Raw genomic sequence first — 72089 nt, 5'->3', positions numbered from 1 at the left:
TTCTACATGAAATAAATCATAAATCTTAAATTCTAAACTCACATATTCGGTAGCTTCTTATATCAGCTATCCACTAGCTTCTACACAGTATAAATTTTAAACTTACCCTAAATGCATTGTAATAGTTATCCGGCAACTTCTACACATTGTACAAGTTAGCCGATAGTTGCTACATGTTATAGAAGGTACCATGTTGCTGCTACACGTTGTAGAAATTATTCAATAACTTTTATAATAGCGTTAGATCAAGAGTTAATTTTAGGGTAAAATCATGGAGAACACTTAGTTTGTTTTTTTTTCCCTTTTAATGATTTGTAAAATCCAGAGTGCTCTATTCATGTTTGTCTTTTTTTTAAAAAATTTATTTGCCTATAAGTAAATTTAAAGAAAACATATTTAAAAAGTCATCTTATCATAGTTTTTTTATTCAATAAAATCTTAATAGTTTTTATTAAAAAAAAATAACCAGATGAATAAATCTGGGATGATTGATCCGATCTTACAAAAGTTTTACATTTATCATCAGGATAAATCAGAAAACACTTATAACGGACGGCTCAAAAGTCTGACATCCTTAGTTGTAAGTCTCATTTAGAGGAAAAATCTTTATAAATATGTCGTATCTGGGAACCGAATCATGGGTGCCTAAAAGACGATTGAGTATCTTTACAGCTACTCCCCTAGCCTAGGACTTAATAGTTTTTATTAAAATTATACGAAGCAAATTGCTAAAATATTATTATATTCAAATTGATCCTAAATATAATAGTAATTTTGATCCAAATTATTACAATTGGAGCAGTTATAACTAAAATTATTTATAATAATTTTTTGGGTCAAAGTTACATAACAGAATGCAGCAAAAATATATTTTTGGATATAAAAAAGATGATTTTTTTTAATAGGATGCCCTTTTGATTATTAAAAAATCAGAAAAGAATCTTGTTTAAAATTTAAATACTAAGTATGAATTAATTTTAAATAAAATAAATAAATAAATTTAAAATTCATATACTAAATACTATCCCAGTTTTAATTATAATTCTATCTAAATGAAAAGAATTAAAAAATACAATTTTTTAATAGAACATAGTGGATAATGATGTTAAAATTAAAAAACAAACATCAAACTTATTACTTCCAATAAACAAATTATAAAATAGTTTGATTCTTAAAAAGCTCATGAAATTCCACCTTACTTATTTACTCTGTATTTATCCTTATGAAGTTGGGAGAAGAAGATAAACAAGTGCAAATTTAAAAGGTTTTCCCACTTGTTAGCACGCTATGTTTACTATAGGTGGCAGAGGAGAGAAAACAAGAAGAACGATGGAGGAAAAGAAACATAGAAAATAGGGGAAAAAATTAAAGAGGGAGTTAAAAGGGAAATAAAAGGTTTTAAATCTATTATATATTTTTTAAAATTATTAACCCAATAAAGTATATCTAATAAAATTATACCTCATATTTTTAATTAAAAAATGATAATTAATAATTACAAGTGTTTTAACTTTAAATGTGTCCATTTGACAATTTGTAAAATTCATGAGCTTTTCATTTATAACATATGTATAAAATGATGTCCCACCCACTCCACTTATTGTCTTAGATAAGATCAAATCATCTATAATCAATCAGAAAAGTAAATTTAAAAACTAATTTAATAATATAAAAATTAGTGTTGTTTGTTACATCAATAAGTCGGGAGCAATCTGCACAAAATACATCAACTTTTTATATATTTATATATATTCTAAATCCTGTGTTTTTGCTAAAAATAAATCGATATATTTGGAAAATCTGAATTTTTTTAGTATTAGGTCAACGACAACTTCAAAATTTGTAAAATTTATATTTTTACTAAAATTAGACAGGTAGCACCCGATTCCATCAATATTTTGGTGGTGATATTGTGGCTCGCATCAAAGGATATTGTTTTTTTTTTTTGGTAAAAAATAAAATTATAATCTTTTTAATCCATCATCATGATATCTAAACATGAGATTGTCCATAATGGTTGTCTTGCTGACTTAAGAACGTTGGACTGATAAATCATTCAATATAAATATTTTTTAATTTATCTAGATGGCTAATAAAAAATATTTATACAAGGAATCAGGTCACCATCATGATTAATTAGTGTAAATTGAATATTTAGTGTTAAATGAAAAGAAGATGAAAGGTCGATGCACCCAACTCATGTACATGACTCTCCAACTCAATCCAAGGTGTTCTATTAAAGAGATGATGATAAATTTTATCTTTTTATATAATCTAAATATCCAAATTTCATTGGACTAATTAAAAACAGATGATCTTCCTCTCTAGTTCACTTATCAGATAAATCTAAAACATAATTTACACACATGTATGTCCTATTTATCTGAGAGGACAAATTTCAAAAGTATGAAAAAATTTTTTGCAAGTAATGTTTTTTTTAGTATTTATCTCATAAAACAAATAGATTATTTTTCTATAGTTACTTATTATAAAATAATGGATAAACAAATGTGATGATCAAATTTTATATATTTTTTATTAGTCTAAATTGGATGGAAAATTCATTCCCTTCCTATGTAATAACTCCACCCTCAATTTTGCAAATCCTGAGTAGTCACATGTCACCTTATACGATTGTCATGCGCGGTCCTATACAATCTGATTATAAATTAATTTCATAATTTATTTTTCCTCGCATAATTTAGAAATAGACTATAAAAAAATATATAAGATAAACATAATCATCATGTTCTAGACCAATGATATCAGTTGTTTCATTTTCGACCTTATGTTGTCACTATGTTTCATTTTCCACCATGCTCACCTTCTTAAGTCCCCCTTTACAGTGTCAATTTCACTCTGTCACTATCTTCCACTGCGATCGATGGATTTATTTTTTCCAAATTAAATATAATAAAATATTATTGAAAGTTTTTTTTAAACATGATATATAAAAGTTAGAAATTGCAGTCGAGGCACAATCACAAGAAGAAAGAGAGGGGAAAAAATAGTTTGATAAAGAAAGAACAAGAATTTGAGAGGGGACCGTTTAATCATAGATGACTAATATTGAATAAAAGGGATTTATTTTTTAGATTTGACTTTCCTTTTTTAAATTTTAGAAAAGATACTCTTCTTTTTTTAAAAAAAGTTTTATCATTTTTTATAAGAAATATATAAATATTTTTAGAATTTTCTTAAACACTATTATTTTTTTTATAAAAAAACAACATATTATCTCAATTAAATAAAATAATTTTATTTATTTTATTATTTTTTATTCTTTAAAGTTTATCCTTTAAATTTTATCCAAAGAAAATTTTGGAGTTTCCCGAAAAATGTTATTAGAGTTTAACATGTAAATCCCAAACTTTAACGATTTCACGATTTCACCCATCTTCTTTCTAAAAGGCAAGTAATATTCCGAGATTTCACCATGGACGGCGCTCGCAGATGGAGGGACAACGTCAGATAATTTGATAAATAATAATAATAATATTAATATAATCCACCCCCTAACAACAACTCAAAACCGGTCCTCCTTCTCTCTCTCTCTCTCTCTGGGAAACGCGGCAACGCATCTGCATTGCTTCCTTTCCATCTTCGTCCTCCTCCGGAACGCCTGTCCCGATCCCTATTCCATCGCTACGCCTCGTCCGGATCGAGGGAGGAGAAGGCTCGCGTCTTCCCCCCCGCCATGGCATCCAACACCATCGACGATTACTGGAACGACGACGGCGGATCCGACGGCGAGCTACGCTGTGCGATCGAGAGTTTCTGCAACATCGCTCCCATCGCCGGGTGCGAGATCTCTTCCTGCTTTCTGTTTACGATTTTCGGAGAAAATGATTTGTGATATTGAATTCTCTTTTGGGATTGTGATGGGCATGGAAGGGAATCTTTTGACAGAGCTAGCATCGAGGAGGCGTATTCTGATATTTACGGTTTGGAGCGGTCCAGCTCGCGGAAAAGGTTGGTGGTCTCTGAATCTCGATCTAGGTTTGGATGCACATCTCGCATACGGATGCTTCTTCCTCTGATTTAATTATAGTTTGGCCTCTAATGGATAATTATTATTTAAAGATCCCTATCGATTGTCTTTGTCCTTGTTTTTCTCGTTTCAGATTCCTCGCGGTTAATTGTTTTCTACGATAGTTTCAGTAAGGATTTTTGTTTAGCCGAGATAAAATTAATGCAGACTTAGTGTTGGTCACATGGCATGTTACAGAGCGTACTTTGATTTGCTTAACTCCAATTTAGAGGGAAAACCATTTTCCCGTCTCATCTTGTCTGTTAGCTCTAAAAATCGATTCCCCTTTCTAGCTTCACAGAAGAATCATGCTTGTTCTTTGTACTCTTGAAGCATGTCTATCTGGCGAATCTTCCCAACAATTACTAAGAGACAGCAAACTGCTTACTTTTCTTGTTTAATTAACAAGGGAGAAAATTGGTTGGGCTTCTGTTTTATTATATAGAGACATCAGGCTCATAGTGTACTAGCACATATCTGATATTTGAGATATAGATATTATTTTTATATTTGCTCAATAGTTGAATTAGAACCCAGTATGAAAATGTTGCGTTCTGTTGTTCTGTTTATCAGTGTTTACAAGCTCCATGTTTACAGTAATTTTGATGTTTCTGATCTACCTGAATTAGATTGTTAAGAAGTCCTTTGGAGTGCGTGGCATATTTAATGTGGATCTCTAAGATTGACTTGTACTTCAATTTTGCAGAACTAGGGATGAATCATGTGCAGAACCTAAGTCAAAAGCCTGTCGCGAAAAAATGCGGCGTGATAAGTTAAACGATAGGTGCTCATTCATGAATAAATCTTGCAAATTCAGTTTCATCCTTGTAAACCATAGGGTTAATTTATCTATTATTTTTATTGCCTGTCCAGGTCACATTTTTCAAATATGTTAATTAAAGACTTTCTTAACTCATAGGTTCGCAGAGCTGTCTTCTTTCCTAGACCCTGTTAGACCTCCCAAGTCAGACAAAGCAACTGTTCTAAGTGATGCCGTTCGTGTATTGACGCAGTTAAAAGCTGAATCAGAGGAACTTAAGGAATCCAATGAAAAGCTACTAGAAACGATTAAGGACTTAAAGGTCTGATCATCCTGATCCTTTTTCTCTTGGTAAAGAAGTATATATGAGTGTTTTAAATAAATTGCGATCAAGTTAGTACATGTAACATGATTGGAATTATTCTGGATTAGCCTATCTAGATTGGTTTAATAATTCCTAAAAAAGTGGTACGGGATTGAAGAATGTAGAACCTGAAAGAAACACAAAAATGCGTGACAAGAAAGAAGATACATTAATTTTAGGTATAACTTAGCTTAAGTAAGACAATGGAATGGTGTTACATGATACTGTTAGTTAAACACAGTGTAGATAAAAGTGAGTAAAAAAATAATTCTTCCTTGTCAAATTCATGTTAGATGGTTGGGATGAGTCTTATCTGTATGATATAACCTATCCCCTTCTCTTCCGTTGTTTCTGTAGCCTGGAAAATTAGTTGAGTTGCTCAAACGGTTCCACGTATATCCAGCCTGAAATGGGGTTTGGTTAATTCTAAAAGCATACTACTTCGATGCAATCTCACATTCTAGAGATAGTTATTCTACACTACATAGTTGAAGGGGGTGCATATCAGTTTGCTTTCTTCTTCATTGGCATGATCTTAATTTTTTTGTTCTTTTGGGCAAATAATTGCAGACTAATTTCACAGTTATTTGAAAGAAAAAAATGGTTTTATTTCCTCCAGTTATGCATCTCGGATAACAAAATATCTTCTTACTAAAGTTAATCATTTATTGAATCAAACATACTGAAAATAATATATTCTTTTCCACTTGTTAAGTGGATGTTTGTTTTCTATTAATTAGTTGGTACTATGAGTGTAATAGGAGCATCCGTTCAAAAAAGGATTCTTAGATTGATCAAATTTCTGACTTGTTCCTATGAAAACCAAGGTCAGAAACTATTGGAAAAATTCACTCATTTACAATCCACTGATAAAAGATTCCTCGAAATTTTTTGTTTTACTGTAATAAGGAGAATGCTCTTTGCACTGTTCATAGCAGAAGTTGTTCCATCCGCATGCAAATGTTCTAATCATATACAGCACCTACTATGTAACAGACAGAAAAAAATGAGCTTCGAGATGAGAAGATAAAACTGAAGGCCGATAAGGAGAATTTAGAACAGCAAATCAAGGCAATGAGCATGCTTCCAGCCGGCTTCATGCCTCATCCACTCGCATATCATCCTGCTGCTGCATTTGCTCCCCATGTCCAGGCCCCATCGAACAAGGGAGCTCACTTCACTGCATACCCTGGCATGGCTATGTGGCAGTGGCTTCCACGGGCCGTCATGGACACCACACAAGACACCAAGCTTTGGCCTCCTCACGCTTGAGGAAGTCTCCCAAAGATGCATCTCATTGCTAAGGCTAATACATTTATTCTTTTCTCAGATGCTGAAATATAGCAAAACTTTGACATCTACAATCGAAGCAGAGGGTAAGCTGACATTTTAATCTACTGCACGAGTTGCAAGTTTAATATTTTGTCGTGTACCTCCAGCATAAGCATAAGCTAAATTTGGAGAGTGTTTGTAACCCTTAATTTTGGTCGAACTATGCCCTAGTGCTTCAGCTTAGCAGCTCCTCCTCTAGAGGTACTAATTAATCTTGAATGATAGTGGATTTGGTAGTGCATGGTCGTTGCTATGATTTCTTAAAAAAATTTAATGATTGCCCTCATAGTCCAGCTGAAATATAGTAAAAATATTTCAATGGTTGCGCATGGTTGAAGCAAGAATCATACTTTGCTAGCGAACCTTTGTTCACGAACAACCTTTTTGGAAAATGTTGTAGATTGTTTACTCCAAGTGGATTTCATGGTGGAATATGAATTCTTTCAATTTCTCCATTGTGCTATTTCATATTGCATTCAGGATGCTCATTGATATCATAGTGAATCAAGATCGTTTATTATAGTAAAAAATGATTATACTTATTCCAATATCTCTCATAATTCGTCCTTAGATTAATTTATAGTCACTGTTAAAAAATCAAGGTTGCTCATAATCTATGCTCATGTTCCCACTGATGTCAGAATTTATAAATTATGGATTTGGTTATATTTGTTGCAATTTCCTTGAATTTACCTCAAAGTGTAACTATCAGAGGTGATTGGTTCCCCAATTAAATCGTGTTGATCATGATATGGTTTTTTTTTTCTCTCAATTAAATTATTTAAAGCAGTTCCTAATATAAAATTGACTTTAGCTTATTGTTAGGTAAAAGATTCACCACCTAATATATCCTCTTCCTCGTACACTCTCCACTCTTTTATTGAAAATTTCAAATGGATAGTTTGTTTTTTATTATTTCTTAGAATAAGCTGACAAAATATATTGTTTGCCATTGATAGATTTAATTAACAATTGCAATTAATTAATCTCCTGGTGGCCAATGAATATCATAATAAATCGAATAAGCATCTTTTCAAGTACAAGGTACAGTCTTTTGTGGAGCAAATGAAACTATAAAGCATAAGTGCAATTAATTAATAACATGTTTAATATGGGATCAGGATTAACGACTATAAAATATTTGAGAACCGATTGAGAATGATATAATATCTGAATGCTTCTAAAAAAAATTGTTTTTGATAAAACAAAAATAATTACTGATACGGATATTACGGGCGAACTCGGATACGACATGACAATTAAAGCCAAGGTGATATGATAATTAAAGTTAGAGAAGTGACAACCAACGTATCATTTTCCACAAAACTTTGCTCTTCACCCAATGCTAAGGCCTTCAATATAAGGACGATCGGCCCATGAACCGGTTGGATTTAGGGGACCTAGTGCTTCATTTATGTATTAAGACATCTATTATAAATTCGATCATTTAATAGTCGACCAAATTTAAAAGATATCTGACCTATAACAGAGTCGACCGGTCATATGCTCGGTCGAAGTAAAGGGACCTAGCTTCCCACTCGGTACAAGTCTTTCAGCATATGACTGGGCATCCCATTGCTAGTCAACCTTAAGGATATTCTCACATACCAGCCCTCCTTCATATAGTCGGTTAATAATAATTTCGGTTAGATTTATACATCTCAACATGTTCTTCTCTTATGTGTATAGAAGATAAAAATGTAAAGGAACTCTCCTTATAAACTCAGTCGGACTTCCAGATATCAGTTTTTGACTTCAAAGGTAAGTTTTTAATCATCTAGGTGATTGGCTTAAAGTACCAATCGAATCATGAGACTCAGTTCCCCATTTCTCAGAGGTAAGTATCTCGATATATGATCGGTCGATCATAGAATCAACCGAACCTAGAAGACTTAGCTTTATATTACTTCTAGAGTAGATCTCTAGCATCATCCAGTGCATAACCGAGCTGTTGGTCCCTTTGGAGGCCGGCAAGAGGGGAGGGGTGAATTGCCCTACAAAATAAAACTCGAACCTTTCTCGGATTTCAACTATATCATAAACACTTGTAATAAAAAGTAGCGACTAAGTAAAGAAATCATACACCAGATATTTACTTGGTTTGCAATCAGAGGATTGCTAATCCAAGGAAAGTAAGCGCACTATGATCTCCTCTAGGCGGAGAAGCCTCTTTATAACGTTGACAACACAAATGAAAAGAACACAACTGAAAGCACAGAAAGAATTGATTACAAGTGAGTTGTTCTGAATGTGCAGACCAGTACTATATTTATAGTACTGGTCCGGGCGCCTGGAAGGAGTTCCGGGCGCCCTGGAGGGGATAAAATTCTATCCCCAACGATTAGATCGCGTCAAGCGATCCTGGTCAAAATCCAGCTTCGAGCGCCCGGAAGGGTTCCGGTCGACCCGGAGGGCTCCGGGCGCCCCGGAGGCCAAAGTCAACAACGTTGACTTTTTTTTGCCTCCGGTTCAGTTCGTCTCGGTCCAGGTCTTGTTCGCTCCAGCTCCGCTAGCTTGGGTGATCTCGGCCATCCGGAATAGGGCTCACCCGAACCCAAGTTCTGGCCTTCTCCTCGAACAACCTTCCTTCCCGGTTTCTCGTCCCTCGAACGTCGCGCACGTTCTTCTCGTCCACCGGTGTACTCTTCCGTGATCACCTCGTCCCTCGGACGCACCGAGCCCGTCAGCTCTCTCCCCGTGCCGTCCTTCTCGCTAGCCGCGTCTTCCGCTCGACTTCCTGTGTTCCTAAGCTCCTGCACACTTAGACACAAGGGTTAAACAAACGCATGACCTAACTTAGCTTGTTTGATCACATCAAAACACCTTGGGGTTCCAACAATCTACCCCTTTTTGATGTGAGCAACCCAAGTTAAGTTAGGGTAACCATATGCAATAAAAAACAATTTATATTCAAATAAGTCCAAATATTTTCAATTGAAAAATTATAGTACCTCCCCCTAGACTTAACATACTTCTCCCCCTTTGATCACATAAAAATTGGGGTTATAAACAAGTCTAAGGTAAATTCAAACAAAAACTTTAAGTGTAAAATATTTAATAATGTCTAAGTAAAGACACTCTTCAGAATTTTTCGTTCGAGAAAAATTTAAGTAAGACATTTTTCAGATAAAAACAGTCATAAGTGTTGAAAAAAAAAATTAAAGTTTGAAACTTATTTCAACATTCCCAAAAAAAAAATTTTTTTAAAAAAATTCTAAGTTAATATTCATAAGAAACAATTCTAAGTCAATTTTTTTTAAAAAATTATAAGGCAATCATAAAAAATTCTTAGTCAATTTTTTTTTAAAAAAAAATTAAATATTTTAAGTCAAGTTAAAAATATATATATATTTTCTAACACAAATTGAATAACTATTTTAAAGCATTAAGTAATTTAAATTAATGTTTTTTCAGTTAGTCAATTAAACTTTTCATTTCGATACTTGGCTTCCAGGTCGTGGCGAGACACTAGGCCTTCTTGGTTATTGGAGCAACAACCACTTCCTTAGACAAAGCCTCATAAAGAAATTAGTTGTTTAATTTCCTTGTTGAAAATGCTAAGTCTAATTTTAAATTTAAATTAAATAGGTTTTTGGAACCCAATAGAGGTTCCTACTTACAGGATTAACCAAGTATTTCCTAGGTATATAGATTTTTGATATATTTCTAATTTGACTTTGATGAAATCTATAATACCAATTTAAACCTCTATAATTTCTAAAAGTATAAATATTTGAACCATTAGATTTTTTCAATCTTTCTATTTCTTCTTTTAGTTTTTCATTTTCAATTTTCAATTTTTCAAAATCCTCTATAAGACATGATTTTGTCAAAATTCTCTTTGTTTCTAAAATTTCATTTTCTAATTTGGCATTTTTATTTTCTAATTTATACATGGATTTAGTCATAGCTTTGATACCAAAGTAAAGTTCATCAGGGAGTAAGAGGCATACCTCACTTACCATATCAGACTTGAAGCCTGAATCTCCCCCTGTTTCGCTACTTCCATCTGAGGTCGCTCCCCCTTCATCGATGCTGGATTCTGATGTACTTTGTCCTTCGTAGCTTGCCATCAGTGCTATCCCGACATATTCTTGAGCTTCTGATTTGGATGAAGAACTGTCGTCCCAAGTTGCTTTTAGGTTGTGTTTCTTGGGTGTCTTCATTTTGACCTTCTTGAGTTCTGGGCAGTCTTCCCTTAGGTGTCCCTCCTTCTGACACTGGTAGCACTGCACCTTTCTTCTACCTTTTTGATTCTTTTGATTCTGTATTTTAAATTTATTAGATCTAAAAAACTTTTTAAAGTTTCTTACCATGTACGCTTCTTGATCGTCTTCGGAGTCTGACTCGGGTTCATCCTTGTTGGTTGCGTTCAGTGCCATAATCTAGGTTGTGTCCTTTGATATCTCTGCACATCTAGTTTCGTGTAATTCAAGGGTAGAAAAATATTCCTCTAATGTACTTACCTCCAGGTCCTTTGAGATGTAGTAGGCGTCGATGATTGACGTCCACTCCGGAGTTCTGGGAAACGCGTTGAGTGCGTAGCGTATGCTGTCCCGATTTGTTACCGTTTCTCTAAGGTTCTCGAGATCAGTAATCAGTTCTTACCTTTGCGTGTAGATTGGCTACCTTCTCACTTTTTTCCAGACGAATGTTCATCAACTTGTTCCGGAGGATGTCTCTTCTAGCGAGCTTCGCTTCAGACGTGCCTTCATGGAGTTCCAGGAACTTCTCCCAGAGTTCTTTAGCAGATGAATAACTTCCGATGCAGTTGACCTCTTGAGGTGGTAACACACTCAGTAGGTAATATTCCTCACGACTATTTGCTACAGATTCACTCTGCTCCTTCTTTGTCCAATTGCTCTCTTCTTTTTCTTTTCCATCTTGATTCGTCGGAGCTAAAAAACCATACTTCATTATAAACCGAATTTCGAAATCAGTTCTTAGGAATACCTCCATACGACGTTTCTAGTCTGCGAAGTTCCCCTCGAATTTTGGTGGGACAATGCTTGGTCCGACCATCTTGTTGCTTCGATCTGCGGTTAGTCCTCCTGAAGCGCCTTGCTCTGATACCACTTGTTGGTCCCTTTGGAGGCCGGCAAGAGGAGAGGGGTGAATTGCCCTATAAAATAAAACTCGAACCTTTCTCGGATTTCAACTATATCATAAACACTTGTAATAAAAAGTAGAGACTAAGTAAAGAAATCATACACCAGAGATTTACTTGGTTTGCAATCAGAGGATTGCTAATCCAAGGAAAGTAAGCGCACTATGATCTCCTCTGGGCGGAGAAGCCTCTTTACAACGTTAACAGCACAAATGAAAAGAACACAACTGAAAGCACAAAAAGAATTGATTACAAGTGAGTTGTTCTGAATGTGCAGACCAATACTATATTTATAGTACTGGTCCGGGCGCCTTTGAGGGGATACAATTCTATCCCCAACGATCAGATCGCGTTTGACGCGATCCTGGTCAAAATCCAGCTCCGGGCGCCCCGGAGCCTAAAGTCAACAACGTTGACTTTTTCGCCTCCGGTTCAGCTCGTCTCGGTCCGGGTCTTGTTCGCTCCGGCTCCGCTAGCTTGGGTGATCTCGGCCATCCGGAATAGGGCTCACCCGAACCCAAGTTCCGGCCTTCTCCTCGAGTAGCCTTCCTTCCCGGTTTCTCGTCCCTCGAACGCCGCGCACGTTCTTCTCATCCACCGGTATACTCTTCTGCGGTCACCTCGTCCCTCGGACGTACCGAGCCCGTCGGCTCTCTCCCCGTGCCGTCCTTCTCGCTAGCCGCGTCTTCCGCTCGACTTCCTGTGTTCCTAAGCTCCTGCACACTTAGACACAAGGGTTAAACAAACGCAGGACCTAACTTAGCTTGTTTGATCACATCAAAACACCTTGGGGTTCCAACACGAGCAACTTAAGAGAAAGGTGGCTATATAGTCAGTCGGTCTAAAATTTTGATCAAGATATACCTAGCAAACCACATGGTCAGAGAATCACAACAACATATCAAAATAATAATTATTTGTCAGAGAATATTCCTCTACTGTAATATAAGCATTCACTAGAACCTTCTTTGAAGGTGACTTTACACCTCCCATCAGTCGATATATTATGACAACATATTTTTTCAACCATCTCATTAATGACGTCAGTTACAAAAGAGGTGCACATATGGGTAACAGAATATTCTTTGGATAGTGACGGTACATCTCCCAGGCTGCACGTCTTCCCTTACTCGACAATCTATGAAATTCAATATTCTTTGACACCTCATAATTACGGAAGTTATGAGAGGTGGTATATAAAAGAAGGTTATCTCCATTTGCCAGATACACGTCTTACAACAGTATTACTTATGAGCACACATGTATTGTTCATCTCTAGCATACTGACTGAAGTGTCGGAAAACTTATGTCAGAGACCTTTTCCCTGATCTTGACTCAAATATTTTTTGTTTGCTTTCTTTGGTGTGCGTAGAGGAATTTTCCTCCAGTTCATTCTATTCTCAGTCAACCACACAACCCTTACCTAACATGCTAGTTCTTCATTTTTAAGGCAAGATCAATTACCATCCTAAGTGCTTACCATATATACACAATTAAATTTGTCTTTGACATAATTTCACTGATCAACATCTGCCCTTGTTTTTCATGTGGTGGCAAAACTCTTTGTGCCATCTGACCGCACGACTGCCCGACCAAGGCAGCCATGCAACCCATCCACACGGTCCTGTGTTTGCCTACCTAGGGAGGTCACATATGGTTAGGTCGAGCCAGGGTAGCCGTCCTAGTCATGCAACAGGATGGCCGTGCGGCCAAATTTCATGGCGCAATGTATCCTTTAATCATTTTCGAAATCTAATTGATGCAAATGATAATTTATTTGCCTCCAAATGAAAAATCACCACATGAATAACTATTAGTAGTCATTTCGGGATGTTCTAGTAACTAACGTATGAAATATTGTTATCATGAGATTTGAAATTCAAATTTTGATAAACTCAAGATAAATACCTCCTTTATATGTTAGTCATTATTTCAAAGATTAATAGTTGTCTATGATTTATCTCCTCCGTATTTAAACTTTTGGCACGATAAATGACTATTAGTCTTAGATTTAATTTACAAATCCCATAAGAATAGCACTATGCACTAGTCAATATCCATCATTCCATCCTATCCATCCAGAAGGCTTTTCGAAATCTAATCGGGTTCGTTAATAAAATGCCTTACAAAGTTCTATCAATAGAACTACTTAATCAATGCTAAATTTCTAAGTAAGCATTTGTGTCCATTAAAAAGATAAGAGAATTATCTACAAATTTCTAAATATATGAGCTCCATCTAGACGTGGAATTAATTGAGTTAAATGAATGATTCCTCTCGCATCAACGTAATCCATTGGAAAATAAACAAAACGAAACGTATCCCCACACGTTCATCGTCGTCGCCTAAATTATATTCCTACCTACCCATCAGATACCTGAATTTCGAAGGAGTAACTAGATAAAACTCTATTGCAGGTAAAGAATGAGTAACCAAAACAAGTGCAGCTACTTTTACAGGTACAACTTCCCCCGAACCCTTGGGGGCCGGTGGCGGTCTTATCAGAGGAACTCAACGAGAAACCGGCAATCTCGATGTATCTCTTCTTCGAGCCATTCGTGGCGGCGCAGATTCTTCTTCTGCAGTTCCCCACTGGAATTCCTCCTGCTATTTTTCTGTCCCATTCCGCGTGATGCGCCTCCTCTCCTGAAGATGCGATCTTGTCGGAGAAAGGCGAGCTTTCCATCGGCGCCGTCCGTTTAGCGGTGACGATGAAGCGGTCCCTGCGCTTGCCCTTCATCTTTCTGATCATTGTCGCCGTGCTCTCCGTCTTCAGTTTCCGGGCGGCGCTCGAGGACAGTCGCCGCCGCGAGCGGCCGCCCGAGGCCCCGCCGGCGGTCAACGCCTCGCTCGTGCTTCTGGCGGCGGAGGAGGACGGGGAGCTGGAAAAGGACGTGAACGATCTTCTCCACGGGATCTTCCCCTCCTCAGCCCGCCGCCGCCGCGACACCGAGGAACGCCTGCGGAGCTACTCGGAATGGCGGCGGGAGAGCCGCATCGAGGTTCGGCGGCGGACCTCGGCGCGGTTCGCCAAACGGCTTCGCGCGCCCAAGGACCACATGGCGCTCCCCGACTTCCGCCGCGCGCTCCGCGATTGGTTCCGGCGCCGCCGGTTCGATCCGGGGGTCATGTCCGACCTCCTCGATCTCGTCAAGAGCCCCATCGACCGCCACCGCGGCCTCTCGGACGGGAGCGGAAATGGGGGTCGGCGTTACGGCTCCTGCGCCGTGGTCGGAAACAGCGGGATTCTCCTCGAAAGCAACCACGGCGAGTTGATCGACGGCCACGAGTTCGTGATCCGCCTCAACAACGCCCGCGTCGTCGGTTACGGCCCGCGCGTCGGCACAAAGACCGACCTCTCCTTCGTCAACAGCAACATCCTCCACCTCTGCGCTCGGAGGTCGGGCTGCTACTGCCACCCTTACGGCGAGAGCGTCCCAATCGCGATGTACATCTGCCAGGCCGTCCACTTCCTCGACTACGCCGTCTGCAACTCCTCCCGCAAGGCGCCGCTCCTCATCACCGACTTGCGATTCGACATGCTCTGTTCTCGCATCGTCAAGTACTACTCCTTGAAGAGGTTCACGGAGACCACAGGGACGCCGGCGCCGGAGTGGGCGAAGGCCCACAACGAGAAGATGTTCCACTACTCATCGGGCATGCAGGCGGTGATGCTCGCACTGGGGATCTGCGATCGGGTCAGCGTTTTCGGGTTCGGGAAGTCGCCGGCGGCGAAGCACCACTACCATACCAACCAGAAGGCGGAGCTGGACCTGCACGATTACGCGGCGGAGTATGCCCTGTACCGTGATCTGGTCGAGCAGCCGCAGGCAATCCCATTCCTCACAGACTCAGGATTTAAGCTTCCTCCTGTGGTATTCTACCAATGAACTACATTGAGATGCTGAAGTTGGGTCTCTCAGTCATCACACTTTCAGGTAAATACTTGCTAAAGAACATGAAGAAGATAGTTTTAGCACAATTATTTGTCCATGTGGTTACAGGAAAACAATTGAAATGCAGTGTAAAATTTTGGAATTTGCTTGACTCACTTAGCTTGATCTTTCATGGCACATGGTCCTTGCTGTCTAACAATGCTCCAACCTGTTATTAGAGTGGGGTTTGGGTTGGATTGTTCTTCAACTAAAATTCTTAGTTTTCCATAATGATCAATTGTTTTTCAATTCTACATAACTACTACAACAGTTGACGAGCAATTTCCAAAATAGTTGGAACCTTTGGTTGACTTACAATAGTTGAAACATTAAAAGAGTACCAAAATAATATTGAAGATCCAAGCATCAACGCGGCTCAAGATTCTCAAGCTGGCTTGCGACAATCACAATGTTGTTAGATTCTTCATAATAGTTACTCAAAGATGTATGTTAGTCCAACGATTGAATATCCAATCACACGCATTCTCGAGCAGCGGAGCTGCTCTTTCTCCTAAGGGAGAACTGGGTGCCGTCATCTTAATACCCTTAAGAGATGTATTCTGCGTATCTCCGCGGAGGGCGATCTCCCTTCTTATATAGAGCTTCGATGGGTAGATTGCACGCTTCTTGAGTGAACACGCTTCCCAAAGCTTTCCTCAAAAGCTAGCATCGAGAAGGTGTCCCTGCCATCTTATCATAACGGGACAAGCATATCTTTGCAGAAGCGCGGAAGTTTCTCTCATATGATTCTCTGTCTTGTCGTTCGATTTTCTGTCTATCTGCGCCGATCGTCGGCGGCACTAACTCCCAAAAGGATTTAGACATGTGTCCCCCTATCTTGTTTGTTGGCTACTAGTCTGACTGGGCTCCCCTCGATTGGTTCGGTCGATCGATTTTTCAATCTCATATGCCTGTGCTGCGGTTGATCGGCTAGAGTATCCTTTGCCTTTGTGCACTATAAGCTCGATCATCTCTCGCCGAACTTTTCCGGTCGACCGGGGATGAAAAGCTTTCTGATCGGCTGGTCACTTAATTGACCCCCACTGACCTTGATGTCTACCGAAATCCTAAACTTTCTCAGAGATGGACCCTCCTGAGTCATCCCTGAATCATCACCGGATCACTATTCATCCAGATATCTTTTATAGTCCGTTCTTATAAAGGGAGTTAAATTACAATATCAATTTATAACGGAATAATATTAAATTTTACTCATGCGATTCAATAAAATGCCGAATAAAGTTTAATGAACAAGCTTAACAGCAAATTTGAACTTTTGTCTTCTACCTAAAATTAAGATACTAGTGAGCATTTGTACTCTCAAGCAAATCGCCAGGCTTTCATTTTGCCAAACCACCAAATTTGATCATCTAACATCGCTGATCATCAGCTCTCGCTGATGAAGCATCCGAATTAACAACACGAGTAAATTAACATGATGCAGAGAATTGAGAAGGTCAACTACTTGCAATCTGAACTGATTTCTGGAGGGCCTGGAGGAGGCTCCTCATAATTCTCGGCTCCCCCGGTGGCGCTTGATCCTTCATTGGTCCATTCCTCGTGGCTCGGAACAACGGGCCGGAGCTGCCGGTGGCCGGGAAAACCAGGCAGTCTATGTAGGCAAACACTTCGGCCTTCCCGTTATCAATCTCTATAAATCCCAATCTCGCGCCGCCTTCTACCTTGTCCACCTACTTCCACGGCAAAATCGATCATCTTGCAAGTTACAGAAAGATCGATTTTCTCATCACTGCAATTAATTTAAAAGATCACGGACCTTGAGAGGAACAGGAAGCGGCAAATTGGCACCTTGGCACAAACTGTTTGCCCACTGTATGTTGTAATACACCATTTCATAGATTCGGTAGTACGTACATTAGTTAATTGCAATGCGTACTTAGCTTGTTTACTTACTTGGAAGAGGAGGGTCTCGAACAGCGGGATGTCGGTATTGGCAGGCAGCTTCATTGTCGCCAGAGAGACGCCGTCGTCATCCTCGACGCCGGCTTGTACTTTGCTATCTTTCCCCAACGAGGCACGAAGCGGCGCGACGGCTGATTCCAGCACCTTGCTCCGGAGCTTCGGGGAGGTGACGCCGGCGAGAGGCAGAGCGGCGCTGGCGGCGGCAGAAATGATGAGTCGTGGTGGTGAGGGGTTCAGTTGATTGGCGAAGCGGATAAGCAGCTTCCCTGCCGCGGCTGCCATGGCTTGGTGGGTGGGGATTGAGTGGTTGGGTCGTGCTGGTTCTCTCAGTACAAGGGCCGCTTGGTGCTGTTTTGGATAGGTTGGTTTCTAGGCAAAGCGTTGAGCCACGTAGCGTGAAATTTAGAAATTTAGAAACAGCTTATCTAACAAAATTTAGAAATTATACTACCGGACAGTTCCTCAGTCCCTAAATTTTTCTGTTCTCGTATCCCCTGTCGATCGGACGGATCAGATTATATCTCAAGGCATCATGACATCTTTAAGATGTGTGCAATATTCTCGTGATGTGTAAAATATTCTTGAGATGTAATCTAATCTGTCCGATCAACAAAGGGACACAGGGACAGAAAAATTTGAGGACAGAAGATCCAAACTCCAATGATACACTCAATTTCTCTAACTTCTTACATTCAAATTATAATTTTGATAAATTAATTGATAAATTTTTTTAATAAATAATTATCTAATAAGATTAAATTGATGGGCCATCGGTTATTAATATTTTTCGATTTACTTTAATTGCTAATGAAAAATTTCTGTAGATCGAACAGATCGATCTAGAATTAATCAATGTATAATTTCAAAAAACATATATTACCACACTTATAAAATAATAAAATAATAGTAGTCCTCAAATGTATTATTGAATATTATTATCTCCTACTATATGCATTAAATAAATAATACATTTGACTTTCAATAATATTTAGATTATAATAGTTACGAAATTATAACGGTTATAATGTACTTATCTTGTTCAACAATATTTAAGTTGTAATAACTCTGAGATCATAATTGGTATAACATAATAATAATTATGATTTTATAATTGCTATAATATAAAATTATCTTATTTAATAATACTCATGTTGTAGCAGCTAAGAACTTTAACTACTATAACTACCATAATAATTATCGTAATCACTATAATTCTGATTTATCGTATTTATAAGATTGATTAATGGAACTAAGTGATAGAAAATAATAATATAGTAACAATATACTGAAAAGTACAAAGGAGATGTTTTTTATTTTTTTTTCCTTATAGTTTTGTAAGTGTAAGTACCCCGAATAAATTTTGATGTGATCAACTAGGTTAATTAAGTTATGTTCTATTATATCTGATCCTTGTGTCTAAGTGTGCAGAACTTAGAAACACAAAAAGTCGAGCAGAAGACTCAGCTAGCGATAAGGATGACATGGGAAGCGAGTCGACGGACTCAATGCATCCGAAAGACAAGGTGCTGCGAAAGAGTATACCGACGAAAGAGAAGGATGCGCGCGGCGCTTATGAGAGACGAGAAGTCGGAGCGGAAGACTGCTCGAGGAGACATGCTAGAGTTATGTTTGGATGAGCTCAACTCTGGATGATTGAAAAATCACCCAAGCGATCGGAGTCAAAGCTTGACAAAGTCAACTATGAGTTGGCCTTGTCCAAGTGCCTAGACCAAGTCTAGGCGCCCGGAGAGGGTCCGGGTGCACTTGGTGCTGAATAGACGCCTCGTCATAATGGATCACTTTCATGTCTAGGTCAACAGTGATTCAGGCACCTAGATCGGTCCGTGCGTCTGAGAGTGCATAAACGACTTATCACTTAGCTGTTGTAAAGTAGATTGAGGCCACCAACTGGGGTGTCAGGACCTCATCCGAGTGCCCAAAATGCGCCATGTCAATAAACAATCACTTCGACCAATGAAGTTATAAAAGGATGCTTGAGGCGCAAGATTCAACACAACACTTGAATTCAAGATGCCAAATTCTATTTAATTCTTTTATAGTCTTTCTCTGTACTTAATTGGTGTAAGAGGCTATTCCTCCAGAAGGAGATTTTCAGTGAAACTTTCAAAGTCTTGAATTAACAATCTTCTGATTGCAAACCAAGTAAATCAGTCTTGTCTCTTACTATTCTTTTTATGTCTATTCTGATTAACTTTTGTTCAACTAATGTGTGTTGTCTTTTCTAAATAGAAAACAAAAGAAAGTGTTGACTTCTTAACAGGGAAATTCACCCCTTTCTTGTTGGTCACCCGGGACCAATAAGTAATATCAGGGCGAGGATGTTTTAAAAGGACTAACCGTCGACTAAAGCAACAAGAAATGATCGGAACTAGCATCTATCCATCAGTGTTCGAGGGAGAGTTTGCTTTTTAGAAGAAATGCATGGAGATCTTTTTCAAAACTGACTTTGGTATGTTATTAACAATTAAATTTGATTTTGAAGTGCCTAAAAGTAAAGATGAAAAAAAACTTGAGAAACATTATTGGACTAACAAGCAAACGGAAGAATTTATGGTAAACGGTAAGGCCAAGTTCTATCTTTTGAGTGTGCTACCTGCTCAACAACTCGGAAGAATCGGTGCTTACAAATGTGTAAAAGAACTTTGAAAAAAGTTCTTGGAACTCCACGAAGAACCAAGAAAAGAAGAATCTGACTCTTTGATGGATATCACCTTGTCATCAGAGGAATTCGAGACCGAAGAGATCATCGACACAGTTCTAGTGCCACTTCGAAAGAGAGTATTGATGAAGGGAGAGTGTCCACCGACGAATACTATAAGGTAAGTCAGGTATGTAAGCTTCCTCCAGATCAACTGTATGAGTGTATTAAAATGCTAAGTAAATCTTTGTGTAAAACTAGATCTAAATATATAAAATATGATCATAATTTTAAAATTTTTCAATGACTAAATTGACATTTTAAATTTTACAAGGGTTAAATTAGAAAAATTTCTAGAAATTATATATCATAAAAACTTATGATAAATCCAGTAGATAAGAACTTATTTTGGTTCCTAAAACATGTTTAACTTAACTAAAATTAATTTTTTTATGCGTGTTTTAGTTTTAATTTGCCTTTATATTGCTTAAAATGGTTTTCTAGTTAAATTTATCAAATAAATTATTTTGTATCCCATCTATTTCAAATTAATTATATTTTAATTTTTTTTATGAATAAGAAATTTGTTACTTATTAGTGGAAAAACTTTCAGAATTTTTTTGACTATTAAATATTTTTTTATAAATATCTTAATGAAAATCATATTTTAAAGAATTTAAAATAATTTATGAGTTATTTTTGTAAAAAATTATTTTTATATAATAAAATATTATGTTCTCTATTAAAATAAGATTGTTCAATATTTTGTGATCGATTTATTTTAAATTTTTTATCAAAAATAATATTCTTAAAATTTAAAATTATCTAAACATTCTCTTTAAAAATTTAAAATTTTTTTAGATAAGCATGAAATTTTATATACTAAAAAAAATTATCACGATTTTTAGATATGATTCTATTTTTAACTATTTAATTTTAAAAAATAATATATTATTTAACTAGAAAACCATTTTAAGCAATATAAAGGCAAACTAGAAATATATATTTCTGATTAAATAATTTGTACCGGTCAAGATTAATATCCTTTTGTGGTAAATTTTTTTTATTTTGATCTCTCTATTTCTGTTGACCATCATAATTTTTAATACTATTCAAAATTTAAAAATAATTTTTAAATTATTTTTGAAGAATGTAGTGTTTAATTATTAGAAATTCCGATATTGAAAAATAATTTTTGAAAATTTTTCTCAAATTTGGATATTGTTTAATCAAACTTAGAAAATTTCTTCATATATTTTTTTTCAAACATTAACTACTATGTTTTTATATGATCAAATGGAAAGAAAAATTTAAGAGTTATGGGATATCTTACCGGTACTTAATTTGAAATATCTTACTTGTAATAATTGTCAAATTATTATATTATTATAATAATTGTCGAATTATTGTATTATTACAATAATTACTTTTTTTATTATTTAACCCTAACTTGACTTGGAGTTGATACACATTAAAAAAAAAAAAAAGATTGTATGTACATCGGGGAAGTTTTGATGTGATTATCCGAGTTAAATTAGGTTATGTTATATTTGATCCTTGTTTGTAAGTGTGCAGGAACTTAGGAATACAAGAAGTCGAGCCGAAGACGCAGCTAGCTAGAAGTAGGGGTGAGCATTCGATTAATTTGGTTAATTTGATATTAATTTTGTATAAATTCTTTTTATTGTTATTTTAAACAAATTTAGTTAATTCGGTTAATTCAGTTTTAGTAAAACTTTGATTTGATTTGGTTATCCAATACTAAATCGATTTTTGGTTAATTCAGTTAATTTATGGACCCAATTAACCGAATGCTCACCCCTAGCTAGAAGGATAGTACGAGAAGCGAGTCGATGGATTCGGTGCATTCGAGGGATGAGGCGTTGCAGAAAAGTACATTGGCGGACGAGAAGGACGAGCGCAATGCTTCCAAGGAACGAGAAGCTAGAGTGGAGGACTGCTCAAGGAGACAAGGTCGCAGTGAGGTTCGGATGAGCTCAACTCTGGATGGCCGAAAAATCACCCAAGTGATCAGAGTCAAAGTTGGACAAAGTCAACTCTAAGTTGACCTTGTCCAAGCGCCGGACCAAGTCCAAGCGCTCAGACTCCGAGCGTCTGGAGAGGGTCAAGGTGCCCGAACTGCCTTGGTGTCGACCAAGCGCCTCGTCACGGCAGATCACTTTCGGGTCCAAGTCAATAGCGATTTGGGCTCTTGGATGGGTCTATGTGACCGGAAGTGGATAAACGACTTATCATTTAGTTGTTGTGAAGCGGATTGAGCCAACTAGTTGGGGGCGCCTGGACCTGATTTGGGCATCCAGAATACGCCACATCAGCAAAAGGTCATTTCGACTGGTGAAGCTATAAAAGGAGGCTTGGGGCTCAAGATTCAACACAACACTTGAATTCGAACTTCCAAATGCTTTTATAGTCTTTCTTTGAACTTAGTTGCTGTAAGAGACTACTCCGCTAAAAAAAGATTCTCAATGGAATTTTTAAAGTCTTGAACTAGCAATCTTTTAATTGCAAATCAAATAAATTGGTCTTGTCTCTTACTATTCTTTTTATATTTATTCTTATTAACTTTTATTCAGTGTTGTCTTTGCTAAAACGAGAAAGTAAAAAGAAAGTATTGACTTTCTTATTAGGACAATTTATCCCCTTTTTTCAGTCACCTGGAACCAACAATTGTAAGTTTTTCATAAGAGATTTTGATGTCCCTAAGACATAGTATAGTTGGTGAGTGCATGACATCTCTGATTATGTATATATATTTATCTTCCTCTATATCTATAAGACCGATATTAGAAGGGTCATTATTTCTCTCTATATTCATGGGGCTGGTACTAGCAGATTTACACACTTTTTTTTCTTTTTTTTTTTGTTTTTTTCATAAGAGATTTTGACATAAGCTGGCCAAACATGCTCTTACGCGCAGGGCCCTGCCTACCAATGGTTCTATGGTCTGGGCCAACGCATGATGTGATCAGCAAGTGATTCTGGCTCACCTAATTGCTTCTTCTTCAGACAATGTTTTCCCGTGAATGTGAAGCAACATAGGAATTGAAGACAGAAAGACAGATAGACTGATAGAGCTAGAGCGAGCAGCAGGGCGAGGGAGATGCTGTGGTGAGCCAGCAGTGAACAATAGGAATTAATATTGTGGATCAATAGTCAATAGTTAGGCTCTGATACCAGTTAGATTCACTCGATGAATCGCACGCGATCCTTCTCAGAGTGCAACAGTTTCCACGTACCATCACTGTTCGGCTACAAATTAAGAAGCTCGCGTAATCTCTACTAATTGCCAAGTGTTATTAGTTTTGTAAATTGTGCAGATAAATCATGGGCTAATCTTAACACAAAGCTCCACAGGAACCCTATTTCAACACAAAAATGGGAACACAACATTCTCGGACGTGGGTAAAGATCCACATGAAAGGATATAAAGTTATTATTAAATGGGTTGCATCAACAACATGAAAGGATATAAAGTTATTATTAAATGGGTTGCATCCACCATGCATTTATTTATTTTAATAATTTAAATGTTCAGATTTCTTAAAATTAATCTTAATAAAAGACTGTCTTTTTTTATTCATCTATCAAGTAAATATATTAATATTCAAATTTTGATTATCTTATCATTCTTTCAGGCTCCGTTTAATAGATGGGATATGATAAATAATATCCAATGGATTAAATATTATCTTACATTTTTCTCATTTATTAGACGGAATAGGAATTATAAAGTAAGTGATAATTGGTACGATAAACCATCATTGACTCCCCAGAATATGATAAATTGAGTTGGGATGATAACTTTTCTTATCCTATCTACTATCCTAATATCCTATTTAGTGTTCTACCATTGCCTTACATGACACTCGAAGCATCTGATTTGATTGTTTATAGTTTCCATATGCCAGGAAACTTATGGATAGCAAAAATTAATCTAGCCAACTCAAAAACTACAAAGAGTTTAATTTAATTACAAATTTAGCACATAATTTTTATGATACTTGTTCTAGCCAAATATCGTGGATTGTCAAGTCACCAGTCAACGAATGAGCTAACACACACGTTTTACGAAGATCATTAATGAGGAGGATGAAGGGGACCTGGCAGACACTCCAAAAGAGGCTTAGACAAGCGCGGAAGATTCTCGACAGACTACACTGATGCTCAAGTTAGGGTTTACTTGAGGTCATATGCTGAATGAAGAATATGGAGAAGAAATGTAGAACCTAATGGAGTCGATGGGAGAGTTCGAAATCTGAAATATTTTGCACTTACCTTCTTTAGGATTTATATAACTGTTCAAAGAATATCGCCATGTCAGAGCCAATTATAAGACTAGATCTGATAGTCATTAGCCGTCTCTCCATCCATTAAGCGCTATGTGTTCAAAGGAGGGCATCTAAGAGACTAGATATGATAACCATGTAACCACTTCTCCATTCACCTAATGCCATTCACCTAATGCCATGTGTTCTGGAATATTTGTCATCATTGTTTGCATCTTCTAAAAAAATGACCTCATCGATGAGGGTTTAATATGAGTCCCGATCCGAAGATCGATGAGGAAATGACGTCGACGAAGTGACCTTGAGAATAGATGAAGTCAGAGATTGGGGTTGAGGTCTAGATGATGTAGGGATATGAGACTGAGGTTTGGATGATGTCGGAGATGTGAGTTGAAACTGAGGCCTGGATGATGCCAGGAGTTGAGATTGAGGCCTGGATGATGTCGAGAGTTGAGATTGAGGCCTGGATGATGTTGGAATATGAGATTGAGGCCTAGATGATGTTAGGATCTAAGACCGAGGCCTTGGTGATGTTGGAATCTAAGACTTAAACTGAGGCCCAAATGATGCCGGGATATGAGACTAAGGTCTCAATGATGCCGACAGTTGAGGCTAAGTCAGGATAGATGTTTCGATCTTAGGTTGAAGCATGGGTGGTGCCGGGATCTAAGACTAAGTTTGAGGCTCAAGTGATGCCAGGATATGAGACTAAGATGGAAGTCCGAGTGATGTCAAGATCTGAGACTGATGCCTGGATGATGTCAGGACACTACAAGAGAAAAGCTGAAAGATAACTCTTTTTACATATTGTCTAGGTAGCTAAAAAAATATTGTTAAAAGCATTATTATTAAAAGTTCACTCAAAGACAATGCTTAAAAAGCATTGTCATTGCCTCCAGGACGTAGCGCAGACGGTGGACGCATAGTATCTCTGGCGTAATGGCCAGGGGTCGATTCTCAAGAACTGACGACCTAGGGTTTACCCCGCCATGCGCCTATGGCCTGTGTACCTGCATGAACTTCCCTTCATATCCGTGGGGCCGACACTAGGAGGGCCGCTAAGGTAGCGGATCTACCTTTTTAAAAAGCATTGTCATTTTTTAAAAAGACAATACTTTTGCGTTGTCATTTTTGCAAAGACAACACTTTTGTAATGATTAAAAAGAATTGTAATTTTTTTTTGCAAAAACAACGCTTTTGCAACATATAAAGTGCGTTATTTTTTTTTATTTATAAAATCATTGTCTATTATATTTATATCACGAACTACTTAATTAAATCCTTATAAATAGCATTAATTAAAATATAATGAACGTACAACTAATCAATCTTCTTACTATTGAACTAGAAATGTGTAATAGAAAATATGTATGCATAATCCACAAACTTTATATACATGTTGTCTATATAAAAGAAAAATCCTATTAAGCTCCATTTATTATGTTGGTTGTTGGGCTGAAGGTGTTAGGGGTCACCGAATTCAGTGGAGAGTTGCTTCTCGATGTGCTTGAGGTTCCTGCAGCACTGCTACAAGAAACGAAATAGAAAAGAACATGGTTACTTAAATTATGGAAAGGGAAATGAAAATCCAACTCAAATTTCCCATGAGATTAGGATTAAAGCACAATTGCATTGTATTAACTCACTATGAGAAACATCCACATAATTCATCTCTTAGTAAGATCATTATCTCGAAAGAATGAGTTATCTAAAATTAAAATATCTATTATACATTTAATACATGTTCCTTCTATTCTTTACCATCCATTAAGTTCATATTTCAATAAAGGACAAATAAGAGGATTCGAATCTTAAATAGTAATGTCACACATTCATCTACACTACGGCATACATCCCTATTTCAACTAATTGAATCCATGAGTTGGCTTAAGAAAGTCCAATCTAGTTTGCAAATCTAAAATTGATAAAAGCATGACACTAAACTTATAGGAGAGCTATTGAAGTTGAAACTTTGCAATGATAATTACCAATGTATGGGTCTCGGTGTCGAAACTTCTCGAATCTTGCTTCTGCTTTTTCAATTAGCCTATCAATGTGGTCTAGATCCTCTTGTGAATTTGAACAATAATATATCTTAGCATTCTTATCGGTAACTGAGAAAGTACAATAATGGCTTTAGTAGTATAACAAAATGACTTTATGAAACCATAAAGAATATCACAATTAACAGTAAAATAAAGTGAAATTATATCTACGATAATAAGACATTTATATCTTAATATTGTACTTCTAATATTTCAGATGTTAGTATATAAATCAGAGTATGAAATTCACAGGTGGCTTTGGAATCTCAAAATTGGGTTTCCAAGGCCTTCAACAAGGCATATATCATAGAAGGTACACCAAGTACAAGTGCTTCTTTATTAATGCATCATGATTCTATGACGTGGTATTTACCATTTGATCTGTAAAGCCTGAAGGAAACACAACAACAACAACAAACAATAACAACCAAGGCTTTTTCCACTAGATAGGATCGATTGTATTAATCCTTTTATGCCATTGAACTCTATCTCCTATTATATCATTATCTATATTTAAATAAATTTTATCCTGTTTTATTATTGCTAACCAAGTCTTTTTTGGTCTTCCTTTTTCTCGTTTGATATGCATGTTTATCATAGTTTCACATCGCCTAACTGGAGTATTTATTGGTCGTCTAAGTACATGTCCGTACCATCTTAAACGTGTCTCTCGGAGTTTGTCCTCAATAGATACAACCCCGACTTTCTCTTTAATGCTCTCATTTCTTATTTTGTCCATTTTCCTATGTCCACACATCCACCTTAACATCCTCATCTCTGCAGCTCTTATTTTCTGCTCATGTGCTCAAATCATAGCCCAACATTCAACTCCATATAACATAGTAGGTCTAACTGCGATTTTATAGAACTTACCTTTAAGTTTAAGAGGTACTTTACGGTCACATAGAACACTCGACGCTCCCCTCCATTTCACCCATCCTGCTTGTATTCTATGTAAGACATCTCTCTCAATCCCTCCATCATTTTGTAAAAATGATCCTATATATTTAAATATCTCAGTTTCGGGCAACTCGTCCTCTTCTATCTTAACAATTGTTTCATTACTTCTAATATTACTAAACTTAAATTCCATATATTCTGTCTTTAATCTACTAAGCTTAAAACCTTTCCCTTCTAGTGTTTCCCTCCAAGATTCTAGCTTAGCATTTACTCCTTCACGTGTCTCATCTACCAAAATAATATCATCTGTAAACAACATGCACCACGGTACTGTGTCTTGAATGTGCGCAGTGAGTTCGTCCATAATTAGTGTAAAAAGATAGGGACTTAGAGCTGATCCTTGATGTAACCCTATCTTTATTGGAAATGCTTCAGTTATTCCCCCTGAAATCTTTACTTTGGTCGTTACATCCTCATACATATCCTTAATTAGTTCAATATATGTTACGTTAACACATCTCTTTTTTTAAATTCTCCATATAATTTCTCTTGGGACTCTATCATAAACTTTTTCTAAGTCAATGAATACCATGTGTAGATCTTGTTTTTGCTCCTGATAGTTTTCAATTAATTGTCTACGAAGATGTATAGCTTCTATTGTCGACTTTCCAGGCATGAACCCAAATTGATTTTCTGTCACTGTGGTCTCCTTCCTTAATCTTTTTTCTATTACTTTTTCCCAAAGTTTCATATTATGACTCATTAGTTTAATACCTCTATAGTTTGCACAATTTTGTACATCTTCCTTATTCTTATATAAGGGAACTAGAGTACTTATCCTCCATTGATCAGGCATTTTTTTCATTTTCAATATTATGTTAAATAATTTTGTAAGTCATTCAATACCTTATTTCCCTAAGCACTTCCATACATCTATCGAAATATCATCTGGTCCAACGGCTTTTCCATTGTGCATCTCATTTAAAGTTTGTTTTACTTATGAAGTTTGAATTCTACGATAAAAATTCAAATTTCTATCCTCATTTGACCTAATTAAATTACCTAAGTTAAGTTGGTCACCTAAACCTTCATTAAAAAGTTGATGAAAATACCGCTTCCACCGCTTTTTTATTTCTCCATCGTTTACTAATACCCTATTACATTCATCTTTAATACATTTTATTTGGCTAAGATCTCTTGTTTTTCTTTCTCTCACTTTAGCTATTCTATAAATGTTTCTTTCCCCTTCTTTTGTATCCAATTTTTGATACAACCGTTCAAAAGCTTCATTTTTTGCTTCACTCACTACTTTCTTAGCTTCTTTCTTGCCTATTGTATATTTTTTCAAGTTTTCCTCGTTCTTACAAATATATAATTCCTTATAAGCTATTCATTTTTTCCTTCACTTTCTCTTGTACTTTCTCATTCCACCACCAAGATTCTTTACTTAGTGGTGCATGTCCCTTTGACTTACCGAGTACACTCTTAACTACTATTTTCAACTTTGATACCATCTTATCCCATGTTGTATTAGAGTCATCATATATTTCACCTAATGCTTGTACTTCTACCTTCTCCTAAATATATGTTACTTCCCATCCTTTAACTTCCACCACTTAATTCTAGGAATTGTATATATTTTCTTTCTATTAATACTATGTTTGAGGCGTATATCCAACACTACTACCCTATGTTGGGTAGTTAAGCTTTTTCCAGGGATGACTTTACAATCTTTACAAATCTTTCTATCCTTTTTCCTAACCATAAGAAAGTCAATTTGAGATTTATTATTCCCACTTTTGAATGTGACTAAGTGTTCTTCTCTTTTCTTAAAAACGTATTAGTTAATATAAGATCATATGCTATCGCAAAATCTAATATAGTTTTCTCTTCCTCATTCCTCGTTCCAAATCCATAACTCCCGTGTACTCTCTCATATTCCTCATTTTCCACTCCGGCATGCCCATTTAGGTCACCTCCTATTAAAATCATTTCATTTTAGATCACCTCCTAAACCCTAAAGCCTAAAGCCTAAAGCCTAAAGCCTAAAGCCTGAAGGAAAAAAATTATAAAACTTGAACAAAATGGAAAAATATGGAACAGTAAAATATTCTTCAAGAAAACTTTACCTCATCTACCAGTTTCATATATGAGTCGGCAGGATCAAAATTCTATTTATTCCTCACATTCATGCTGCTATATATACATATCCACAAATATTTTGCATGGACTAATTAGGAGCCACCATTGACAACCTGACTCCTGGCAATTCAAAACAAGTTACATGAAATGAAAAAAGTTATTGTCTCAAAAGATATAATACTGCGCTATAACAAAATTTGATATAAAGCATAGTGACAAAGTGAGCAATTCTTAATATGATTTTCAATTTTAAAAACACAACAGTACAAACTGCATACCTATTGAAAAGCACCTTCTTGAGTTCCATTAAGAAGGGTCACCCAATCTGGTTGGAACTTAAGCGAGCTCTTGTGTTGAAGTAGTTCTCTAACCTATGTGAATGACCCAAAACCAATTGGAGGAACAAATGATCCAAGATGAGTATTTGAAGAAGACAGTCTAAAAGTGCATAAGTAAATAAAGTCTAATAATGATAAAATGATATATCTTTTACTGATTAGCATTGGTATTCTTAATGAACTTGCTAAAATTTCTACCTCTTGCAAAATTTGTTGACCAGGAGAAATGATAGAACACACTTTGTGTTGCCACCAACCAGTTCCAAAAAAGAGGGAAACCAATTCGAGAGAAAAGAAGAAAGCAAAGTCTACTTCAAACACAATTAATCTGAAGAAAGGACATTTATACCAAACAAATTGAGGACCAATCTCTGAGATGACCTTCTACCAACCAGCAGACCAAACCTTGGGGCCTTCAACAACAACTGCAAATGGCGTGGGTATCAAAGGAATCAGGAAGGAAGAATCAGTGAAGAGGAAAAACTCAATTTGTTTTGCTTACCGGAGTTATGGATTTCTAAAAACCCAAGTCAGTCTTGGGAGGCTCGGTAACCCTAGCAGCCCAGAAGACAGGCATTATGAGGGAGCCGGTAGCGAGGGAGAACATGGAGGTCAGCCAAGGGTAGGGGAAGATGTTGAGGACCTTCTTGTTGTAGATGTTGAACACCACGTTCAGCATCCACCACGTCGTGAAGTAAAATCTGATCTTGACCTTCTGCACCGTCGCCGATCGACCATCTAAGCCCTAACGAGCCGAGGAACCCCTTGGTAGTCTCCGCAAAGAGCCATCCCTCCTCCATCAGATTGGTGACCAGGGTATTGATCTTGCGGTATCACTGCTCACTTCGCGCGGTAGCGAAGGTTTTCAAGGCGAGGCGTGATTGGTGATAGCTTTTTAGATGGGATTTTGACCACGATTCGAGGATGATGAATCAAGAAGGAAGGGGGCAAAGATGGCGGTGAGTGGAAAAAAGAGGCGGAGATGAATTTTGGAGTTTTCGAGATGAGTTTTCGTGAAAGGAGGTTTTGGCGGAGTAAATTAGCTGACATAGTGTTAAAAAATTATTGTTGTAAATATTAAAAAAAATATTAATAGACAATATTTTTTATGACAAAAACAATATCAATATATAACACTGAAAAAAATAGTCTTTAATAAGAAATATAAAATATATATAATATTTTTTTAGTAAAAGCATTATAAAAAAAGACAACACTTTTTTAAAAAATATTATCTTTTCAGTATTATGAAATCTCAATTTTCTTGTACTAGAATCTGAAACTAAGGCTAGTGTGATAACTAACTTGTCCTTTGATCAAACTTAAATCTTTGGAATAATTGTATTGAGCTTGTTCAATCAGACTCAAGTCTCATCTGGGTTAGGTCTAATTTCTTTGGGTTATATTTGACCCACCTTGACTTTGACTGACAGTTTAGTACGAATTTTAACCACATGGGACACATAGGGACAACAAGAATTCTTTGCATCACAAGTCTCTTCATCAAGTCTCCATCAAATTTAGTCGAAGGATACATAGTTCGACTGACTATATTGTGCTGAGTTATCTTCTTCTCTTATGTTTCTGGAAAATTGAGCTGAGGTGTTGGTATCTTAATGTGACAACTAACCGGGTCTCGGTCATCAAGGAGATAATGTGTTGCTTTTTAATGAACATGATACACGAGATCACATATCATCTTTATGATTGGCGCACTATTCCGTCTCATTAAATGGGCAACATGTGATATCCTCCTTGAGTCGCGAGCGCACTTTATCTTATTAATTGCGAAGGCATGTAGCGGTGTTGTTGCTGACGTAACTCTAGATCCAACAGTGGTGGTATGTTTCTGCTTATTTGGTCTCGACATTTGACGACTATTTTTGAACCACCTCGGGGATTAATGTATCATTTCATAACGGATCACTATTGGGTTTTAATAGGGAGAGATAATTTCATGATTGCAGTCGCTTAATCAACCGATCTTACAGCTAAGATGAGATCTCGTCATTCTTTTCTTGCCCTCCAATGGCTCGGTGGGTTGATGCGACAACCCTATTATATGCGCCAACCCTATTATACCACTATGAAAGTATATTAGGCTATTAGAAAGTGACACCGCCTTCATTCACTTTGCATCTTCTATCTTCTATCTCTATATTTTTTTTTATCCTTGTGTCCATGGCCATCAACAACCCAATATATCTCTAATATGAGTCCTAGTGGACTATTTTGTTGGTGCAGCAGAAATAGTTTGGATTGCTAAAGGAGAGAGTTGAATAGCGTACATGCAATTAAAAATAATTTATTTATCTTGGGAATGAACTAGCAAGGAGACACACATTAATTGAAAAATAACATAAACATAAAAAGGAAGAGGCCAAATTTACTTAGTTTACAACTAGGAAGTTGCTAGTCTAGGACAATGAAAAGTTCCACTAAGATCTCTTTTTTTTTTTTTTTTGAACATAAGTCAGAGGCAGAGAAACCCCTTGTAATAGTTGCATACAAGACCAAATTAGACATGAGGTTTGGGGTTCAAATCTCGACAAAGCCGAAGCAAATGCCTCCCTTATGTGCTAGTCACTATTCCAAAGGCTAGTAGCCGCCCGTGATTTACCTCCTCCGTATTGACCATGGGACGGGTTGGCGGGGGCGTTGTGGGCGAGCGTATTCGTCTTTTACCATCATACAAGACCAAATTAGAGAATTGAAAATAATTTAAATTAAATGAGTGTGTTGTTTCAACTTCGAGCTTCAACCTTCTTTTTATAGCCTTCATCTTCGATCTGACCATTTACTGGTGTGGCATTTCTAGGTGCCTGGATTCATCGACCTCTTATCCACTTTAGCAACAGTCCGCTAATGGCTCTGAATGACTCCTCACTTTTCGGGGGCATAGAAGTGATTCGGACACTTAGAATGTACTGACATGGACATCGTCCTGATCTGTTTCAACATTAGCTCCTACTAACGTGGCGATGACATTCAGGCGTCTGGAAGTAATCTGGGCACCTAAATTAGTTAACTTATGGACTTGACCATTTTCTTCTTCAATCGTCTAGGTGATTGTTTGGTCGCTTGAATTTTAGCTCGCCCTAACTCAATTCTGTTCTTCTGCTCAAGTATTCTTCTTTCCGACTTCTTGTCCTTTAGATGCATCTAGTGTGTCCTTCTCGCTTCATCAAAGTACTCTTTCGTAGCTTCTTATCTTTTAAATGCACTAATCTCATCATCTCCTTTCCGTGCCATCCTTCACGATTGCTTGCGTCATTTGCCATCTTAAATGTTTGTGTGTTTTTCTAAGTTCCTACACACTTAAACACACAAGCGAAATCCACAAGGTATAACTTAATTTGGTTGAACTCACATGAAAACAATAGCTCAACCACTTAGGGCACTTACATGTTTATGTGAGAGGTGCAGAACCTTAGCTCCAACTATAGTTCGACATCCTCGATGATCACAAGATTCACCTTCCGGCACCAAAGCATTGGCCACACGAACCGCCAATAGGTTATATGACCTATTTCCAAAGCCAGTTATCGAGCAATGTTAGGTTTCTCATTCTGTCTTTTCTACAAAACTTAGCCACCTACTTCCAATTCAACTTGTCCCAATTCACCCCTAATTCCTATCGCTTATTTGTAGTTTCATCATTATCTGTCGGTTGTACCAAGTCCCTCTTGACCCAGTTCTCTTCTATTCTTTCTTTTACTTCTGTTGTGGAGAATCCAGACTCTTCTACTTCACATCCTGGCCAGGATGTAATTTTCTCAGTGAATAGCCTTCCTCACACAAGGGATGGAAGGTCACTTCTTTTTTGTCAGACCCCCCTAACCGTTCACCTACTTAGCGAAACAATCTATCGACTTAGCCACCACTCAAATAATATAAACTGGACCAGGTGTACCTGAAGGCGACTGAGATCTTAGGTAGCCTAAAGTTTAATGTCGCTCAACTAGTGGAGAATGAGGTGCTACTTTATCGATTTGGGCTAAGTCTGAATGTGGGCTAAGTCTGAATGTAGTGCCCTTGGATAACTGACCAAGTAAGGTGTTTCCTTGGTTAAGTTTTCTCTATCATTGACTAACTTTTTCTATTTTTGTAGATCAAATCATGTTTAACACCTCAATGAACAAGAAGCTGAAGTAGGACCTGACTTATATGGATGACATATGGGCCTTGAAAGATGCGGTCAAGGCATCATCTGAACTGTCGTCACCCTATCCTTCTATGGTGAATAAATCTACTATGGCTATGGTTGAGACTTTTGAGGTTATAGTTACAATTGTTGTTGAGACTTTTGAGTCTACAGTCAAGACTAGGCTTCCTATTCCTACAGTGCCGACTTTTATTGCTACTGAGATGCTAGTCCTAATAATCGAGTTAGTTGAGTCTTCAGAGATGGTTGACCCTTGAGACCGAGATCCGAGTTGATGTCAGACCTTGTAACAAGGATTGAATGCCCAAGTGATCAGCCTCTCCTAGTCCAACCAAAATGGTTCAGGGTGGGAGTCAGAAGCCAATGGTCGAGGTCGGGGCCTCAAATAAGTGAAGATTAGTCCAATCTTATGGGGAAGACATTTGGGCGACATGTCCCATAAGAAGTTGCCCTCCAGAGGCGAGTGCTAAGGAAAAAAGTTATGATGTCCAAGGTTGTGGTGACTCCTTGGTTATTGGTAAAGCCACTGCTTCGACATTCGAGCGGACGCAATTGAGCTCTAGTTCAGCCCCTTTGCCTAGAACTCATCATGCAAAAGAACGACTGATAGGGCGTAGTATCTTGCAAGATAAGCAACTCCAAGCCTATGAGACGGAAGTCATGCCATGACTGAGCGTATTAAAGCTGAGCGAGGGTTTGTTTAGAGCCCAACATGAACTGATAATACAAGAGATGAAGTTGGTCACTTCAAAAGCTCAACAATTGTAGTTTTAGTCTAATTTTTGCACCAAGACCTTGGCAAAGGAAAGGCTGGGGCTACATCTATCTGAAGGAAAGGAGTAAGTAACCAAGCTAAATTCTGAACTAGAGACTACCAAGGTTGAGTTGGTCTAGATGACTGAGTATCGGGTAAGTGAAGAAGGTCGCTAAGAGGACCAAAAGAATGTAATTTTGGCCTTTGAAGAATTTTATAGCATGTTTACACAGAGGACTAGAGATATATTGAAGCATGGATTTGAGGACATCATCTTCCAGTTTATCAGTCGAAGCTTATCCCGAGGGAAAGTGATGTAGCATTTTTAGATTTGAAGAAAGTCTGAGACAATTTGCCCAACTCTGAGAAGGTTGACTGATAGTGTTCTCCACCTTCGGGGTCGACTCCACTATAGTCATCTTTATTTCTGTATTTATCTTTGTGTGGTCTTCTTTTTGCAATGTACTTGAAAATTTTTCATTATGAATAAACTTTCCTTTTTTGAGACTTGTCTTTTCTACTTGTGTTGAGTGTCTTTGTGGTATTCCTGAGTGATGTACTAGTGAGGCAATGACTAAGATAACGACCCTACTAAAAGAGCTTAATTAAGAGGTGGCCAATAACGTGACTGAGAGCTTAGTTGAGTAGCATGATCTAAGAGCTTGGTCAAATGATGTGACCCTTCTAAAAGAGTTTAAATAAAAAAATGATTGAGAGCTTGGATGAGAGCTTGGGTAAGTAGCTTGATCACCATTTTTTGAAATGTTGTCATCGAGGGGCATTGAGCAATGAGTGACTCAACTGAGAGCCTAAGTCGCTAGCGTGAGCAAGGAGTTCAGGGTCTGCTATGAGACTCCAACTTGTGTAGTTATCTTTGTCAAAGATGCAAGGAATTCACTAAATTAAAATTATATGAAATCAATTTCAGACTTATATATTAAAATGACCTAAGTTGATAATTTCATGCCATCGAGCGAGAAAATATGAGATGATTGGGATGGATGTGTTGCTTGGAAGACTGAGCAGCCTTGTATGGTTGAGCTGAGATGCTTGAGTCTAGCGCTAAGTATTTAATTTTCGTCGTATGACTAAGTCACTAGACTGAGACTAAGAATCCATACTTAAAGTAAGACGAAGCCAATGGCGAGGGGCTAAGAGGGTTGGTTGAGTCTCAGACCTATCATAAGGTTGAGTCACTAGTGCGGTGCTAGAAATTTTGGATCTGTCATAAGGTAGGGTTGTTAGAGAGTGGGGCTAAGAGGGTCATGAGTCTTTGAGTTACTAGTGTGATGCTAGAAATTCATGGTCTGTCATAAGGCGGAGCCATTGATGAGTAAGGTTAAGAAGGTGGGCTGAGTCTTGGGCTTGTCGGAAAGCTGATTTGCTAGTGTGAGGCTAGGAATTCCGGGTCTATCATAAGATGGAGCTATTAGCGAGTGGGGCTAAGAGGGCTATGGCTCTTTGAATTGTTAGCATGATGCTAGGAATTCTATGCCTATCGTAAGCCAAAGTTATTATTGAGTGGCGCTAAGAGGGTCATAAATCTTTGAGTCACTACACGATGCTAGGAGTTCTAGGCTATCGTAAGGCAAGATCATTAGCGAGTGGGGCTAAGAGCATCATGAGTATTCGAGTCGCTAGCGTGATGCTAGGAATTTTGGGTTTGTCATAAGGTGAAGTTGTTATCGAGTGGGGCTAAGAGGGTGGGTTGAGTCTCAGGCATGTCTTAGGGTTTAGTCTTAGGCACGTCTTAAGGCTGAGCCACTAGTACGATGCTAGGAGTTTTAGGCCTGTCATAAGGCAATGTCGCTAGCATGATGCTAGGAGTTCTAGGTCTGTCGTTAGGTGGATATGTTAGCGAGTGGGGTTAAGAGGGCCATGAGTCTTTGAGTCACTAATGGCTTCACCTTATGATAGATAGAAAATTCCTAGCACCGCACTAGCACTCAGCCTTCCGATAGACTCGAGACTCAGCCTTCCCTCTTAGTCCCACTTGGTAATGACTTCGCCTTATGACAAGCTTGGAATTTCTAGCAATTTGTTCCAGCTAAATACTGTGGGTGGTTAAGCTACCAGTCAACAAACGGGCAAACACATGAATTCTCCGGAGATCGTCGGTGAGGAGGATGAAGGGGACCTAAAAGACATTCTGAAAGAGGGTTAGATTGGCGTTGGGGAGTCCTGGCTCGCCATTTCGACCCTTAAGTTAGGGTTTTCTTAAGGTGGTATCCTAAAGGAAGAAGATGAAGAAGAAGTGGAGAACCAGGTGGAGTCGAAGGGAGAGTTTGGAATCTTGAATCTTTTGCACATACCCTCTCTAGGGTTTGTATAACTATTTGAAAAACATCTTCACGTCAGAATCAATTGTATGATCAAAAAGATGTTAGAGGGAGGGATGAATATCGTTCATCATTTTTTTCAGAAATCACAAGAATATGTAGCAGAAAATAAAACAATCGCTAACTCAAGTTTCTTTTATTTAGTTCAGAGCTTTTGATGACTCTTACACCAAGGTCCACACTCACTGAGTGCTTTAGTTGGACAATCACTATAATCACAAAATTATTACAAAATCAAGTACAATGTAGTAATTAAATTATACTGATAACAAAAGAATGAAAACTTGATCGTTAGTTGTCGAAGCAGCTTTTAGTATCCTAGAGACCTTTTCGGAGCAGCGCGCGAGTATGGAAGTCGTAGGAACTAGTGTCCTCAAGCTGCTAGTCGAACCCTTCTTTTATAGCCCCATCGGGGCACCTGGGCCCCTCCTTGGGCGCTTGGAGTGTACTGACGTGGTGAACTCTTATCAAAACTTCATCTTTGAAAATTTATCCATGTCTGGACGCCTGAACCACCTCTAGGCGCCTGGATCGCTGACGTGGATCGGCCAACCAATGTGTGACACTGTAGTTTGAAGATAAATTTTTGCTAGTCCGAGCATCCGGAGCAACTCTGGACCGTCTAGGTGCCTCACCGGTACCCTCCCAGGGCGCTCCTCGTCACCACTTACCCGAGCCCTCGGAGCAACTCCAGGCGTCCGAATGTCCGGGTGCCTAGACCCAGTGCAGGCGCCTGGATGACCCAGTGTAGGTGCTTGGACGACTCTTTTTCTAGCAATCTTTACTCTGCATCACATGTTAGTTCAACAAGTAATAATAATATGTAAAGCAAAAGTAGACTTTGACAATCTCTGGATTGTCCGGTCCTAACTTTGAGTTTCATCAAAACTCTAGGTCGGATCGACACTTATTGTTCCCTCAATAGGAAACACATCGTTACTGGATCTCTCCTCTAGTTGCTTACCCCCACTTATCAATCGTAGACTTCCTTGATGTCAGGTCCCTTGACCAACTAAGACTTCTTGCAAGATATCAACCAATTTGGACTTCAATAGTTATCAATCCAACTAGACTTCCTTTCTGTCATATTTTAACCAATCTGGACTTCGTGCCAGCTATCAACCTCCTTGGAATTCAGCCTAGTGTTTCGGTCCTCTAGACCCATCAAATCTTGCACACTTGGTAAAAGGTTAGACAAACAATACATTTAACTTTAACCTATTTGTCATACATCAAAAATAATTATTAGTGCAACCTACACCAACATCAATGAAGGGACTAGATCCGATAATTGTTAGTTGTCTCTCCATCCACTAAGCACCAAAGGAGGGTGTAGGCTCCAGTTTACTTAGAAATTCAAGGGAGGAGTATGAAAACTAATTATCTAGGAATAATTAATTACTTAAAGGGCTAACTCATTAATATTCGAACAAATGGGTTAACGAGCTCGACCTAATTGATAGTACATGACCTAGAACTAGGATTTAATTACTTATAAAAAGAATTTAAATGGAGCGGTGGAAGAAAAGAAAAAGAGAAAAGAGGTGAGGAGGAAAATGAAGTGGCAGCGGCGGAAAAGAGAGGGAGAAGGATAGGGTGTTGGTGGCAAGTAAGAAGAGGAGAGGAGACTTCAACCTTAGAAGGAAAGCTACTCCAATCATTCACAACACTCTTTTACACTAAGGAAAGGATTTAAACTTCATCTACGACGCGATATATAGCGATTTTCCTAGGTTTAGATGATTAAAGGCGAGGTTGTTGGATGATGGGAGTCATTTACAATTGTTGTGATGATCTAACAAAGTCTTAATGATCTTGAGGTAGGTTAAGCTATGGATAAATCTAGGTTTGATAGAAAATTCACTTAGAGGTTCTCTTTCGGTTAATCTAATTAAACGATTAGTATGCTAATGTTAAATTTTGATTTAAATTTCCTACTCTCAAGTTATGTAGCGTACTAAGGTATTCTTCCTTAAATTTGTTAATGAATTCTGGTATGACATCGCTGCTCTTAATTTATATTGCATGCTAAGGGCTCTGGTTATATTTTGATGTTGAATTCTATTTTAAATAAATTTCTTGCATATGAGATAGGTAGGATACCAAAGGATCCTTGCTTAAGTTCGATGGTAAATTCTGTATTAAACACTCTTCCCTTAACTTATACAGCGTGTCAAAGGTTCTTGTTAAATCTAATAGTAAATTCTGTCTTGTTATTTTTATTCTTAAGTTAGATAGCGTGCTAAGAGACTTTTATAAAATTCCTCCCTAACTATTGTTTTGTTTGGTTAAATTAGGTGTTAATCACAGTCAAGAATCACAGTTTAAGTATTGGTTTAACAAATGTGTTGCACAAATTAAATCCTATTGCAAATACTGTTTATAGGTTGTACAAAACTCTATTTTAATTACGGTTAAAAACCACGATTAGGTTCCGTTATAACTACTGGGTCAGCTGGTCAAGAAAATGTTTAATTCACTAATAAGAACCATGATTTATACTCTAATTTTACCTACTGTCTTAAATTCAGTTTCAGTTTCTGTTTATGGACTGGTTAAGCTTGTTTTACATACAGTTAAAAGCTTGTTCAAGTCCTGTTTGAACTATTGTTGTAGATTGATTACAATTTGTTTCGATCATCATTTAATTTTTGAACCAGAGTTCGAATCTGAGTATGAATCTCCAGAGTCAACCTCTGAACCAAACTCAGAAGAATCAGATCAGACTGATTTCATAGCACTGATGGCCAAAGAAGAGATAGCTGAATCTGAATATGAATTCGAGATGACAATAATTGAGGGGGAGAATCCTATCATGGATCTAAAAGGTAATATTGTGAACTCAAATAATAAATTTTATATAACCTATTTTAAGTGTAGGGAGAGAGAACACTATAGAAACAAGTGCCCTACTCATAAGATTCGGTCGACACAATCGGAGGAGAAGGAGAAATCGATCTGGAAAGGGAAGAAGCACATTGAATGCTCCAAGTACAGACGAACGGGTCACTGCAAACGACAATGCCCAGAAAGAAGACCCAAGAATCCAAGGGGAGAAATCAAGGTAAGTAAATTTACATTACATGAAAATCCAATTTTTGCAACACATGTATGTACCATAGCTAATTCCGCTTACTCTAGTATAGATTTCTCTAGAAAATTAGATATGCATGCTAATAATACAATGAATAAATTTGATTCAAATCTAAATAAGAATAACTTAAAATTATTTAATAAGAAATTAACTTTTATAAAATTAAAGAAACAAAGTAATATTTTAAAAGATAAAATATATAAGTTAGAAAAGATTATTAATAATTTAACTAATCCACAAGATCTAGACTTGGGTTACAAGTCTAAGGTAAAACTTAAACCCTATAAACCAAGCTATAATCAAGTACCTTTTAATTATAAAACAAACTTAAATAAAATCAAACCTAAACTAAATTAACTCTAACTCAAATCTAAACTTAAATAAAATCTAACTAAACTAAATCTAATCTAACTTAAATCTAACCTTAAATTCAATTAACATAGATCTAAACTAAATCAAATTAAAACTCAGAAGTTAACTTAAACTTGTTAACTTAACTAAAAAATTGCTTGACTTGATTGATCCATGCAAATTACCATGACCATGCATATGCTAAATTAATAAATGTCAATCATGATTATTAATTGTATAATCTAGAATGGTTAGATAAGGACTTATGCTTGATTAGAAAAACTTAGCTAAATGTTTAATTTTGAAAAGACTTAGATTAGAAAAACTCTCATAAATTTAATACTTTCAAAATTTAGCTTTTAAAAAGATTTTCAAGAGCTTTGATAAATTTAGTACTTAGCTTTCAAAACTTAGCTTTTAAAAATAACTTTGATAAATTCAATACTTAGCTTAAAAATTTTTTTGATAAAAGCTTTAGCAAAAAAATTTGATAGAAACTTAACTTTAAAACTATTTTGAAAATACTTTAACAAATACTTAGTTAAAAAAAACTTCCTTTTTCAGAAATATTTTGAACTTTTTAACTAAAACAATGTTTTAACAAAATAAAAATTAAAGTCTTTAAATTTCTTTGCACTCCCTCTTAATTAATGCTAAGAATATTTGAGGGTTCTAGAGTCAAAGTATGAAAAACATAAAGGCTATTATTTATTTTTATTTTTCTAATTTTTCATCTCACTCATTCTATGTTATCAACCATGTTCAGCTTATGAGTAAGTGTGAAACGGAGTTAACTTTATTTCAATTTTAGCAATATTAAAAATATTGAAATTGAGATTTAAAATCTAAGTTTGAATTTCCAATGAGTTTGAATTTAAAATATGAGTAAACATTTAAATTTTTTTAAGATTTTGAAAATATATTAATTAAGTTTGAAATTATAATCTTACCTATTAACTATCATTAAGATTTTGAAAAATTAAATATGATTTGAAAATTAATTATCATTAAGATTTTCAAGAATTAAATATGATTTGAAGATTAATTATCATTAAAATTTGAAAAATTAAATATGATTTGAAAATTAAATATCATTAAGATTTGAAATTTTAAATAATTAATAATTTGAAATTAATTTTTCAAAATTAAGTTAAATTAATTGAATTAATTTGGAACTACTTTAAGTCTAGATCCATCTCATCCTTTTCTAGATTTTCAAACAAGGAGCCTTAATAGATTTGTGAGATGGTTAATTTAATCTTAAATTAACATCTAAGGATTGATTTACATTTGAGTTAGACTCAAATTTTACAGTTAGTTAATTAAATAACTATTTCAACGATTGACTTCTACGCTGTGGCGAGGCACTAGCCTTTCTTAGGTATGAGATCATCCACCACTTCTAGACAAAGCCTTTCAAAGAAATTGAATATTTAATTCTCTTTCTGAAACCCCTAGGTCTAACTAGTTAAGTGTGCATCAAGCCTAGGTTCTTATCTAACCATTCTAGATTATACAATTAATAATCATCATTGACATTTATTAATTTAGCATATGCATGATCATGGTAATTTGCATTGATCAACTAAGTCAAGCAATTTTTTAGTTAAGTTAACTTCTGAGTTTTAATTTCACCTGTGAAAGTTGAACCTGCTTGTTAACAAGTTTAAGTTAACAAGTTTTAATTTCACCTATGAAGATGGATCACATTTTCATTGTTGTTCTAAGCTGCTGCTTGGAACCTGCTTATAAAGCTTGTGGAGGGGGCCTCCAACACCATGGAGGGCGCTCTCATATGCAATATGCAGCATGAATGAGCTCTGACCTCTTCGCCACTTATCCGTCCGAGGATGCCTCCAACCGCATGGAGGGCACCCTCAACTCCATAGAGGGCTCCCTCTGCTTAGAGTCCAAGGCACCCTCAAGCTCCATGAGGGCGCCCTCTGCCTTATTGCGCGGAGGTCATCAACTAGTGACCCGAGACGCCTCCAAGCTCCATGGAGGGCGCCTCAAGACTGTTCATCCGAGCTTTTTGCTTCTTTTTCACTCCTTGTAAGATGGGTTAGTCAAAAATATAAATCATATCATGCAAGACAGAGTTTAGCGTAACAAAATAAGTCAAACAAAAGTATTTGACAATCTTCGGACTGTCCGATTTTAGCCAAAAATCCTAGGTCGAACCGACGCCTACTGTCCTTCGCCGTGGAACGCGTCCTCACCTGCTCCACTCAGGAGAGTATACCTATTGTCAGACTGGTCCTCCAAACTGATTGGACTTTTACTCAGCGTCCGAGACTCCAGGACTTTCTGTTGGACGTCCGCTCCACGACCCGTCCAGTCTTTCACCTAGTTCGTGACACCAGGACTTTCCACCTAGAGTTCTCGACTCTAGGACTTTTGCCCGAAGCCCTCGACCCACCAAGACTTTCTGCCTAAGGTTACCACCCCCTAGGACTTAGGGTTACCGCCCTTAGGATTTTCCTTTTGCCTAACCGCAGTTAGGACTTTTCCTTACTTAAGGTTACCACCCCTTATGACCTAGGGTTACCGCCTCCTAGGGTTTTCCACCTGCTTAACCGCAGCTAGGACTTTTGTCTAACTACATTTAGGACTTTCCTGCAATCTCATTCAAACTCGTTAGATAACAAAATAACTTAACTTTGGACCCTTTGACATAATTAAAATATATGTTCGATCGTCAGATGCTTCCCGCACCAACAAGAAGTTCGGTTTAGAAGATATCAAGATTCTTATCAAATTAGAGGAAAGAGAAGAGTTCAGTTTAGAGGATACCGATGCTCATAACCCAATGAATGAAGGATAGCTAAGGTAATGATAAGGGCTAAGGTTTGATGTTATTTTACTAGAAGTGGAAGAATTAATACTACTTAACGATACCCAGGGCGACCCTAGATTCATGGTAGTTACATTATGATGAACTAAATGTTAAAGGGGTGATATATATATATATATATATATATATATATATATATATATATATATATAAACGCTATTGAGCTTGTGGACTCACTAAATTCGTATGTTGCAGATATTGAGATGTCGGAGGGGCTTGATGAATGAGTTAGTTCGTATCAGGTAGTGGCAGTGCACATCTAACGACTCTTGTTTTATTTCTAAGTCTAGTTCGCATCATTTAGCCTTAGAGAGTAGATGTCTTGGAGTCCTTTATTTTATTCCTATTTTTGTGTCTCGTTTGTGTCATATAACTCTAGGGAGTAGATGTCCTTGGGTTTTTATTTACAATGGTTTGACGTGTCTTGGTTACGCTAAAACTGATTTACTATCTTGAGTTGCATGAGATTTCCTCACTGCATATTCTGAACCTTAGTAGTCTTACTAGACCTGTGTAGTTTAATAAATTAAAAGATGAAGGTTCTAAGGGTCCTTGGCCGGGTTCTCCTTCCCAGGATTGGCAATCTATATGGGTTGTGTGTGTGAAAAAAAGAGAAAAATATAGGATGTTTTCGGAGGGTATCTAGGAGATTAAATTTGACAACCATATAATTATTTCTCCATTCACTTGATGTCATATATTCTATATATTCTGGAATATTTGTCGTTGTTGTCTATATCATCAACATGCCTTTTAATGATACGAGACACGTGTGGGTTGTAGGAATTCGCCGCATCAATACCCTTGTGGTTAGATGACTTATCGTAACGTTAACACGTGATTAGATGTGTTATATATTTTGGAATATTTGTCGTTGTTGTCTATATCATCAGCATGACTTTTAATGATACGAGACACGTGTGGGTTGTAGAAAGTCGTCGCATCAATACCCTTGTGGTTAGATGACTTATCGTAACGTTAACACATGATTAGATGTGAATAACCACGTATTACTATATATTTTTGGTCGTCCTTGTAGGCATAATCAAGTTAGTACTTACGTGATAGATTACCATACGAGAATATAGGTCAAATCTTAGGGAAAATAATCTCTTGAAAAATAAAATTCCTCCTAAGCTAAAAACTCAAGGTCACTCAATTACTATAATCTCAAGGTCACTCAATTACTATAATTTATACTTTTCGTGTCGTTATGAAATCGACAATAAAAAATATGGTTTAGTCGACAATACTAAACTAATCGATTCTTCGTTCGAGAATAAATAAACAAAACTTGTCAATTACAAAAATATCCACGGTAAAAAATGACTAAAATTTTCTTAATCATTTCTTCTCTCCCTAATTATCACCCATACCCCGTTCACTCCACTCGCAGTTTACAAAAAGACGACCCATCATTTCACGGCTAGCGCAGTACGTCGTCGCAGGAGCTACGCTGGAAGAAGCCCCGATTTAGCCGATCGAATCAAACACTAAACCTTTATTTTTAAAAATAAATAAATAAACTTAAGTTTCCATTTGTTTGAGATCAACGACCAGCTTGAAAGACCTGTGGAGTATCTGTTTACGTACGTGGTTGACGACAGCCATGCCTTGTCATGCGCCATCCCCCTACGCTATCGCCTTACCTGCTCCCTCTGCGAGCGAGAAGACGGTTGCAGGACTACCAGGCCCACCAACCACCACCCTTCCATCGTCTCTGCTCCGGAACTTCACTAGGCAGGATGGATGGAAGGAAGCTAACTGTGGTGTTTAATTTGTTTCATGCACATATGTGAAATGTATATACATATACGATCGAGTGCGCATAGATTAGCATTTCAAAGATGTAGATGGTTCAGGAATATCAAAAAAGGAACTTTTAACATTCGCACATATATATATATTCGAGGCGTACATCGACTAGGAGACAGAGAGGCCAAAATAAGAATATGTGTGTTGATCTTTCTACCAACGCAGGCCGATGGAATTGTGCTTCTTCGAAGGCCCCGACGGAGGGATCGGCCTCGCCTTCGGGAGGAACCCGGAGAAGGCAGCTGAAGGCTTGGCCGTCCGCCCGACGGCCATCGAGTGCTCATGATCGGTGGGCCCGTGCAAAATTAGCCTCGACGCGCTGGCCATGGCCAGGAGGAGCAGCAGCAGCAGCAGCGTTACCATCGCCGAGCCTCTGCAGGGCTCTCCCATTTCACGAGAGCTGTGAGTCGAGTCGAGGCGAGGGAGTTGGAAGGTGTTTGGATTTAAATAAAGCTTTAATGGTCGAGTTGTCAGACTATGACTCTCGAGTGTGCGTGGGGAGGTGTTCATTTATATTGTGCTTGGGGGTACGATCTGTGGCAGTATTGTATGATGGAGGGTATGGTGTGGGAAATACCTAGCTACCAGTTGGATAAAAGTTTGGAGCCGGGCCAACACGCCACTGGCGTATCAAGCAATGTGCATGCCTAATTTGGTCAGCGTTGAGGGTTGAAACCCTGTGAGCGAATAAAAGCTTTTTGATATGATTTGTTTGCGTTGTTGGGTCAGATCAGTAAAAGGGCAGTGCTAAATCAGGGTTTATTTGTCTTCTTTTTAACTTTGATATTTTAACGAAATACTATGATTTACTGAATCGGAGATTAAATTGAGTGGAGATGCAAAGAAATTGCCATGGAAGTTTCCAATTTATGTCGGCTCCTATATCGCAACATTGTCATTGTAACAAGGTACCTTTCCCTGTTCAGTACTGAATGAAGTTAAAGAAAATACTCGAACACCCTGCGATATAATTATTTAACCAAAATAACTCAGTTTAGAGCATCAAGATATTTGGCATCCATTAGTATAATAAAATGAGTTATTTTACATCTTAATTGACCATTTTGACTAATAGATGCTTTTGAGTTTTGATATGGTTTTTTTTTTTTTATCAAAATAAATAGAATGCTTGATTTTGATATTTTAAATGTAGGAGGGTTGAATCTCGGAAAAACTCAAATGGAGGAATTGTCGGAAACAAAGGGACAATTATTTCTCTGATGATGCAAACCACAGCAGACAACATAAACATATTAGTGGTAGGTATATAATTCCTTCCACTCCTGATTATTTGACGATTGATGGATTATAAATTGATAATTTATTTGTTTTCATATAATTTGAAAACAGACATAGACATAGAATATAATCATGTTTTACTATAATTAATTAATGATAGATATATACACATTTGACTACTGTTGAAGGAGGCTGTGCTCCTGTGCCCATGTCAACTAAGTCAGCAATCTCTCATCTTCTTCAAAGTTAAAGCAGCAAAAGCAATATCTTTCTATGAATATGGTCATGATTTCGGAAGATAAAGTCAGGAACAGTGATAGTACACTTCAGAGATTACTGTGCTGTAAGAAGAACAAGTAAAAAGGAACTGAGAAATTAAATATGATGTCTACGATGGAAAATCATAACAGACAGTCTTATCAGTTTACGGAATTGCACTATGCAATGGTTGTGGAGGTACTCGTATGGTGGTGACTACCCTTAATGTGATATCGCTTTCACCGAACTTAGCAAGGTATAAGACAACTTCAAACTAATAATTATGATTCCGTGTCTAAAAAATCAGCATGCATATATCACAGACTAAGGTACCTGCAAGCTTTCTCCAAAATTTGATTGCTTGAAGCCATTGCACAAGTTGACTAACAAGTTAGTAAGCCGTGAGACATGCAAGAATACTCTTGCACGACAAAATCTCAAGACTGAAACTGGCAGTGCTCTTGGAAATCATCATTATATATAACTCAATAAATTTGCGCAGTTACATTTAATAAAGAGATGAAATCCAAAAAAAAAATAACAAAAGAGGGATTCCTATTGAAAGATGCTCCCTTTTTTTCTCTGACCGTGCTCGTGTGCCGTGTCATTTATGTTACAATGCAGCAGAATGCAGAAAAAACAACGAGCATTTGAGAGAAGCCGCAAAGGAAATTATGATCCGTAGATGGTACATAAGGGAGCAGACTTTCCAGAGAACGTATGTGGTGGGAAAAGTAGATTACTTATTGTAATAAGGTTCCAAGAATCTATTTCACAAAGTTAACTTGAATATATACTACTAGGTCATGTTGAATTCCCTTCCAGCTGTTCTCAATGGCTAGTTTACTTGGATCATAAATGTAGAATTCACTTCCTAGCGTATAGGACTCATGTATCTTACTCATGAAGTCATATTTAACCCACGGAAATTATATTTATCATGCACCCTCTCTGCATTTTCAGACCACCAAGCTTCTGCCTGCTGCTCTCCAAATCTTCTCCTACTGCAAAGAACTATCAACATTAGCATTCCATCTTTAACGGTAATTTAGAAGGTATCAGATATGATACAATGAATCTTTGCTACAAACTCACTGAAAATTAAGATTGTAAATACAGATATAACTTCCCAACAGTTCATTAATTACCTGAAACGAACTCTCTTCAGTTCACGGGTTCCATCACGAAGTGCAATTAGAGTTATATATACACCTGGTTCAAATTGTTCTATCCACTCAGCCTCAACTTGATTGCCATCTGACTTGGGGCTATCAAGGTCATCTACACTAGTGTTTGTCTCTGGTATTTCTCTGTTACCATTATGTTGAATTTCAGACACATCTTCAAATCTGGAGAAGTGTTCAACTGCATGATCTGGAAAGGATGTAGCTGTCCCATTAGCTTCAACAATTTCTTCTATAGTATTTGTCTCCTCCAATATTTCACTACTTGGAGGGATTTCAGAACTCAAATCAGAGTATTGATGAATTGCCTGAGATCCAGTGCCATTTGGAAAATGCACGGATCCTATCAGATCAGTTTCATCGACTCCTTCAGGAAGTCTTTTTGCTATTTCTTTCAACTGTCAAACAAAGAAAAAATTTAAGTGCACTTTAGTTAAAACTTGTGGAAGAAGCCAGTTGAAGGTTAATCAGTATTATAATGAAAGATGAGGTAACTTTGTAAGAATTACTTTCACATAGCAGTGTGATAATTAAAATTTTAATGAAATATATATATAGTTATGTTATGTTGTGCACCACATAGTGCGTGACTACGTGGTTGGTTTAGCCATTTAGGGTTTTGACTTTAGAGTTTAGGAGTTAGGATATAGTGTTAAGTCTAAAAGAATTTTCAAATAAAAAAAATTACATTAGACGCTCACGGGGTCTGTGGTGTAACATTCCTCTATATATACACAGTTGTTACGTTGCGCAATGCGCGCCTGTGGACGACTGGGTGGTGCGCAACATTTTTTTTTTTTGGTTTGTTATTATAGTGTCAGTGGTAAATCAGAAGTGGAAGAAATATTTTTCATTTAGAATGCTACGACTTTAACATTAGCTTATATGGAGATAAACTACAAAAAAAAAAAAACATTATTTAAATATTAGGGTATCAAGTATTGACATGAAATAATATTCATTGAGACAATTCAGTGCCGTGTAATATCGAGTTTTGTAATTTATTAGAATCATATGTTTCAACTGTTTCTCCTAGCATGGTATGAGATTTCAAACGAAGGTCAAGACCTTTTCTTAGCATAGAAACATGAATTTAAGCCACTATTGGTATAAGTTTAATGTGGACACTATAAAGAATAATCTAGTCTAGTCTCAACGCAAGGTTCAAAAGCATGTATTCTGAAGCTTACTCCAGTCTGTATTTAAGAATAGTGAATCTCACAGAAAACTACCTGTGCAGATAATGATTTTATAACTTCTTTGGCAGCTTTGGATTTTGCAGATTCCTCTGATGCAAGCTTTGAGGCTTCTACAGCTTTCTTTTCAGATTTCTCCAACTGAAATTCTAGACGCTCACAACGTTGCCTCAAATTATCAACCTAGTGAATAAGAATAGCATGTAAAGATATAGCTGTGACTGCCAACTAATGATACTTAACTAAGTTAACAAAATGGATAGATTACCTCAGAGTGTAACCTAAGAAGTTCTTGATTCAGAAAATCATTTGTTTTCTTCAGATTGTCCGAGAAGCTTTTAGAGAATGAAAGGCCAGCCATCGTAGGAGTAGGAGTTGTAGAACGCAGAGGACTGGGCTTTCTTGAAAAAGGTGAAACAGCTCTAGAATGATTTCTAGACTTAGTTGTTGGTCTGGGAACACTTTGATGCACATCTGCACCACCAGTGAAAGAAGTGCTTTTCAGCTGTAAAACTTGAGGGATTTGAAAATATTGAGTCACAGAGGAAGGGTCCCCATCAAAGGACACTTTAGCATCAGAACTGATGGCCAAATCTAAATTACTGGATGAAAGAGCATTGGATAAGCTTGTATCCATTCTATCAAACCTATCTTTGCTTTCGCCAGAAATACGGGGCTTAGAAATTTTCTTGCTTACAAATCCACTGGTATCTACAGTATTAGTCAATCTTACATAGCATGAATCACAAACGCGGTGTAGTTTTCCAGGATTTGGAGACAGAGCTGCTCTTAGAGCCTTTCTTGAGCTGCACTGGTGACAATGAACAAGCCCGCAGTTGTAACAGTTGTGTCTCTTTCGGGTGAACCCGAATGCCTGTCTACATGATGAGCATTGGGATTGCTCGGCACTTGATACCCACTTGTGCTGGCATATTGCAGCACTGAAGGTCGACCCACAGGAGATATGTTTCACATGTCTGTCTTTGAGAGCTTCAACTAATGTAGGAGTTTTACGATCCTCAAGGTCTCCATGGCCTAACCGTCCATTAGCACCTCTTCCCCATGTGTAAACTTCACCTCTGATAGTCAAGACTGCAACATGAAATGAACCACAAGAAACCTCTGCGACAGCTTCACCAACTAGCTTGTCTTCTACTAAGCATGGAAGCTTTCCATCTGACTGGGGATTACCCAGTTGGCCATAAACTGTACTTCCCATGGTTAAAACATGTCCAGAAGTGGTCAAGCCAATTGTAAGGCTATGGCCACAAGCTAATTTGTGAAAATTGTAATCAATAAGTGAAGCCACACAGGTTGGCTTAAGCCTTGGTTCCTTGTCACCATGGCCAAGACGATTCTTGTCACCATCACCCCATGTGAATAATTTTCCAGATGATGTACTGGACTGTGTTACAATAACTTCTACGACTGCTGCAGTATGCCACACTCCACATGAAACAGCTATTGTCTTCAAGCCCATCAATGATTCCACCTCCCTAGGATATAAAACTGTTTCTCGATTTCCATGGCCCAAAACACCAAAAGTGCCATCACCAAATGTGAATAATTGCCCTGTTGTGGTAATCAAGGCAGTATGCCAAACGCCACAAGAAACATAAGAAACTTGAAGCCCTTCCAATAACCCTGACACTCTTTTTGGGATCCAGTGGCTTAAATTTGTACCATTACCAAGAAGCCCAATATTATGTGTGCCATCACCCCATGTATAAAGTTCACCAGACACAGTAACAGCACAGGTATGGAACTCCCCACAAGCAACAAAATCAACATTAGACATTGTTAAAGATTCCACAATGAGAGGATGACCAGTATCAGAAGAAACTCCACGACCAAGTTGCCCACCAGATTCTTCACCCCATGTGAACACTTCTCCCTGTTTTGTAACAAGGGCAGCATGCCTCGCTCCGCAGGCCACATAATGAACGTCAAATGCTAAATTGGACTCCAGTGGTTTGGGGAGCAGAATATCTGTCCTTGAACTAGAAGGATTACTATTTCTATCAGTACTTACCCTAGCAGAGGTATCAGAAATGACTTTGCCCCAAACATAGACGTCTCCAGAGGCATCAAATTCATCCTGCACAGACCCATGACTGGATGTACTAGGAACACTGGAAATGCTAATTCTAATTCCATCTGAAGAAGCTCCTTTTACATGCATATTTGTCACATCTGATCTTTCAGAGTTTATTGAATAATCAAAAGATTGGTAATGCAAACTATCTGTAGTTAGTCTGGATTCAGAAGTATCAAGTATGGAACTGATAGAATGATTGCTATTATTGTTCAATGCAAATTTACTGTTTTCCTGAAAAAAAAATATATGAGAACCATGTTGATTACTAAATCTGACATGTACACTATGATTTCTGGTAAACCGTAAACCTAAGCCCAAATTTTCAAAAAACACAAATTTAAACACATATTATGTATTTCATGAAAATTCTGATCATTCTTAAATCTCTTCTTAATCATAGCCTTAGAATGCTAACCTTAATATAAATACCACCTTATGCTGAATTTGCTGCCATGAGCATGTTGACAACTTATCAAAATGTTGCCCTTCCTAACACCAAAAGCTTTTGGATAAGTAAATATTAGATCATATTCAAGCAGATCTTATGTTTGAATATAATGGAATTAGTGAGAAAGTATATCTCGAATCAAGTCAGAAACCTATCAACATATCCACTTTGGCAAGCCCAATTGGCTAGTTCAGACGTGAAAAGAAATATGACTCCTATAAAAGTATATGCCAAGAAATTCACAATAGCTTAACCTTTTAATTCAATCCTGACCAAAAAATACACTGATTCTTCCAGTGGTATAATTAACAAACTGCCAAAGAGTTAAATCAATCTAAGTGATATGACTATCCAATACACAGATTACTGGATATTAAGAATAAATGAAATCTAGATTCGGCATAAATTTTGAGATAATTAATCATGTAAATAGATTAACATGGCATCAGAAAAGAAGATCCATATATGAATCCTGTTATTGCTGATAATTAAAAAGGAATACTCGTGGGAGAATAGTTTAGGAAGTGTCTTATTAGAAAGTCTAAACTTTTTTATTTTGGACAAAACTGAAGGCTTCTTGGTCAGAGTAAAAAAATAAATAAATTATTTTGAAAACAAGTCTTGAGATAGGAATAGTAAAAGAAAACTGCTTTTCATAAGTCAACCTTAAGTTAAATGAAGTTGGGTAATATTGCTTTGTCTTACTGAATTTTCCCTGATGGAAGTAATTGGATGATTTCTTTAAAAGAGTATTAAATACAATTACAACCAAATTGAAACAAATAAAAACAGAATATGTCTAAGATGACTGGATCTAGAAAGGGAAAAACACTTTTTAAAGATCTTAATTTGGATCTGGGTTTTTTTTTTCCATCAATGGCCCAACAATCAGTCAATCATATATATGAGAGCTATAGGCAAGTAAAAAAACGTTCTCTAGACACATGCCATATACAAGTCACCTTCCCAGTTTACAAATCTTAAATAGAAGTAGAATCTCTAATAAATTGCAAAGCAATTCAATGACTTAGTTTGCTCACATATAATAAATTCAGGAATATCACAAATATATAGTACAGAGGAAAATTATCCAAACAGAGTACAACCTGACAAATGCCCTTTACCAATGAGATATTGGTAGGATAAAATGCTGTGAGGATTGAGGAGAGAAGATATTTCTAGACATACTCAAAAACCCTTGAACCTAGTTTGACTCAAACATATGCTTTTAACAAGAAACGAAGTACCTCAATGAATTAAGGATAGCACAAACTAGGATGCTGCAGTCAAAGAGGTCTGCAACTGAAGCAAGCATAAGTATTCTAATATTATTAGATCTACTAGTGAAAGGTTGACTGCTACGAAGACCATTCTAAAATTTTGCCTTGACTGAAGTATTCTTTTGATTTGCCTCTTTGTTTGATTGAAGAGTTCATTACTACTGTGAATTCCCACGTAGAGACACCCAAGATGGTGAAAGAGATATCACAAAGGAGAGAGGAAAAAGGAGGTCCCGTAGAGAGACAATGATACTTGAACATAAGGAATCAAGCACTAAGAAACTAAACAAAAGATGTAGAAGACACTGGAATAGGTACGCAGATAAGTTTTCAGGTGGAACAGGAATGTAATCCCAGGAGTTCAAAATAAGTTTTCTTATCACTTCCATAGAAGATATACTTGGAGCATGAAGAAGAAAACGAAATCAGAGTAAGGGATGGTTTTAAATCTCATATTTGTTTCAGTTGGCATGGGCACAACCAAACCCAGATAAGCACAAGCAAAAAGCACCCATATTGATCACATTGCCTGATTATAATTCTGTATTGCTAGTATCAGCAGATAGATCTTTGCTTTGGCTGGTATGGACCTAAACTCAGACAACATAGAGGAAGGGTTAGTGAGCTACCCAGAATTCTTCCTCTCCCAATTCTTTTATTCGTCTTCCCATTATCCCTCTAGTTCACCAAATCAGTCTGTGCTCCACATCAGATCTCCCTTTGCTCCTCATCAGTCATATGCATAATCAAATCATTGTAACTCTTGCCACTCATCAGTCAAAGTCACAGTGAGAACTGTCTCTCATTGACTAGATCTCATATACATGTGAAGTAAGAAGGCAAAGGAAGGACTCAATCTTTAGTATCCTCCCTTGTCCCATTTTACCAGGATCAAAATTATTCCACTACAGAATTGAAACAAGTTTAATTAAAAATGATTGAACCTAAATAGAAAACCAGATCGGGCCCTATCAATCTGAAACCACACCTAATTATTCTACTACAAAATAGAAACCAGTTTAATTAAAAATGATTGAACCTAAATAGAAAACCAGATTAGGCCCTATCAATGTGAAATCAACCCTATTTCACCTAGGGAGTTCGGCTTATATCATAAAGGGCAGCGATCCGGGGAAGGATCCATTGTACGCAGCCTTTCCATTATTTCCAAGATTCGAATCCGTGACCTTTTGGTCACAAAGTAATAATTTTACTATTGCGCCAAGGCTCCCCTTCAGTTCACCTTATAGCATATTGAACTTAATTCTTGTCAATACACAATTGAAAATAATTTAGCTTTACCTAATTAACCATCCTTTTTGTGTTGATTAAAGATTCAGATATAACAAAACTAAGGACATAACTACAAATAAATAATATAATTTGGGTAATAATATCACTGTTCAAGTTGATTTCATATAATATCAGCATAATTGACTATGGACTAGATAAAAAAATATTTTGTAATAAATAAGCAATGTGGGAGGAGATTAACGAGATGAAGTTAGTCCAAAACTAGATCAGCATGGTCCCACCTATATTGTGCTTCAATACAAATTGGAACTAATACATTATTGGTCTGTCCAGACTCCAGAGTCCAGACATTGAAATTTGTACCAAAATCAAAATTTTAAACTTTGAAATCAAGAAGATTGAGTGGGATGCAAGCAAATGGAAAATTAGATAGCTTCTGGCGCTGTAGGACTCAACTGCAAAAGGTCTTCTAATGTTGAAGACCTGGAGCTCACACTCACAGACCAAGTTGATGAAAAAAATTTGAGAAGTTCTCATAAAAGTGGCTACAAGAGACTTCCGAAGAGGTGTCAAGTAGAGGAGCACCTATAAAAGGAGATTGCAAAGTGAAAAGATCTGAGAGACCCTTGATGTCATGGACTATAGAAGGATACTATCGTAGATGTGTCCTCTTCAAGAAGCACTTACAGGAGACTGAGAGTGGCATCTATACAAGAATCCAGAGAAGGAAACTGCAAGAGGACCAACAAAAGGAGTGCCTGATGACAGAGAAAGAGATGTATGTGCCTAGTGGCAGAGAAAACTTGGTGACAGAAACACAAAGCGGGAAAGAAGTGGCACAGTAAGGCACTTAGGGCTCTGGTGCCATGACAATGGGAAAATTCAAATTCTCACCTAATCTCTTTCTACCTCTATAACATCTTTACAAATAGACTCCTGTATGTTATATATTTGCAAATAGGTCCTCAGCAAAATTAATATGAAAATGATATTCTCTAATATTGATAGCTGTTATAGACATGGATAAAGTGATCGTTGAGAGAAGAAACCAAAAATCTACTTGAAAAAGAGGGTGAAGAGAGAGGACTTTATTTGAGCTGAAACTGGTGGTGTTTTTATCATGCATGCATGTGGAAATATCATCTATATTAGTTAGTTTCCTGTGCTCATTTTCCATGAGCCCCATAATTCGACACCACATGTAAATACTTACCATATCAAAACTTACAATAATTCATCATTAGAACATCATAACACTGACTCACACCTAATCAAACAAGTCAACATCAAATGATGTCACTGTTAGTAAACTACATGAGATAAAATATTAAACTTTACATTGTGCTGAACTTAGATTGGAATGCACTAGACCTGGCCAATAATATGAACATAGAAAACTTGCACAATTACTCAAGAAGCTTTTGTTACCACAAAAAGACCACATTAAAGAATAGAATAATTGGCAATAATGTATGACAATATAAAGATTTACATTATAATAGAGTCCGTTACTCCATCCATCTATTTTTGGGCGTCCATATTGTCCTGCGGAAATTAATGCCTTGAGGCCTGAAAACCAAACCTCTGCTTCAACTTTATCTTTACATATCTGTAAACAAGAACCAGTACACATCATAAGGAATTAAAAAAAAAAAAGTCACAACAGCCATACTATGAGCTTACCAGGTCGAGAGATCTTTTGCCATCATTGTAAATGAGTGAAAAAGACAAGTAGTCTTTGTCTGGGCGTAAATATCGCTGAAAAACAGACTATGGTAGACATATTGTCAATAAATAGTTAGTTACCAAATAGTTAGAACCAAAAAATAGAGAATTTTATCAATGTACAAGAAAATTAAATCTCTTCATGATCAAAAATGAAAATCACAGAGAAGATCATACTGTTCTTTGTCCTGGAATAATCCTTGAAACAGAAGCCAGCTTCAATAGTCTTTCTCCACTACTAGAAAACCAAATCAATGTTGATTCATCCTACAAAAACAACCAAGAAACAAGTGTCATAAGCATGATTGGTAGGTCAAACTTTTTTGTCAAACCCATAAAATGTGACTACAATGATCCTAACACTCTGTTCAGTTTCATTTATTGATTAATGACACCAAGTTGGTTAACAGCCCTCTTTGAGTAGATTGTAGCTAAGATCGCTTGTGGGATTTGGGTACCAATTCTCCACCTTCCTCTGCTGTGATTTGATTGCAATAAGTTTATAACCAATAAGCATTGTGTTAGAGAATTATCTGCAAATATGTAAGAACGGATTACTTGTAATATTCCTTATTCTTCAATAATACATATATAAATATAGAGGGACTACCTAAAATATAAACGAGGAATAATTCTTTCCCCTAATTTCAATATGAGGCAGTTATAACATCTCCAAGTCAATCGTCGCCGTCCACATATCTATCCACACCCACCAACATCTATTTCATCCCAGCATCTCGCGTCCTACCGTACGCCCTTTTACAACACCTTGCCTCACATTGTCTTGAACTTCTGCCTCTGAGAAAGCCACAATACAAAACCACCACATTACCATCCTCCTCTCTATTTGTCAAAGTCCAACACCCACCTTGCCACTTTTGCGCTCACTAGCAACAATGACAATGCCATCTCCAATGAGTGAAATGTTCCTACAACACTATGACCGAGGCTAAGTCAAATCCACACCAAGGCCATTTGTTTGTCTACGTTGGCCCTGCCCAAAGCTTCCTCTCTTCTTTGTTCTCCACATGTCTACTAATGACATGATTGCCAATAGATCCTCTTCATTGGCTACAAACATTGGATATGTTCTCTTGTCATCTATGTTGCATCTATTTTCAATATGTTATATCCCTAAGTTTCCATTGAATTTATTATCTATTAGTAGACTTACTAGATTATTAAATTGTTCTATCATTTTTGATGTCACTCTATTAGGATTTGAAGACAAACAAGGTAATTAGCGTGTGTTGTATCAGTTGAATGTGACTCCATTGTTTTTGGATGTTTTAGCTATACACCTTTCCCTCTTCAAACTCAACCACCTTGACTACTCCTCACTTCCAAACTTAATGCAGATGATTTTGAATATATCCAATTCTCAAGTGGCAATGATGAAACTATTAGTGCACTTCAGCCCATCTATGTACTTTAACTGGGGCTTCAACCAATGTATCAAATGGCACACTCTTGATCCATCATGGCTATAGGGTACACCCAATAAAAATGCTATAGTACACCCAATAAAAATGATATATTTTATGATAAATTTGAATCTTGTAAATCTTAATTGTTATTTGTATTTGGATAAACTACCTTGTTTTTACCTCCCTCCAACATAGATTACCAATTCTAGTTTATTTCTTAAAGTCGCTCCGAGATAGTTAAGGACTCGTGTGGGATACGAGCTTTAACTTTCTTGTAGTTGTTCATTTATGCAGCTTTTTACATAGTTGATTTCATGGATTAATTTGCCTTTGTTTACATATGGAAAGCTTTTATTGTTGGAATCAATGTTTTTGTTAAAAGGATGAAATATATAATTGCAGCACCTTTGTTTCTTAGACATGTTTCTTTACTTTATTGCCGAGTTGGATTGTACAATGTGAATTGTCATGAAATTGATGTGTCTTTCCTTTTTGTAGAATGGAATCTCTTTGAGTTCTGACACCCCTTTCCACAAAGGTTACAATACATAGCTAATATGAGTTGCTATTGTGGTACTATGAACCTTATCTCCTCTAATATGTAAAAGAGATTACTTAATAAAATTATGTAATTTTTTGTTACTTTCTGTTCCTAGAATCCTTACACTTACATTACAACATTTGTTTATAATGCAATTATGCTCGATTATGATAGAAAATTGATTATACCCATGCCTATCAGTCAACATCTTCAGAATATGAAACTGGAATCCAGTAAGATAGAGATGCAACATTTACAAATCTAAATCCTAGAGGAAATTGTATACACTATATACTCAAACATTAATCACACATGTACATGAACTAAAGCAGTTATAAAAATACATCAGGGCAAAGATACAATCATGAATAAAGAAATGTGTGAAGTTTTTTCCTATAAAAGGCAGGTTTAAAGCGAACTCACATTGGATAGACGAAACAGGTAGAACTTTGGCTTCCCCTTGCGACCATATTTAAGTAATTGGGTGCCCTTTTTCAATGCGATCAGTATCTATGAAGAGAAACAATAGTTGAAACATAGAGACGATTACTTGCCATATATGATTTTTACTAGTGCATCAGATAAGTAATACATCAAATTTGTTTCGGTAGAGGCATATAACACAGTTTAGATGCAGTCCAAGGAAAAAAGGGCAGCCCAGTGCACGAAGCACCCACTACGCAGAGTCTCAGGAAAGGATCCATTGTATGCAGCCTTACCTTGCTTTTTGCAAGAGGCTGTTTCTAGGAAGCAACAACTTCATCGTTGCGCCAAGGCTCCCCTTCATGCAGTCCAAGGTAGGAAGAAAGAAAAAAAAAAGGAGTGACGAAAGATGCAGAGGATATGAAAGAACCCAAGACAAAAAAAAAAATAATGAGTTTACATATGCCTGACTTGAAATCATTTCTTTAATATCTCATTACATAAATATGTTATAAAGTACGCAAGTAAACAAAATAGCATTGCCACCTCACCATTTTCAAATCATTAATAAAAATAGTCAAAATTGTTCAATATTCCATCACATTCTTTCATCTTTCGTCATCATAATTTCCCAAACAAATCTCTCCTCATGCAAACCTTTTGCATGAATCATAAATATTGTATTAATAAAATATACTAATAATCAAGGTTCTAAAATTCGCTAGGCGCGCCCCTAGGCTACCTAGGCGAGGACTAGGCGCCGCAAATGCTGATTTCATTGTATCAACATAAATTACATAATAAATCACATTCTATAACTTCAACACAATAACATCAAATTTCAAATGAGTTCAAAATTACACAACTAATAAAATATCACAAATTTATTTTACTTCTTCTTCTCAATAATTTTCAACAACTTATTTTTCATCGAACACAAACTTAATATCATCATTGTGATCCTCCTCTTCTTCTTCAGATGTAAAATTATTTTGGCGAAATTCTCTCACTCTAGAGCTTCTTCCAAGTGGTAGATTTTCATATGCTCCAGTTCCTTTATCAACTATTTGCCAAGTGATCACGAAACCTAGTTCAATTTCATCATCTTCCCCACCATCCACAATCCAACCTTGTGCATTTGAAACATCTTTTGCAAGAAGGGCATCGATATTCCTTTCTCTCTCTTCTTTGTTTGTTCAACAATCTAGCATTAAATTGGATAAATACTAGATTGTTCAACTTGTTGACACCCAGCCTATTTCTTTTCTTGTTGGACCAAAGTTTAGGGATTATAAAACTTAAACCCAACACAAAAAAGGGTAACATTTCAGTTTTTTTTAATTGGGCTTTAAATTTAAAAGCCCAAACTAAAAAAAAAAACATGAAAACCTTGCACTATTTCCGTGGTGCTTAGACAATTCAACCAATTAGTGGGGGCCTAAGGCCGCCTAATCCTGCCTAGGCGCCAAGGTCGCCTAGGCTGGCCAATTAGCATGTTTTTGGTGTGGTTGGCTGGCGTCTAACATTTAGAACACTGCTAATAACTATTGAATTAAATTGATTAGAAAAATATATAATTAATACATTAATTATATAACTACAATTAATTAACTGACTACAAGTTTTTTTAAAAATCCTTGTGTGGCAAGGGCATAACTAATTAATAATCTCAACGTGAAAACCTACATCCTTGTACTTAATGTCTTATCAACCAATATAACTAGCTACCCCAAAAGGATAACAAACAACCAACGCTTGCTGTTAAGCGGGAGTGGTCCTAAACAAAAAATTCTCAGATTTCCTCTAGAAAGTCATTGGTTTGCTTCATCACACATAGAAATTGTTCAACATGAAACCACCACTCAGATTTGTTTTCACAAAACTATCCATGTTAACTTCATTTGCACATGCTAACACGCAGCATAACAACTGACAAAATTCACATATGGGTCATCGTATCAGCAATAACAATCATGCCCCGCTCAGAAACCCTTTCTGTCATACAGTGATCAGAATCCCCAGTTTACAAGAGCTAAGTCTCTGAAATCATAGCAATCGCTAGACTATACCTCATACAAAAATTTTGAACACTTAAGAATAGGTTCTCACTGAGATAAACGACACAATTTTGGAAAGTATAACAGGTACAAGACTTGCAAAGGAAAAAAAAAACATAAAGAAAAAAAAATCAACAGCCTGCATCCTCTTCACTTGGCGTGAAGCAAGAACGACAGAGTTTCAGCTAAAGCTCATCAAAAACAGAATGCATAGACCCAATTTCAGGATAAGGAGTATTATCCAGCAGAAAAAAAAGCGAAGTACACACCTTGTTAATGTCCCGGTCAGCGCTTCCAGAGCCAACGAGATCTGCCATTCCATGTGAAGGTCACCGCCGACGCCGGAACCACTCCTCGGGGTGCTCCCGGAGTCATCCATAGCGGAAACTACGCCGAGCTACCATCGATCTCCGCGGCAACCGGCCTTACACGAACCCTAGGGCTTCCTCCTCTCGAAAGAAGAAGGAGAAAAGAAAAACAAGGATTCTGCACACAAGGCACCGCTAGGCTCCTTCCTGAACAGAAGGGGGCCGGTATACCCAGCACCGACCTCGGCCGATGAAGAGCAAGACGTGGTGGCGGTTGAGAGAGCAGGAAGCGAGTCGGAGACGGGTACAAGCACGGCAAGTGATCAACGGAGGAAATTTCGAGGCGGCGTAGGCAAGTCAAAGGCGACGATGCTAGGCAAGGCCGCAAGGGGGCGGTAAAAGTGGAGGAAGAATAAGAAAGGAAATCGGGGTAGGGTCACCACCAAGGTGGCGGTAAGAAAACGATGACTCGGAAGGGCAGTTGAGGAAGCGGAGGTTTCCACGGGGAAGAAACAGTAGTTGAGCGGACAAAGGCGTGGGGGGAGTAGCATACCGTTGAGGTCTTTCCTACTCCCGTATAATATAATTGTATATACATTTACTGTACCTCAATAATTATATTTATAATGTTTTATTATAAATAGAGTATTTACTGATGATATTTTTATTTTTAAGAGCCTATCTATAATTTTCAGAAGAATATATAGTATTTTATTTATTTTTTTTATGCATCACTACACCTACAGCTGCCTAACATCTATACATGGATTTTGACGATGAATAACATAGAATTGTCATTTAAATATTTAGTAAAATATATTTAAAGAGATTTTTAAATAAAATATGATTCTGCAATATTTTATTGACAAAAATTGTATATATGTATTAGGAAATATTGTTAATAAGGTGCAAGGATCCATATACATATATACAAATACACAAATGAGAAAGCTAATAAATATAGTGCACGGTACGTTGAGTTTCATTTAAAAAGTAAACTAACACTAGCTTTTATCAACTATATTTAAATTTTTATATTTTAACACTAAAGGAATATAAAGTATTTTTTTATTCAAAATAAGATTATATACTATAGATATTAAGGATGTTAATTAATCAAATATAGATCAGCACGATCATTTTATTATCAACCCAACGGAAAGGGTGCCAATTAATCTAACTTTTCGTGAGTTTTATAAGTCAAACAAATATTTAATTTATATTTTTCAAATTTAAATTTAAATATCAATATTTTAATATTATTTAATTAAATTTATTTTATTTCCGTCCTAATAGAAATGTCTATATATCTATCCTCCCTAGCCAAGGGGTGGAGGGACTTTGTATATTACCCCCTTTTCTCTCTACGAGGATGAGGAAAACATCTTCAAAAATATGCTCGTTTTGTCGGCAATGAATTGGTCACATCATCGACTAAAATGGTCTCGTTGGTGCTTTGTACTGCTCTATCATCCCTCCTTGAGTACTTGTCCTACTAAATAGTACTATTTTACAAATTATCCATCAAAATTTTGAATTATTATCAGGTCGAATCATGCTTTTCATATAAGAGACTTGGTAGAAGCGTCATTCTCTACATTAAGACGAGAACTATGAATCAAGTTAGGATTTAGGGTCACTGGCCACGTACCTCTCAAACTTTTTTACTATGTTAGAAACGGTTGTCGATCACTATTTTCATTCCTTATATGATAACCCTCTTCTCTCTAATCTTGGCATAAAGAGAAGATGGTACAGTCTTGCATCTGTTTTTAGTGTCTATTGAAGTTTTTAATAGATTTTATAATTTTTATGTGTCAACCATGCTTTTAAAGTTTGTTATTACCCCTGGATATCTAGTACTGGCTCTGCTCAGTCCCTAGCAATAATAATTTTTTATTATAATATTTGTTATTATTATTTACCCTAGGAATGAATTTGCATTAAGGCATCTGTAATAAGAAATTTATAGCATAAATTGTAATTTATGTTATAAATTTCTTAATATAAATATTTTTCTCATTATATAGGTGGAATTTATAGTTTTTATAATAAATCTGTATCAAAATTTTGAGACCGGATTTATAAAAAAAATTAGTAGAGAGAGAATAGAGAGAATTTTAAAAGAAGTGAATCTTTTAAAGTGAGATTTTATGATAATAAAGAATGATTTTTAAAAGTATAAGATTTTTAATTTTTGATATGATAAATTTTAAAAAATTTATGACTGTGAATATCCTAAAAAAACATAATAATAAGAAGGAAAATAATAACACGTGGATTAGATAAATTAGGTGCCCACTAATATGTTATTTTAATTAAAATATATTTCCCAAAATTACGTATTTCCCATCATTATTAATTATGTTTATTTGAAAAATATGTCAACGGAGCAACAATCAAGAAATGGAGAAGATGGAAAAAATTAATTCAGATTGTCTGTCCCAATTTCTCTTTGTCCCCGTATCTCGTATCTCACTGTCGATCGGATGAATCAGGTTACATCTTAATACATCATGACATCTTTAAGATGTGTACAATATCCTCATGATGTGCAAGACATCTTTGAAATGTAATCTAACCCGTCTAATGGATAGTGAGACATGGGGACAGAGAAAAATATGGACAGAGGATCCGGGGAAAAAAATATGTTGACGGAAATTGGCATTCCTACTTAATGCAATTAATTTCCCCGTGTCATTTTATTAATATTTAAAATTTATTACAAATCCAATTAATTAACCAGGACGCTCTGTTCTGGGCGACAACGTTTCGATAGCTCGTCTACTGTTCACGTTTCATGCACTGATTCTTTTGTTAAGATTTGATTGGCGTTGCATTGCGATCTGCACACACTGCTGTAGACTTGAGTGCTTTTGGGCGCATCTGTAAGCCGTCGTGCTTTGCTGCACAATTATTCGGCACCTCTCTCTTCAGTCGGGGCCGGGGAGGAGACAAGACCAGGGGAACACAGAGAATATCTGGCAGCAGCTGCTCCAGCGATCGGATTTGAGGCGACGACGGGTTTGTCTTTGCTCAGCGATCGGCGACGTCTCGTTGCCTCTGCTTCGTCTGGGGAGACACGTTGAAAGGGTGGCAGAGCAGGGGATTGTCCGCTTTATTTATCAGACGACGATGGTTAAGCTAGCCAAGTACAGCGAGGGGCTACTTTGTCTTGGGGGACTACTTTTGCAGACTGGAGTACAGCATAAATTAAACTAAAGCTTGTCCCAATTTTAACAACAATTTTTGTTCTGCTTCGAATTCGATTGCTCGTGGTGTGGCCCGGCCAACAGTAGTGGAGAATCTACAATGGCTCTGGTGCCACTGGTTGGCTGCATGTGCGGGGCCAACAAATTGTCGAGTTGATCGTTGCGACCGCAACAGTGAAGGAAGTGGATCCTTCAATTGCAAAGGTGTTTTTGTAATTTGATTTTATTTATTCTTTTTTATAATTTAGATGGTTGAATTTCATGTGATTAATATTAAAAGTAAAAAAAATTCTTTGATTCATATACTAAATAAATTTGAAATATAATTTATACATATTTAGAAATCGGCTTTTGACAAATTAAATCTTAGTCCTCTTAATAAGTTTCGTCCAATGATTTCACTATTATAATTTTGTAGTTGCCTAATTACACCGATCAATCGCAAAATCATAGCTAAATCAGTTCAGTGTTTGAGATGGGAACAAGCAGAAGATATATTTTAGAAAATAAAAGATGCCTTTTAGTAAATATTTGTTAAACTAAGTGGGTAAATCGCCCACGACTATGAGTTTGAGAGTTGGAGGATGAACTTTTAATTTAAGTTTAGTAAAAGAGTTTAATATTCAAAAATTTTAGCACGGGCTTTTGTATCTAATAAATTTATATATATCTGATGGTACCGGGTTAATCCTTGAGTGGTCGGTCTTATTTCTCGATTGGTCGGACTCAATTCCTAAATACTTGACATTGCCTAACATTAAAGAGTCGTATCTAGATACGCATCCGAGAGCACTACATTTTCATTTCTCAAACACTAAAGATTCGTCTCCGGATAGACATCGTTAAGTACTAAAGATGTGTTTGGTTCAAGTTATCATGTATAACCTTGGTTATATGATTACCAGATAATCACATAACCAAGATTATGGAAAATAAAACATAATCAAATGTTGTTTGGTTCAAACTAGGTAATGCAACAAAAACTTGTTTTAAATCTTTTTAAATTTTTTTAATTTTTTTTTAATTTTTTTAAATTTTTTTTAAATTTTTTTAAAATTTAAATTTTTTATTTTTAAAAATTATATTTTTTAAAAAAAATTATTTTTAAAAGTTTTAAATTTTTTTAAACATTTTTTTATTTTTTTACATTTTTAATTTTTTTTTATATTTTTTTCTCTTTTTTCCATATTTTTTCTTATCGGAGGGTATTTTTGGTAAAAAAAATTCGTTAACCCCGGAATCAAGAAAAACCTTAGTTCTCTGAGGTTTTCTGATTTCGGACTGCATGACCCTTTTGCTGACGTGTCGGGTATGGAACATTACTCGAGAATCATCGAATACCTAAACCAAACCAGGTTTTTGTTGATAACCTTGGATGGATAACCAAGGTTATCAAGAATAACCCCGAACCAAACACACCCTAAGGGTTGGTCTTCAAATTGGCTTCCCGGCTGAGCACTAGGTTTTAGGTTTTTGGAGGTAGTTGATGTCTCCAAGCACTTTGAGGTTCCGTGAGCAACTCCCTCGGCTCTGTCACCGAGGCTCCCTCAACTTGGCCACTCGCAACTCCTCTAATCCTACATGTGCTAGAACTCCTCGGGATTAAGAGGATAATGTGGGTATCGAAAAAAGTGAAAAATGTGGAGGGACGGGAGACGTGAATAGTAGAGTGGGGGCTTAGAGCATTCACATCAGTTTCTTTATTACTATATCTAAAATTTAGGGTAAATAATTCATTTTATTAAATTTAAATAATCACTTTTCACTACACACTACATCAAATACCCTAAAATTTCTATCATCCTTAATTTTTTATTATTTTCTTATTTTTCTTCTATTTTTTATTATTAATTTATGGAATGAGTGGAAGGAGAAAGATTGGGTGGAAGGAGAGAGATTAAAAAAATATTATTTTTTTTAGGATAGAGGTTTTATTCCCTAAATTTAGAGAATCACTATTCATCAAATCTAAATTTAGGGAATGGATAGGGTAACTGATACAAATGATTTTTAGTTAACCTATCCAAAATTTAGGGTAAAATCTTTGAATAGGGTAACTGATGTGGATGTTTTTACATGGCAACTCAGGATGCGAATGTGGGTCAAGGTATAAAAGGAGGCTCGCCTCAACAGATGCAGGTACATGCACACATACACATCCAAACCTTTTTATACTATTGTCTCTGTTTTCCCCTCCAAGTAGCTTTTATGCTAACTTGATCATAGAAGTGGTCATACTGAGTCCAACCTCGACGCCAATTCTAACCTCTGGCTAAAGTGTTGCAGGGATCTTAGGAGTTCTCTTCATCACCAAAGTCACAGGACTTCTCTTCACCATAGTTGCTCTTCGTTGACTCACTCGACTGTAATCTTTGATAGGTAAAAATTTGTGTAATCTATGGGAAATGTCTAATTTGAGATCCTAAGATGGTGAAAACTGGATGAAGACCAACAGATTGTGAGCAATAGAGCTAGGGAGGAGATTGTCACCATGATGAGAGGAGATTTTCAACGACTCATTGATCAAGCTATATAAGAAATCTTACTAAGGCTCCCGTCGATGCATCTGACCCTTGAAGGATGGACATAACAAATTGGTAGAAAAATTTTTTTTGTCGTTTCTATTGAATTAGAAAACTATATAAAGAATACAAATGTTTAAATATGGAAACTAAACTAAATCTAGAAATTAAACTATATATTCTAAGAAATTTATAGCAGAATATAAATTGTCATAATTATAATATTTATAATTTCAAAAACCAAATCACAATCAGCTCTCTGTATCCGATTCACCAATATGCCCTCACAAGATGGAGCTCTGAGAGGAGAGACCAATCTTGGTCATTAACTATTGGAAGCGTATGCAATGTAATGGTTTGGTGAGAGCATATGCTAGTTGATCCTCAGAAGACACATGTGTAACTCGGAGATCACCATTTTGAACATGCTTCATACGAGAGTGGAACATCGGATTGGAGCAGAGATTGGTGGCACCTACATTGTTGCAGTAAATGACTAGTTTTGGGGAGGAAGAGAAGCCAAGGTCACCAAGAAGGGCAGACAACTAGCATAGTTCAGCTGTTGTGGCAATGACAGAGCGATACTCTTCTTTAGTAGAGGATCGAGCATCAATGCGTTGTTTCTTCAAGCTTTAGAAAATTGGATTTTGTCCAAGATATACAATCACGCTAGTGGAAGTAAAGCCATCTTTATTTCCAGCCTAGTCTACATTCGAGAAGGTATGTAGAGCAAGAGACAATTGATGAAGAAGTAAAATACCTTAATCAATGGTGCCACATAGGTATCTTAAAATGCATTTGACAACATTCCAATGTTCATTAGTAAGATGATGCATGAACTAAAATTGCTTGTTAACTACATAAGCAATATTAGACGAATAAGAGATAAGTACTGAAAGCTACCTACTGTAGTATAATACTTAGACGGATTAAATAGGGTTCTGCCATAACGAAGTGTAAGGGTAGGCGTGGTAGGTAGTGGTATGGAAATTGGACAAGCATCTATCATCTTGGTTTGAGCAAGAAGGCCAGCAATGTAACAACGCTGAAAAAAGTAACAAACCCAGTGGATGAGGGAGTACTTCGACACCCAAAAAATAAGTCAAGGTGTCAAGATCCTTAAGAGAGAACTGCTTGGCTAGTAGATCAATGAAATGTTGAACAACTCTTATGTCATTTCCAGTGATGATGATATTGTCAACATACACAAGAAGATATAGCATGAAACTTGTACAATTGATGCTAAAGAGCAAAGTATCTATAGTGGAATTGCAAAAGCCAAAAGTGATGAGAAACTCACATAATTCATTGTACCAAGTATGAGAAGCTTGTTTGAGACCATAGATAACCTTCCTTAATTTGCAAACATGTTGAGGATAATATGTATTAATGAAACCTGATGGTTGCTTCATATAGACATCCTCTGGAGGGTATATTGAAGGAAGGCACTATCAATATTAAGTTTGTGGATTTACGTTGCGGCTGACAGTAAGAGAGAGAATAAGACAATCTGTAGTTGGTTTGACAACAAGGCTAAACATATCATGATAGTTAATGCCCAGTCACTGATGAAAACTTTTGACTATTAATCAAGCTTTGTATCTGTCAATAGAACCATCAGCTAATCGTTTAATGCGATAAATTCATTTGCAACTAGCTATATTCTAAGTCGATGAGTGAGGGACTAGTTTCCAAGTGACATTACTAACAAGAGCATCAAACTCGACAAACATGGCCTGATGCCATTTGTGATCCTTGAGAGCGTAGGTTATAGAGGTTGTACAGACAGGTTGAGTTTTGTGATGTGTTTTTGGATGCTATTACGAGAATGAGTGATGATGTGTGATGGTCGAGTTGAAGGCACAGGTGGGGAAGGTGGGGTTAGTTATGGGTTCTAGACATGTACCATAGTGCTGGGGGGGGGGGGGGGGCAGGGGTAGCCGGAGGTGTTGTACTTGAGAAAACCATAGATGGTGTAGATGAGGGCGGAAATTGAAAGCCAAGTGGAGCTATTAGACTCATCAAGACCAAGAAGGGTAGGCTGTGTTAGAATTTGAGGGATATCCTAAGGCAATTACCTTACGTTTTTTCTATTTATTTGATAAGTATAAATTCACTATTTGAGTGCATATTATATATTTGATTATCTTAAATTAATTTACTGAATGTCCGTAATATAATTCATAGCATGAGAGAATTTGTAATTGGATCACAACTAGTGATTATCTCTACATGTGCAATTATGAATATATTAAAATTTTCTTAGTCGTCGAATTGATGTATTCGGACACCATCAATTCTGTAAGACTAGCATGAGTTATACTCCTTGGTTCGGCCAAGCAACTGTTTTCTCATTGGCTAGAGACATTGGGATGTCGAGAGTTAAACGTGGATGTTGGTTATGATAATTAGTTCATTGGAGTGACTCGCTGTAAGACTTCATATATATAGATATGTTTGTGAAGTTCTTACTGCAACACGAGTGCAAGTTTCCTTCGGCTTGAGGTATACAAGTCATCATGGTCATAGATGTTGAATCATGGCGGCCAACTAGAAGGGGGGTTGAATAGCCCTGCAAAAATACAAACATTTCTTCTCGAACTTTCAATAGAACACTTGCATAAATAAATAAATTAACTAAACAGAAAGTAAAAGAAGAGGCAAAGGGTTTTTACTTGGTTACAACCGGGGAGCTTGTTAATCCATGGAAAATGTCGCACTAGTATCTTCTTCAGGCGGAGAAGCCTCTTACAACAGTGAAAACACAAAAAACAGAAGCTAAACTAACAAGGAAGCACACAAGTATTGGAATACAGAATTCTTGAGTTGATTTGAAGCTTCTGGACCAAGGCTATATTTATAGCCTTGGTCGGGGCGCCTGGAAGGGTTCCAGGCACCTGGAGGAGATAAACATTTATCCCCTTCGCAACGGATCGCATTTGACGTGATCCTGGTCAAAAGTCGATCCTGGGTGTCCGGAATGGATCTGGGCGCCCGGACCACTAAAGTCAACCAAGTTGACTTTTAATCCGGGCCCTTTGCTCTGGTGCTGCTCGCCTCGGTCCGGGTCTTCCGCTCCGGCTCCGTTCTCTTGGGTGATTTCAGCCAACCGAAATAAGGCTCACCCGAACCCAATTTCGGCCTTCTCGAGCAACCTTCTGCTCTGGCTTCTCGTCTCTCGAAAACGTCGCGCGCCTCCTTCTCGTCCGCCATCGTACTCTTCCGCAGCGCCTCATACCTCAGACGCACCGAGCCTGTCGGCTCCCTCCCGTGTTGTCCTTCTCGCTAGCTGCGTCTTTTGCTCGACTCCTTGTGCTCCTAAGCTCCTGCACACATAGACATAAAATTAAAAACACGATAACACCTAACTTAACTTGTTGATCACATCAAAACAATCTCGAGGTTTCAACAATCTCCCCTTTTTTTATGTGAGCAACCCAAGTTAATTTAGGATAAATAGACATAAAAATTAAATAACTAATTTTACAATAGAGTGCAAAAAGATAGAAAATTTTGGTCTACCTCCCCCTAGACTTATATTTTTCTTTCTCCTCCTTTGATCACATAAAAAGTTGGGGTTCAAAGAAAACTCTAAGGGTAATAATTTTGAAAATTTGAAAAATTATTTTGATTTTACTTAAAAATTTGCAATAATTTTCAACAAAGTTTCTAAAAAAAATTCTAAGTTAAACAAAATTCTAAGTTAGATAATTTGCAAAAGAAATATTTTTGAAAAAAAAATCTAACTTAAATCTTTGAGAATTTTCTAAGTAAAAAATGTAAGCAACAATTTCAGAAGAAATTTTAACTTAGGTAATAATTTTTGAGGATTTTTCTAAGTAAAAATTTTATGTAAGAATTTTTTTTTCTAAGTATAAAAAAAAATTGGAAAAATTTCTAAAAAAAATGTTTGAAAAACTTTTTTTTAAAGCATTATTAAATTTTAATCTTAATGCTTTATCAGAAAGTTAATTAAACATTTTATTTCAATATTTTGACTTCCAGGCAGTGGCGAGATACTAGGCCTTCTTGGTTATTGGAGCAACAACCACTTTCTTAGACAAAGCCTCATAAAGAAATTTAATGTCTAATTTTTCCGCTCAAAAGTTCTAAATCTAATTAATAGTTCAAGTTAAACAGGACTTTGGAACCCAATATAGGTTCCAGCCTACTGGATTGACTAAAAATTTCTTAGGGATATACCTTTTTGAGATATTCCTAATTTGTCCCTTGTGGTATCTAAAATACCAATTTAGATTATTAAATTTTCTAACATTTGTATTAGATGAGCATGCACGGGTTTTCAAGTTATTTACTTGTATTTTTAAATTATCATTTTTTAATTTTAATTTGTCTAACTCTTCTAAAGGGCAAGATTTAGCTAGTATTACTTTTAAATTTTTAATTTCTTTTTCTAATTTATAGCAATCCTTAGTTAACAATTTAATAAACTTAAATAATTTATCGGGAGGAAGAGATCGTACCTGACTTACCTTGTTGATCTCGTTATCCGTGTCTCCCCCTGAACTACTCCTATCTTCTGACGTACCTCCCCCTTCATCGATGCTCATTTTGGAAGAGCTTGACTCGAAGTCGTCGTCTTGATGACTTGTCATTAGTGCAAGCCCGGAGAAGGCCTCGACTTCCGATTCGGATGACGTATTGTCCCACATCGCCTTTACGACCTTGCATTTTTAGACAGGCTTCTTACCTTTGTCCTTGTCCTTATTCCTCAGCTTGGGGCAGTTATCCTTGACGTGCCCTTCTTCGTTGCAATGGTAGCAGCGGATCATCCTGTTCTTTCTACCTTGTGGATGGTTAGTATTTTTAGATTTATAAAGTTTCTTAAAACGTCTTACCATCATAACCATTTCCTCGTCGTCGAGAGAGGACTCTGACTCAAGTTCGTCTCTCGATGCTTTGAAGGCGACGTTGTGCTTGGGCTCCTTCATACCTGCACATCTTGATTCATGCACTTTAAATGTCGAGAATAATTCTTCTAAAGTAATTTTCTTTAAATCTTTAGAAATATAAAAAGCATCTACTAGTGATGCCCATTTCATATTTCTAGGAAAAGAATTTAGTGCGTACCTTAGCGAATCTCGGTTACTTACCTTTTCTCTGAGATTAGAAAGTTCGATGATAAGCTCTTTAACTCTCGAGTGCAGATGCGCAGTTGTTTCGTCTTCTCCAAGTCGTAGGTTGGTGAGCTGGTTGCGAAGTAGATCCCGTCTTGCGAGCTTGGCTTCAGACGCCCTTTCGTGCAGCTCAAGGAATTTCTCCCAAAGTTTCTTCGCGGAGTCGTAGTTGTCGATTCGGTTGACTTTTTATGGAGGAAGAACGCTCAGTAGATGGTACTCTGCTTTGTCATTTGCCATGTAGTCGGCATGCTCCTTTTTCGTCCATTGATATTTTTCTTTGCCCTCCGGTGCTTCAAAACCAAATTCCATTATAAGAAGTAATTCAATGATTTTGAAAAATATCTGCATTCACTTTTTCCAGGTAGCGAATTCCCCTTCGGATTTCGGCGGGTATATGCTCGGTCCGACCATTATCTTTGCTTCGATCGACGATTAGTCCTTCTGAAGCAACCTCGCTCTGATACTGTAAAATACCGGAAAATATGCGAATATTAATAAGGGAATTTTCCGAAATTTATGGAAATTTTTCGGAGCTCGTATGGACGAGTTAACAGGGATAAAA

General features: G+C 36.8%; 4 protein-coding genes and 1 long non-coding RNA gene across 7 annotated transcripts; 2 read left to right on the top strand and 3 right to left on the bottom strand.

The window, feature by feature from the left end:
* Positions 1-3538: 3538 nt before the first annotated feature.
* LOC121980236 (transcription factor ILR3-like) lies at positions 3539-6727 on the top strand. Of its 2 annotated transcripts, none has more exons than XM_042532207.1 (5): positions 3539-3801; positions 3910-3972; positions 4737-4814; positions 4950-5112; positions 6151-6727. In XM_042532207.1, the coding sequence occupies exons 1-5, from the start codon at positions 3698-3700 to the stop codon at positions 6424-6426; spliced, it is 684 nt and encodes a 227-aa protein (XP_042388141.1). In that variant the 5' UTR covers positions 3539-3697; the 3' UTR covers positions 6427-6727. The 2 variants fall into 2 exon arrangements, with proteins under 2 accessions (XP_042388141.1, XP_042388140.1); XM_042532206.1 differs by having other exon boundaries at positions 3541-3801; positions 3895-3972.
* A 7343-nt stretch (positions 6728-14070) lies between these two features.
* Positions 14071-15644, top strand: LOC121980235 (sialyltransferase-like protein 1). The gene has a single exon (XM_042532205.1). It carries the CDS (start codon positions 14305-14307, stop codon positions 15481-15483), a length of 1179 nt encoding a protein of 392 aa, XP_042388139.1. The 5' UTR covers positions 14071-14304; the 3' UTR covers positions 15484-15644.
* Positions 15645-16848: 1204 nt separating this feature from the next.
* Positions 16849-17825, bottom strand: LOC121982641. Its single transcript, XM_042535775.1, has 3 exons — positions 17443-17825; positions 17306-17359; positions 16849-17219 (listed from the first exon to the last, which is right to left on the bottom strand). Exons 1-3 carry the CDS (start codon positions 17731-17733, stop codon positions 16986-16988), a joined length of 579 nt encoding a protein of 192 aa, XP_042391709.1. The 5' UTR covers positions 17734-17825; the 3' UTR covers positions 16849-16985.
* Positions 17826-25726: 7901 nt separating this feature from the next.
* LOC121980234 lies at positions 25727-30856 on the bottom strand. 2 transcript variants are annotated; one of them, XR_006111459.1, is made up of 6 exons: positions 30345-30856; positions 30192-30267; positions 29783-29875; positions 29492-29624; positions 26406-26531; positions 25727-25944 (listed from the first exon to the last, which is right to left on the bottom strand). It is a non-coding gene; the product is annotated as an uncharacterized LOC121980234 (long non-coding RNA). The 2 variants fall into 2 exon arrangements; XR_006111458.1 differs by having other exon boundaries at positions 25727-25941.
* Positions 30857-47167: 16311 nt separating this feature from the next.
* Positions 47168-61056, bottom strand: LOC121980233 (PH, RCC1 and FYVE domains-containing protein 1-like). Its single transcript, XM_042532204.1, has 9 exons — positions 60614-61056; positions 58288-58374; positions 56074-56163; positions 55855-55941; positions 55664-55780; positions 49360-51420; positions 49128-49274; positions 47860-48293; positions 47168-47715 (listed from the first exon to the last, which is right to left on the bottom strand). Exons 1-9 carry the CDS (start codon positions 60659-60661, stop codon positions 47613-47615), a joined length of 3174 nt encoding a protein of 1057 aa, XP_042388138.1. The 5' UTR covers positions 60662-61056; the 3' UTR covers positions 47168-47612.
* Positions 61057-72089: the final 11033 nt, after the last annotated feature.

The sequence above is a fragment of the Zingiber officinale genome, chromosome 5A, assembly GCF_018446385.1.
Source record: "Zingiber officinale cultivar Zhangliang chromosome 5A, Zo_v1.1, whole genome shotgun sequence".
Lineage (NCBI taxonomy): Eukaryota > Viridiplantae > Streptophyta > Magnoliopsida > Zingiberales > Zingiberaceae > Zingiber > Zingiber officinale.
The sequence above is the reverse complement of the archived record's forward strand: the minus strand, read 5'-3'. Positions and strand labels throughout refer to the sequence as shown.

Bases quoted from the DNA above. Each gene is read 5' to 3' on its own strand.
- LOC121980236 (XM_042532206.1), top strand. From the start codon at position 3,698: ATGGCATCCAACACCATCGACGATTACTGGAACGACGACGGCGGATCC. The intron at 4,815-4,949 runs GTGCTCATTCAT...CTTAACTCATAG, and splicing joins CGTGATAAGTTAAACGATAG to GTTCGCAGAGCTGTCTTCTT. The intron at 5,113-6,150 runs GTCTGATCATCC...ACTATGTAACAG, and splicing joins AAACGATTAAGGACTTAAAG to ACAGAAAAAAATGAGCTTCG.
- LOC121980235 (XM_042532205.1), top strand. From the start codon at position 14,305: ATGAAGCGGTCCCTGCGCTTGCCCTTCATCTTTCTGATCATTGTCGCC.
- LOC121982641 (XM_042535775.1), bottom strand. From the start codon at position 17,733: ATGGCAGCCGCGGCAGGGAAGCTGCTTATCCGCTTCGCCAATCAACTG. The intron at 17,360-17,442 runs GTAAGTAAACAA...TACAACATACAG, and splicing joins TCGAGACCCTCCTCTTCCAA to TGGGCAAACAGTTTGTGCCA. The intron at 17,220-17,305 runs GTCCGTGATCTT...CCGTGGAAGTAG, and splicing joins CGCTTCCTGTTCCTCTCAAG to GTGGACAAGGTAGAAGGCGG.
- LOC121980233 (XM_042532204.1), bottom strand. From the start codon at position 60,661: ATGGCAGATCTCGTTGGCTCTGGAAGCGCTGACCGGGACATTAACAAG. The intron at 58,375-60,613 runs GTGTGTACTTCG...TTCTCTTCATAG, and splicing joins CTGACCGGGACATTAACAAG to ATACTGATCGCATTGAAAAA. The intron at 49,275-49,359 runs GTAATCTATCCA...CTTATTCACTAG, and splicing joins TTCTTAGGTTACACTCTGAG to GTTGATAATTTGAGGCAACG.